A 72,089-nucleotide genomic window follows, 5' to 3' on the forward strand; every position below is an offset into this window, starting at 1 on the left:
GGACGAACCGCAGCTCGTATAGAAACGTTTGATCGCAACCAAACGGTGGACCGTAGCCCAAGAGTATCAATCTGACCGCAGCCAGCTTCTGAACCGCAGCTCAGGATAACCAATCCGATCGCAACCGAATTGGGGTAGCAGACACATAACACATAGCAAGCACATGCAACCCACATTACACATTAGGAAGGGGGAGAAAACGTATAACAAAACCTATGCGTGATCCATCACTTACTAAGAATAGTCCTAAGGGGTTCATACTTCTTCCACCTAGGTCAACGGGATACTAATTCAACTAGCATGCAATATAATAGACTCATAAACCTACGAACGGTACCCGAAACATCAAACTAGACGTAGGCACGATAAACGGAGTCCGTTGGGACACCACGGGGAACGGGGAACATCAAACGGGGAAGCCGGGGTCCCGGGTGGGACAATTTTCCAGCGGGTAGCCGGTGGGTGGGGGCCACCCGCCGGCTGCCCGCCGGATTCTACTGTTCCGGGCAGCGGGTCGCCGGCGGGCAGCTGCCTGCCCGCCGGCCACCCGCTGTCGGGCGGTGTTTTACGGCCATGGGTAGGTGGCGGGTCCCCTACCCCCCACCTACCCCCCACTGACTCTTTTCATCACTTTAACGTCCCGGGAACCTTTGTGGAACCCGAAACCATGCTTAGACACTTTACAACGCAACTGATAATTAACACGTAGACAATTAACGGATCAAATGACGGCACATAACCTATCATGCTTTTCTAATATAATCAACACCCAAACATGCGATTTCCCCACCCGATAATCCAAGAATAAGATCATACGATACAACCTAGGGTTCTAATCACTTTTATATCAACAAGTATACGGTTTGTCTTCTAATTACAAGATTCGGTAATAATAACACATAAACGTCAAGAGCATCACACAATTATCAAGAACAACACATAATCATCAAGAACTCTATATAATCATCAAGAATTCCATAATCATCAAGAATCTCCCAATATCAAGATTATCAAGATCCCTCATGGGATCATCACATCAAACATCAATAATTATCTCGCCAATCACAATAATATGGGGGAAACCCTAAGGGGGAATCATAGCTATGAAAATAGGTTTTGTTGAGACATGGGTTACCTCTTAGCCTTAATTAATTCCTTGGCTATGAAGGGTCTTTCTTTAAGCTTTCTTGCTTTCTTGATTTCTTCTAAGGGAATTCTTGGAGCTCTTTTGGGATGGTGAGTCGTTTATTGTGGTGGGGCGTTAGACTTGTGGGAGGAGTTCTATGTGCTTCCTAAGTTCCCTATTTATAGATCTAGGGATCTTATTTAGGGTCTAATCCTATTGGGATTAGGGGTTGGGTTTATATAGGAGGGCCCATGGGCTACGGTGGGCCTTTTTCCCTAATTAATCATTATAATTTATTCTTTCTCTTGGGCTATTAATTAATTAATTAATTGGTTTTAGGACTCGTAACACGGGGTGTTACACTCTCCCCCCCTTAACAGGAAGCTTCGTCCCCGAAGCTTGGCCCTTGGAAAAAAAAAGTTTTCTCTTAGTTACCTGGAGTGAACAGTTCGGGATACCGCTCCTTCATCGTGTCCTTAAGTTCCCATGTTGCTTCCTCGGTCCCGTGGTTGGTCCAGAGGACTTTCACCATTTCTGTGACTCGATTCCGGGTATTTCTTGTCTTGGTGTCCAGGATTCTTACGGGTTTCTCTTCGTATACTAGTGACTCGTCGAGGTCTATGGTCTCATTTTGGAGTACGTGACTTGGATCGTGTATGTATTTCTTTAGCTGAGATACGTGGAACACGTTGTGTACTCGTTCTAGTTCGATGGGTAAGGCGAGGCGGTAGGCCAAGTCCCCGATTTTCTCCACGATTTCGTAAGGACCGATGAACCGGGGGCTGAGTTTTCCTTTTCTTCCGAACCTCATTACTCCTCGTGTGGGCGAGATCCTTAGCCAGACCTTGTCCCCAAGGTTGAATTCGGCTTGTTTCCTCTTTAGGTCGGCGTAAGACTTCTGGCGGTCTTGGGCGGCCTTCATCCTTTCATGGATGTGTTTGACCCTAGCTATGGTGTCTTGTAGGTATTGGGGGCCCAGTGTTACCGGGTTGACCATATCTTCCCAACATAATGGGGTTCTACATTTCTGACCATACAGTGCTTCGTAGGGCGCCATGCGAATGCTCGCGTGGTAGCTGTTGTTGTATGAGAACTCGATGAGGTCTAGGTGTTCTTCCCACGTCCCTCGGAAGTCTAGTGTGCAGGCTCTTTGCATGTCCTCGAGGGTTTGGATGGTTCTCTCGGTTTGGCCGTCTGTGGTGGGGTGAAAGGCTGTGCTTAGTTTTAGGTGCGTTCCCAATGCTGATTGTAGTGATTTCCAGAATTGTGAGAGGAATCTGGAATCTCTATCGGACACAATGTTTCGGGGGACTCCGTGGTATTTCACCACTCGGTTTATGTAGGCTTGGGCTAGTTGCGTCATTGTCCAAGTTTCCTTCATGGCAATGAATCGTGCCGTTTTGGTCAGCCGATCCACTATGACCCAGATTTTGTCCTTGCCGGTTCTTGTTGGGGGTAACCCTCCGACGAAGTCCATGGATATGGAATCCCATTTTCCTTTTGGTATTTCAAGGGGTTGTACGAGCCCCTTGGGCTTGCATCGTTCAGCCTTTACTCTTTGGCAATTCAGGCACCTGGCCACGAAATCTGCGATTTCCTTCTTCATGTTTGGCCACCAAAACGTTCTCCTTACGTCTTGGTATAACTTGTCACCTCCCGGGTGGACCGAGTACGGGGAGTTGTGTCCTTCTTCCAAGATCCGTTGTTTCAAGTGAGGGTGCGTTGAGGGTACACACCACCTTCCTTTCTAACGGAGGCTACCGTCCGGGCATGCTTCGAAGGGGCCTTCCTTCCCTTGGGTTAGGTCGTGGCGGATCTTATCTAGTTCCGGGTCCTGGTGTTGCCCTGCTTTGATCTCCTCGAAGAGGGCGGGTATAGCATGCGTGTTGAGTAGGTAGGCATTGGGGCGGGTTTGTCCTTGCTCTATTATTTCCAAGTGTAGTTTTTGGAAGTCCCTGTACAGTTGGTCCGGTAAGACCCACGTGGTGTTGAGGGAATGGTTCGTCTTTCGGCTTAGGGCGTCTGCAACGACATTGGCTTTTCCCTCGTGGTATTGGATGTCTAGGTCGTAGTCTTTTATGAGTTCTAGTCACCTTCGTTGTCTCATGTTTAGGTCCTTTTGGGTGAAGATGTACTTTAAGCTCTTATGGTCGGTGTAGATTTTGCATTGTACCCCATACAGGTAGTGCCTCCAGATTTTTAGTGCGAAAACGATAGCGGCTAGTTCGAGGTCATGGGTGGGGTAATTTTCTTCGTGGGTTTTGAGTTGTCTGGATGCGTATGCTATTACCTTCCCTCTTTGCATCAGCACGCATCCCAACCCTTTCTTGGATGCATCGCTGTAGACCTCGAATTCTTCCGTTCCGGAGGGGATGGCTAGCACGGGCGCCGTGGTCAACTTGTCCTTTAATTCTTGGAAGGCTGAGATGCAGTCGTTGTCCCATCGGAAGGGGGTTTCCTTTTTCATGAGCTTAATGAGGGGTTGGGCTATCTTGGTGAAGTCGGGTACAAACCTCCTATAGTAACCGGCCAGGCCTAAGAAGCTTCGGACCTCCGAGAGTGAGCTTGGCGTGGTCCATTCTTTAACGGCGCGAATCTTAGCGGGGTCCACCCTGATCCCTTCTTTGGTTATTACGTGGCCCAAGAAGGCTACGCTGTCCTGCCAGAATTCGCACTTGGAGAATTTAGCGTAAAGTTGGTTTTCTCTGAGGGTTTGTAGTGATGTACGAAGGTGCTTCTCATGCTCTTCTTTATTTCGGGAGTAGACTAGGATGTCGTCGATGAATACAATGACGAAGTCATCCAGGTGCGGTCGGAATACTCGATTCATGAGGTCCATGAATATGGCGGGTGCGTTAGTGAGGCCGAAGGGCATTACGGTAAACTCATAGTGGTTGTAACGTGTTCGGAAGGCCGTTTTCTGGATGTCCGGTTTGGCCACTTGGATTTGATGATATCCGGATCTTAGGTCGATCTTCGAGAATACCCCTGCCCCCTTAAGTTGGTCGAATAAGTCATCTATCCGGGGAAGGGGCTACCTATTCTTTATTGTAACTTGGTTGAGTTCCCTGTAGTCGATGCATAGGCGCATGCTCCCATCCTTTTTCTTAACGAATAGTACCGGTGCTCCCCATGGGGAGGTGCTGGGTCGGATATAACCCTTATCTAGTAGTTCCTGGAGTTGCGTTTTCAGTTCTTTCATTTCCTTTGGTGCTAGTCTGTAGGGTGGTTTAGAAATCGGGGCGGCGCCCGGTGTGAGGTCTATGGTGAACTCGACTTCTCTGGCCGGGGGTGCCCCGGGAATTCGTCCGGAAAGACGTCGGTGAACTCGTTTACCACTGGGATGTCTCGTGGTTCGAGTATTTTGGCGTTGAGTTCTTCGACTGAGCATAAGAAGGCCTCGTTTCCTTGGCCCAGATACTTCTTAATTTTCATCATGTTTACAAGCTTGATCCCCGGATCCTGGCGGATACTGCGGTATGACACCCTCTTTCCGTTTGGTCCTCGTAGGACCACTTTCTGCTCTCCGCACAAGATTTGCGCTTGGAATTTCCCTAGCCAGTCCATGCCCAAGATTACTTGCATCCCATCCAGTTGGAACTGGATTAGGTTGCTGGGAAATTCCACCCCTTGAATGGTGATTATCACATGTTCGTACATGCGATCACATTTTATGATCTCGCCTGAGGCCACCTTGACTTGGAGCCGGACCTTGGTGCTGGCGTTAAGGTCGAGCTGGGCGGCGAATTCGGTTGCTATAAATGAGTTGGTAGCCCCCGAGTCAAATAGTATGGTGGCTGGGGTGGCGTGCACTAGGAAAGTTCCGGAGACTATGTTGCTATCTCCGACCCTGGCCTTGCTTAGGGTGAGGATCCTCCCCCAGGCAGTCGGCGTGATGGCCCGGCCCAGTGGGGTGGTTTTGGGGTTTTTAGGCTCTTTGGTGGGAATTGGGCGACTTTTTTCGGGCTTCCTTTTATACCCCAGTTGTGTCCCTTGGGGCGGGTTCGTTACCTGTTGTAGTTGACACGCCTTGGTGTAGGCTTCTCCGAGGGTCTTTGGTTCTTGGGCGGCCAAGGCCCTCTGGTGTTCGAGGTTAAGGCCTGCTAAGAATCTCTTGACTTTGATCCCCTCGGTGGATACTAGCTCGGGGGCGAGGCGAGCCAGTTGGCAGAATCGTTGGTAGTATTCTGAGACTGGGGCTGCCCCTTGTCTTAGATGGAGGAATTCCTCGCGTGTGGCGGCTTTCAGGTGGTTGGGGTAGAACCATTCTCGTAACCGTGTTTTTAGGCCTTCCCAGTCGAATCCGGGGTCGTGTTCGTACGTAGGTCCCTCACGGGCCCACCAGATGTCGGCCTCGTGTCTGAAGTAGAAGGAGGCTATCCCGACTTGGCGGTGTTCGGGGCATTGGGTTTCCCTGAATACCCTGTCGAAGGTCTCAATCCATTCCTCGAGGATCGTGGGGTCTCCGTCTCCCGAGAAGGTGGGCGGTTGGTGTGCCGAGACTTGGTGGTGGATTTCCAAGTTCTCGTTCGTTGGTAGGGGCTGGGGAATGACACTGCTTAGTGCCTGGGCGATTTGGGCCAGGCGTTGTAGATTCTGAGTCAGGAGTTCCTGAGTAGGGCGTCTCGGTGTTCCTGTCTGTTTCTTCTTGGGTGCCATCCTGGTGGATAAAGGTTGATATTATTTTGTGTTTTCACCTTGATGTAATAGGCGGAGAAGAGTTTCTTAATATTAGAGAGGGGTGAAGTGAGGGGAGGTGATGTGTAGGTTTCTCAATCTCACCGCGCGTCCTAAGATTCCTGAGGCCTATGTTCTTAAGCATCTAGAGTTCAAGCCTAATGTCCTAAAGTCCGATCCGACGAGTCTTTTCCTAGGGTCAAACTTAGGCTCTGATACCAACTGTAACACCCCAGATTTTCAAGACTTTTTAAAACTTATAATAAAGGTAGAATCTCATTAAATCCCAAGAAATAAATACAAGCGTACGGGGTGCTATGCCACACCTGGGCTAGAGAACCCAAGTGCACAGGCTAACTAACTAATATCCTCAAAGCGTAATTACGTAAACGTGGCACGCAGGCCAAAAAGGAAAGCTATCTACTTCTATACTCCAAGTTCTAGCGCGCTCCAGTGACTTAATCTTCTGTGCCTGAAAGCCAAATATATCTGTTCAGCGAGAGATGCTGGTAACCCACTCCAACGCGTTGAAATACAATATATATAGAGATATATATAGATATACGAAAACCATTTTGAGCATGAAGATATATCCTACGAACTCTAGCTTTAAAACCGGGAATGACTCGACAGATAAGGCCAGACACGAGCAACAGTTATAACAAACATATGCAGTTCACAACAGATAAGGCAGATAAGGCAAAGCATAAACAATAGTCACAACCCAACATAAACAATCCCCAACATAAATCCCATAGTCACATCCCCCAAGACACTCATGATCACCACTCAACCATATCTCAACACATAGCACACTTTGTTGGCGCCACAGGACCAATCGCATGCCCATACATGAGGGTCAGCGCATATAGCTCTGACACGGCCCCGCAGCACCCTGCCCCGTATCGCAACACGGAGGGGCCGATCGCAACCGACCAATGAACCGCAGCTCATCATAGTGTTTGATCGCAACCAAACAGTGGACCGCAGCCCAAGAGAATGTCATCTGACCGCAGCCAGGAAAAAGGACGAACCGCAGCTCGTATAGAAACGTTTGATCGCAACCAAACGGTGGACCGTAGCCCAAGAGTATCAATCTGACCGCAGCCAGCTTCTGAACCGCAGCTCAGGATAACCAATCCGATCGCAACCGAATTGGGGTAGCAGACACATAACACATAGCAAGCACATGCAACCCACATTACACATTAGGAAGGGGGAGAAAACGTATAACAAAACCTATGCGTGATCCATCACTTACTAAGAATAGTCCTAAGGGGTTCATACTTCTTCCACCTAGGTCAACGGGATACCAATTCAACTAGCATGCAATATAATAGACTCATAAACCTACGAACGGTACCCGAAACATCAAACTAGATGTAGGCACGATAAACGGAGTCCGTTGGGACACCACGGGGAACGGGGAACATCAAACGGGGAAGCCGGGGTCCCGGGTGGGACAATTTTCCAGCGGGTAGCCGGTGGGTGGGGGCCACCCGCCGGCTGCCCGCCGGATTCTACTGTTCCGGGCAGCGGGTCGCCGGCGGGCAGCTGCCCGCCCGCCGGCCACCCGCTGCCGGGCGGTGTTTTACGGCCATGGGTAGGTGGCGGGTCCCCTACCCCCCACCTACCCCCCACTGACTCTTTTCATCACTTTAACGTCCCGGGAACCTTTGTGGAACCCGAAACCATGCTTAGACACTTTACAACGCAACTGATAATTAACACGTAGACAATTAACGGATCAAATGACGGCACATAACCTATCATGCTTTTCTAATATAATCAACACCCAAACATGCGATTTCCCCACCCGATAATCCAAGAATAAGATCATACGATACAACCTAGGGTTCTAATCACTTTTATATCAACAAGTATACGGTTCGTCTTCTAATTACAAGATTCGGTAATAATAACACATAAACGTCAAGAGCATCACACAATCATCAAGAACAACACATAATCATCAAGAACTCTATATAATCATCAAGAATTCCATAATCATCAAGAATCTCCCAATATCAAGATTATCAAGATCCCTCATGGGATCATCACATCAAACATCAATAATTATCTCGCCAATCACAATAATATGGGGGAAACCCTAAGGGGGAATCATAGCTATGAAAATAGGTTTTGTTGAGACATGGGTTACCTCTTAGCCTTAATTAATTCCTTGGCTATGAAGGGTCTTTCTTTAAGCTTTCTTGCTTTCTTGATTTCTTCTAAGGGAATTCTTGGAGCTCTTTTGGGATGGTGAGTCGTTTATTGTGGTGGGGCATTAGACTTGTGGGAGGAGTTCTATGTGCTTCCTAAGTTCCCTATTTATAGATCTAGGGATCTTATTTAGGGTCTAATCCTATTGGGATTAGGGGTTGGGTTTATATAGGAGGGCCCATGGGCTACGGTGGGCCTTTTTCCCTAATTAATCATTATAATTTATTCTTTCTCTTGGGCTATTAATTAATTAATTAATTGGTTTTAGGACTCGTAACACGTGGTGTTACATTAACAAACGAACACGAACACTCCAAATTCCTTAACAAACGAACACGAACAACCTCCGTTCGTTTATGTTCGGTTCGTTAACAGCCCTAAGGATAACAACGATATTCATTTCTTTCCTTTTCCCTTGGCATCCTTGCTTGCCATGCCCTTCATTGACATCATTTTTCCCAATTCTTTGCGAAACCATTTTGCAGGTTTGACAGTCTTGGATCCAGAGGGAAGGTTTGTTGTGTTGACTTCATCATCAGATTCAGATTCACTAGGATTAGTGCTCAGGTACATGAGATAATCATGATCAGCAAGCGGATTTTTCCAATCTTCATCAGTGGGAAAGTCTCGTCCTTTTTCAATGGGTAGAGGAGCTTCATGAAAATCTGTGATTGGATTTTCTTCGTCTTCAGAAACAAGAGCGGTAGCCACCTTTTTAGGCTGATCATCATCAGAGGAGAGATTGAGAGGGGTATGCTCACTGTTTCCTGGGTAGAGATCTCCTTGTTCCTTTCTCAGCTTTCGAGCTGCTTCATTCTCCAATTTGGTCATGGATCGAGTGAAAGGCCTATGAGATGCCATGATCTTACTGGTTGAGATAGAGAGATTGTGTGAATTTGGAGTACATAAGTCCATCCCTTTTATAGCACAAAATGAATGATTCTCCTTATTGAATATAGTGAGCATTGAATGACCATTCAATAGCTTTTGCGTTATTTGTCAACCCATTCATTTCGGCTTTGAGAAAAGATATTAAGAAAATATTCCATGGAGAACTGTGCACCTTTGGTTAGCCATAGCAATCACAACAAAATACTTATTTTATTTGTGATGACCGCTTTGAGGACAAAGAGCCATTAAGCATACATGATAGAAAATCGAAAGGCGATTCTAGAACATAGAGAAATTTTAGCAAGAAATTATTATTTCTTCTCTTTTCCCTTCTTCTTCTTGCCGGTTTCACCCTTGAGCTCCTTAGAGACCTTCTTTATTACAGATAGATTTGGATAGGATGATCCAACAGATGATTTCATTTCTTCATCAGATTCACCTTCGATGTACCCTACAAGCTCGGTTTTGCAATCATAAGTTCGATAGAAGGCTCGGAGATCCTTGTCCATGGCAGGATTATTCCAGATTTCCAAAGGCATGAATCCCTTTTTAACTATGAGAGGGGGTTCCTCATTAGGATCAAATGATTTGGCATCTTCTTCGGATCTTCGCTTGATGAGTTCATCATAATCCTCAGGATCTGAGTCAGAGGAGACATCCATGGGAGCACGTGGGCTATTGCCAGGATAAAGGTCGCCTTGTTCTTCCCTCACAAGACGAGCTTTTTTCTCTAATTTTCTTTGTTGCACCCCTGGTGATTGGCGCCTGAGGAGCCATTGTTGAAGGGCTTGAGATACGTTAAAGTGGAACCAATGACCCCCTTTTATAGCCATATATGTGATATAGATAATCAATGTATGTATATCGATTTTAACCAGGTGCGAATAACCAGGAGAGATAACATCGATTTCTGTGATTTTTGAAACTGATGTGAGTCTGTGCATTGATGAGCATCAAATTCCGCACAACTTTCAAATTCAAGTTTGAAACTTTTACGAGATGGCACATTGGCAATGAGTTCATGTTTGACCGGAATAGCAACGTTCTGATATTTTAATATCATGGTCAAGATAATAATTATTACTGACATCGAGAACAGTAGATTTTATTAAGCGAAACCAGAGAGCAAGTGACCATGCCATACAATCAGAACAAACATTAGTGATTCAAAGAAATCGATAAGGCATGTGAAGCTCCAGACGGGTTGACTCTGTTGGAATTTTTAGCTAAAAATGGCATTCTGAGTGATTATTTTGTGGTACAAATATATGTGGGTCCACTTCCGATTTGGGTCGGGTTAAAGTGGATTCGGGTTCTTCGTAGTGAGACGAAGAATTTGATCTAATGTACGCTCAAAATGGATAATAGGTGAATGAGAAATTGATTCTCAAAGTGAACCTATTTGAGAGAAGTCAAAAACTTAAGTTTAAATGCTAATTGGAAATTAGCATTTTAATAACTTTCGTTTGCACGAAAGTTGGTTGGAAGCTTAAGTGTAATTAAGCTTGAAAAGCTTAATTGAATTGGGATGCACTCGTGCTGTGATGATGCATGGACGAATGTATTAAGCCTTGGTAGGCTTAATTAGTGAAATGGAGTTTAGCTCCTCTCGCGTGAGCTCTCGTGCAGCACCAATTTGGTGCTTCTAGCACGAGTCAATGCTATATGCATTGATTCGTGTTACACCATTTCGGTGCTTGCGGACCACTCGGGTGTGGTTTCGGTCCCAATTCGTTAAACCTTTGGGTTTGTACGGACTTCTCGGTCACTCAGATATTTTGAAAGGGTCGTTGTGGTCGGTACGAATTAATCGCGTATTAAGTTCGTGACCGTTGGAATTATTACGATAATAATTACGACCGTTTCAAACGTTATTATCCAATTATTAAATCTTCGATTTATGTTGGTTAATGGCCATGATAATGCTACTTAATTCCCCTCTCCCTACATATATCTTGTTATGTTGGCAGAATGTTTCACCCCATTCTTGAAACTCAAAAAACAAATCTATTGCTTTTCTCTCTACTCTCCTTGATCTCAAAAGAGAAAATTGTTTGCCAATATAATTCCGTAAAACATTGGAGTGCTCAACTTGTGTTCTAGTTCGCTAGGCTTTGGGTTTGAGTGCTCGAACGCCAAAGTCGTAATCCGTTTTATCCTGGGAGACTGACGCCACAACGATCCTAGCACCCTCGGGAGGTGGCGAATCGGTTTTAAGGAGAGTGTGTGTACACACGACTCGGGCTTCCTCTGCTTCTTCTTGTTTCTTCGCGTTGGGTTGAAACCTCAGGTTAGAAACCCGTTCTTGCTTTTATTTTGTTCTTGGTTTCAGACCAAGTGGTGGGATTAATCTCGGCTAGATTAAATCCTTGTACTAGTTTCGTACTAGTTGTGATGGGATTAATTTCGTGGAAATTAAGTCTCGTGTACTAGTTTCGTACTAGTTGTGGTGGGATTATTTTGATAAAATAAATCCCTATTTGGTTCATATATATACGTTGTATATATATGTAATTTTGGTTTCGTACCAAAATTGGTTGGAATTAATTTTCTATAAATTAAATTCCATTTTTTGGGACATATATATATATATATATATATATATATATATATATATATATATATATATATATATATATATATATATATATATATATATATATATATATATATTGTTGGATATTGGTGAATAAATCGATACACAAAATATATATATATATTTTGTGTATCGATTTATTCACCAATATCCAACAATCTTAAAACCGAGTAATTTTTGGTGATTAAATCGATGGATTTCACGAGTGGTGGAATCGTGAATGTTGCCCGTGGGGCACATTCAAATGGCCAGATCGGCAACGTAGTTGCACTTTCCGAAACCCCGGTGAACTTTGGTTCGGAGACCGGTGGTGGCATCAAAGGGTATATCCCTACGATGAAGGTACATGGGATGGTACCTTGTGGATTGGTCGAAAGACCATGGAAATTCAAGATGTTGAATTTCGAAGGGTTGCAACTTAAAATGTTGTACAACCTTGTAATTCTCGGCATGTCATTGTTTTTGACCGAGATGGTTCCTAGTGAAAAGGAACACGAGTCTAACGCTCAAACTGTTAGCATAGTACGGATTTGGAAATATTTGGTTTTCCTATGCCTAAACTATGTTTTGAATGGTCTGTGTGACTCGTTGTGGGAATCTTTGGACCTGAAGTATAAGAGTGATGACGCTAAGGCAAAAATGTTTGTCGTTAGCCGATTACTTGAATACAAGATGGTGGATTCCGGGATCGTCCTAAGTCAAGTTAATGAAGGAACGATCGTGAGTGAAGCCTTTCAAGTGGAACCTAGTATCCATTTGTTGCCTTTGGGCAGAAAGGACTTCAAGAAGCAAGTCTACGGAAAATGCTTCAATTGTGGCACTACGGGCCACAAGTGGGCTGATTGTAAAGCACTTAAGAGGAAGAATTGTAATTCTGAATCTAACATGGTGCGGGTCAATCAGAATGAGTCCGAAATCATCCTCTCGGCAATGGTGACCGAGGTAAACTTGGTTGGTTCGAACCAAACGGAGTGGTTCATTGATACGGGTGCGACCCGACATATGTGTTCCAACCGTAAGTTGTTTACTACCTTCGAGACGACTAATTGTGGGAAGGTATGGATGGGAAACTCTGCTCAGTCTACTGTGGTAGGTATGGGCAAAGTAGTTCTCAGAATGACCTCTGGGAAAGAGCTGACTCTGAACAACGTCTTGTACGTACCGGAGCTACGGAAGAACTTAGTTTCTGGTTCATTGTTGAACAAGAATGGCTTCCGGTTAGTGTTTGAGTCAGATAAAGTTGTTTTGTCGAAATCAGGAACGTACGTAGGCAAGGGTTATGTGCTAGATGGGCTTTTTAAGCTCGATGCAATAACTGCGATTAATAAGAGTATTATTAATTCAACCTACTTACTTGTCTTCGTGTTTGTGGCACGGTAGACTGGGTCATGTTAATTTTAATTCTATATGTAGATTAATTAACTTGGACCATATTCCTGCATTTCAAGTTGATAAGCACAAATGTGAGATTTGTGTTGAGGCAAAACAAACGAAAATTCCTTTTAAATCGATTGAAAGGAAAATGGAACCACTTGAGTTTGTTCATAGCGATGTATGTGATTTTAGATCAATACAATCGCGCGGTGGTAATAAATATTTTATCACGTTTATCGACGATAGCACACGATACTGCTATGTGTTTTTGCTTAAGAGCAAAGACGAGGCCGTCGATAAATTCATTCTTTATAAGAATGAAGTGGAAAACCAACTTAATCGGAGGATTAAGAAGGTTAGAAGCGATCGAGGTGGTGAGTACGAAGCACCTATTGGTGACTTTTGTGCAAGTGTAGGTATCATACACGAGCGTACGGCACCTTACGCACCTCAATCGAACGGTGTTGCCGAACGGAAAAATCGCACATTGAAAGAGATGATGAATGCGATGTTGATAAGTTCGGGCCTACCTCAAAGTATGTGGGGTGAGGCGATTTTGACAAGTAACTACCTTTTAAATAAGGTTCCCCGCAAGAAGCTCGATAAGACTCCTTATGAGCTGTGGAACGGTAGGAAACCTTCCTACCAGTACCTGAAAGTGTGGGGGTGTCTTGCCAAAGTTTTGGTTCCAACACCTAAGAAAATAAAGATAGGTCCTAAAATGGTGGACTGTATCTTTATTGGCTATGCACATAACAGTAGTGCATATCGGTTCTTAGTACACGAGTCCCATAATCCGGACGTACATAAGAACACGATAATTGAATCAAGGAATGCATCATTCTTTGAAGATGTATTTCCGTGTAGGTCCAGTGAGGGACCTAGTACGTCGAAACGAGCATTCGACGAGGCTGTGGATAACGGCAGTGGAGGGTTTGAAATAGAACCCGAGCTCGAAGCTAGACGTAGCAAGCGAGTTAGGATTGAAAAATCCTTTGGTCCAGATTTTCTGACGTACATGTTAGAATGTGATACGCATATTCTAACTTGTTTACTAGAAAATGAACCGGATTTTCTGACATGTTTGTTAGAAAATGAGCCTCAAACGTATGTAGAAGCTGTGACTTCTACGGAAGGACCAATGTGGAAAGAGGCTATAAAGAGTGAAGTGGATTCTATCCTACAGAATCACACTTGGGAACTGGTTGATCTTCCTCCGGGTAGTAAGCCCTTGGGATCCAAGTGGGTCTTTAGACGGAAGTTGAAACCTGATGGTTCCATTGAGAAGTATAAGGCTAGGCTTGTAATTAAGGGTTACAGGCAACGCGAGGGCCTTGATTACTTTGACACGTATTCTCCCGTAACGAGAATAAATTCCATAAGGATGATACTTGCCATAGCCGCACTGCGGAATTTGGAAGTTCATCAAATGGATGTGAAAACAGCTTTCTTGAATGGCGAGTTAGATGAAGAAATCTATATGGAACAACCTGAGGGTTTTGCGGTTCCGGGCCAAGAAAAGAAAGTCTGTAAATTGGTTAAATCGTTATATGGTTTAAAACAAGCGCCTAAGCAGTGGCACGAGAAGTTTGACCATGCGATGTTAACCAAAGGGTTCAATATAAACGAAAGTGACAAGTGTGTCTACGTTAAGGAAACGATAGACGGTTATGTCATTCTTTGTTTATATGTGGATGATATACTCATCGTGGGTAGTAACGATCGAATGATCAAATCTACAAAGGACATGTTAAATTCGAGATTTGACATGAAGGATATGGGTTTGGCTGATTTAATCCTTGGGATTAGAATCGTGAGAAGACCTGATGGTCTTGTGTTAAGCCAATCTCATTATGTTGATAAAATCCTTGCAAAGTTTAACAAGGACGATTATCAAGTGGCTAGGACTCCATTAGATACTAGCGCTCATCTGTCCAAGAATCGCGGAAAGTGTATCTCTCAAGTAGAATACGCTAGGATTATTGGAAGTTTGATGTATCTAATGAGCTGTACCAGGCCTGATATTGCCTTTGCGGTTAGCAAACTCAGTAGATATACGAGTAACCCCAGTGATGCGCACTGGAAGGCAATAGTGAGAGTTATGAGATACTTGAGGTATACTCGTGACTGGGGACTGCACTATACACGATATCCTGCTGTACTTGAAGGGTATAGCGACGCTAACTGGATATCGGATATGAGGACTCTAAGTCCACGAGTGGCTACGTGTTTACGTTAGCCGGTGCAGCCGTTTCTTGGAAATCCTCGAAACAAACCTTGATAGCTAGATCCACGATGGAATCTGAGCTGATAGCCTTAGACAAATGTTGTGAAGAGGCTGAATGGCTACGCCATTTTGTGGAGGATATTCCTTGTTGGGATAGACCTGTACCTCCAATTAGTGTGCATTGTGATAATCAAGCAACAATTGGGAGAGTACAAAGTCATATGTATAATGGTAAGTCAAGACATATACGTCGAAGACATAATACCATTAAACAACTACTCACAACGGGTGTTGTCTCTGTTGACTATGTGAAGTCAAAGGACAATATAGCGGATCCGCTAACCAAAGGGTTGAGCAAAGATGTTGTTGAGAAGTTGGCACGAGGAATGGATTTGAAGCCCATGGAATAAAAGTTCTATAGTGAATAAAATGACCCCCTTTTATAGCCATGTATGTGATATAGATAATCAATGTATGTACATCGATTTTAACCAGGTGCGAATAACCAAGAGAGATAACATCGATTTCTGTGATTTTTGAAACTGATGTGAGTCTGTGCATTGATGAGCATCAAATTCCGCACAACTTTCAAATTCAAGTTTGAAACTTTTGCGAGATGGCACATTGGCAATGAGTTCATGTTTGACCGAAATAGCAACGTTCTGATATTTTAATATCATGGTCAAGATAATAATTATTGCTGACATCGAGAACAGTAGATTTTATTAAGCGAAACCAGAGAGCAAGTGACCATGCCTTACAATCAGAACAAACATTAGTGATTCAAAGAAATCGATAAGGCATGTGAAGCTCCAGACGGGTTGACTCTGTTGGAATTTTTAGCTAAAAATGGCGTTTTGAGTTATTATTTTGTGGTACAAATATATGTGGGTCCACTTCCGATTTGGGTCGGGTTAAAGTGGATTCGGGTTCTTCGTAGTGAGACGAAGAATTTTATATAATGTACGCTCAAAATGGATAATAGGTGAATGAGAAATTGATTCTCAAAGTGAACCTATTTGAGAGAAGTCAAAAACTTAAGTTTAAATGCTAATTGGAAATTAGCATTTTAATAACTTTCGTTTGCACGAAAGTTGGTTGGAAGCTTAAGTGTAATTAAGCTTGAAAAGCTTAATTGAATTGGGATGCATTCGTGCTGTGATGATGCATGGACGAATGTATTAAGCCTTGGTAGGCTTAATTAGTGAAATGGAGTTTAGCTCCTCTCATGTGAGCTCTCGTGCAGCACCAATTTGGTGCTTCTAGCACGAGTCAATGCTATATGCATTGATTCGTGCTACACCATTTCGGTGCTTGCGGACCACTCGGGTGTGGTTTCGGTCCCAATTCGTTAAACCTTTGGGTTTGTACGGACTTCTCGGTCACTCAGATATTTTGAAACGGGTCGTTGTGGTCGGTACGAATTAATCGCATATTAAGTTCGTGACCGTTGGAATTATTACGATAATAATTACGACCGTTTCAAACGTTATTATCCAATTATTAAATCTTGGATTTATGTTGGTTAATGGCCATGATAATGCTACTTAATTCCCCTCTCCCTACATATATCTTGTTATGTTGGCAGAATGTTTCACCCCATTCTTGAAACTCAAAAAACAAATTTATTGCTTTTCTCTCTACTCTCCTTGATCTCAAAAGAGAAAATTGTTTGCCAATATAATTCCGTAAAACATCGGAGTGCTCAACTTGTGTTCTAGTTCGCTGGGCTTTGGGTTGGAGTGCTCGAACGCCAAAGTCGTAATCCGTTTTATCCTGGGAGACTGACGCCACAACGATCCTAGCACCCTCGGGAAGTGGCGAATCGGTTTTAAGGAGAGTGTGTGTACACAGGACTCGGGCTTCCTCTGCTTCTTCTTGTTTCTTCGCGTTGGGTTGAAACCTCAGGTTAGAAACCCGTTCTTGCTTTTATTTTGTTCTTGGTTTCAGACCAAGTGGTGGGATTAATCTCGGCTAGATTAAATCCTTGTACTAGTTTCGTACTAGTTGTGATGGGATTAATTTCGTGGAAATTAAGTCTCGTGTACTAGTTTCGTACTAGTTGTGGTGGGATTATTTTGATAAAATAAATCCCTATTTGGTTCATATATATACGTTGTATATATATGTAATTTTGGTTTCGTACCAAAATTGGTTGGAATTAATTTTCTATAAATTAAATTCCATTTTTTGGGACATATATATATTTTATATATATTTTTTGTGTATCGATTTATTCACCAATATCCAACAGACTCATCAGTCACACCAGGCAAGCTAGCCATCTTTGCGTATTCGTCCAGTTCCTCTAAGGAGAGGGTGGGCTCAGCCTTCATTTGAGGAGCTTCAGGAACGGGATACCAACGAAAGAGTGGTGTATTGGATGAGTTCTTGTGTGCATGTTTCATCATCCTTTCGTGTGCCAACTTTTTGGCTTGTTCCTGATGGAAGGCTCTCTTGGTCTGAGATTCTTTGACAATGTTGTCTAGAATTTCTTTGTCTTTTTTGTTAGTTGAGCTTGGCATAGAGTATGTGACATTCACCCTTTCACCATCCTCTTCCAGTTTTATAATAGTGGCATTGGTGACTTTGCTTGGTTCCAAGAGATGGTGGTTTAGCCGAATTGCTTGCTTTTCTGCTTCGTCCATCTTTTCTTTGCCTTTGTCCCGATTCATACCTGTAAATAATACTTACTAAAATACCGAAGATGTGAGTAAATTTCGTTGAGGATTGAAGTAATTTATAGATGCAAAGGTTGCGTGTTGATATGTTCAAAAGATTTTGGATGGAAGTGCCAAATCCCTTTTTCGGGAATCATTCAGAAACTCTGTGGCACATCTTTTTATACGAGACAAATATTAAATTTTATCATAGACGAAGGAACAGAAATCTTTATTCATGAGATTTGTAACATAACCACAGCTTAACATCGAGACTTAAGATGGTTCTTTTAGGACTTCTTCTTTTTGCTGCTAGCTATAGATTTGAGTGGGGAGGGCATTTTTGGAGGGGTGCTCGATGGTGAGTAGTCGAAACTATCACTCCTGTCTAGCACGCTATCTACATCAGCATATCCTATGGTATTGCCAACAGAGTGAAATGATTCATGTGATTCGTGTTGGATCACGAAGGAGGTTTTGCAAGTATTGCGAATTTGCTATCACTTTGTTCAGAGCACCCTCATTTTCTTCCTTTTTGAGAGGATCACAGAATATTTCGGTTTCATCTCGTTCCTTGTTTTCTATGATTGTTGTCTTCTCTTCGTGTTTTGTACTCATACCTGTAAACATGGATAACTCAAACAATTTTTTTTAGAATAAGTACTTAGTATGAGCTCATAGAACCACACATTTGTCCTTTTATAGCCCGAAGGGATGTGCTTTTGCGTGTTATAGTAGATAACATGCTTCCTTTTAACTTCCCGATATCTGCTTTATGGAATCATTTCAGGAATCTCTGGATCACGATCTTATTAGCACGCCAACAAGTTATGTAAACTCAATCATTCCAATTTCGTGTCGGAGTGTGGCAAATCTATTTTCACATAATGGTTTAGTGAGAATATCTGCCAATTGATCCTCAGTATTAACATACTCAAGAGATATGTTCTTTCTTTCAACATGATCACGGATAAAGTGATACTTGATATCAATATGCTTTGTGCGAGAGTGCAATACAGGATTGTGCGTAATTGCAATTGCACTTCTATTGTCACACTTTATTTTCACTTCTCGAGCTATTACACCATAATCTTTTAATTGGTGAATCATCCATAGGATTTGTGCACAACAACTGCCAGGGCAATGTATTCGGCTTCAGCAGTACTAGTTGCAATAGAATTTTGCTTCTTGATAAACCAAGACACGAGTCTTCCCCCTAAGAACTGGCAGGTTCCTGAGGTACTCTTGCCATCAATTCTACACCCAGCAAAATCAGCATTTGAATAGCCAACAAGATCAAAAGAATTTCCTTTTGGGTACCAAAGTCCTACACTCTGGGTTCCCTTAAGGTATCTTAAGATATTCTTAGCAGTACTTAGGTGACTTTCTTTCGGTTTAGATTGAAATCGTGCACATACACCAACGACAAAAGAGATATCGGGCCTACTGGCTGTGAGGTAAAGAAGAGATCCGATGATTCCACGAAAGTTCTTTTGATCAACATCTTTCCCTTCGTTATCAACATCCATTCTTAATGATGTACTCATGGGAATTTTGACTGAGGACTTTCCATCAATTCCAAATTTCCGAATTAAGTCCTTTGTATATTTTTACTTGATTAATGAATACCCCTTCCGGACATTGTTTAACTTGCAAGCCAAGAAAGTAGTTCTATTCTCCCATCATGCTCATTTCGAATTTTCCTTGCATAAGGTTTGAGAATTTCTCACATAAATATGAATTTTTACTTCCAAAAATGATGTCATCAACATAGATTTGAACTAGCAACACATGATCATCATCTTTGATCCGAAAGAGCATTTTATCAACAGTTCCTTTCGTGAAACCACAATTGATAAGCAAATACAAAAGTATATCATACCAAGCTCGTGGAGCTTGTTTTAATTCATATAAGGCCTTTTTGAGATGATAGACTTTTTCTTGTCCGCAATCAATCGCGAAACCAGGGGGTTGTTCAACATATACTTCTTCTTCAAGAAGACCATTTAAGAACGCACTTTTGACATCCATATGGTAAACTTTGAAATCCTTAAATGCTGCATTGACAAGGAACATTCGTATCGCTTCAAGCCTGGCTACAGGGGCTAAAGTTTCATCAAAATCAATACCTTCTTCTTGACAATAGCCTTTAGCAACAAGACGAGCTTTGTTCTTAACAATGAGACCATCTTCACTCATTTTGTTCCCGAACACCCATTTGGTTCCAATGACATTTTGATGTGTAGGTCTCGAAACTAGTTCCCATACATTATTTCGTTCAAATTGGTGAAGTTCCTCTTGCATGGCTATAACCCAATCTGGGTCGCTTAGTGCTTCTTCAATAGATTTTGGTTCTATTTGTGATAGAAAATAGGCCATCATATTTTCGTGCCAGGAAGCTCTCGATCTTACTCCTTCTTGTACATCTCCAATGACTTGATCAGGAGGGTCGCCTCTCAGCCATCTTAGATCTAGTTCAAAAGTTGGTTGTTGCTGCTGATCATTCATTTCAGGAATATATGGTAGGTCAATGTATATCATTGGTTCTGAGGTAGGTTGAACATTCGTGTTAGTGACTCGTGTTTCTTCAACATTTTGAGCACTGGATTCGGAATTCGTAGACTTCGGTTGATATTTTGTGAAGGGAGGAAGATGATCTTCGAAGTCTGAATCTTCGTCATCAATGATTACATTTTCTCGAGAGGATGAGCCTTGACCAATTGTTTTGTCCATCTCAACAGGAATTTTCTCGGATTTATCATCAAATTTAACGTGTATGGATTCTTCTATGACCATTGTTCTTTTATTGAGAACTCTGTATGCTTTACTAACCGAAGAATATCCCATAAATAATCCTTCATCAGCTCTTTCGTCAAAGGCTCTTAGATGAGTCTTCCCGTTGTTATGAATAAAGCACCTGCAACCAAAGATATGAAAGTAGCTAATAACAGGTTTCTTACCTTTCCACAATTCATATGGAATGAGATTGTGAGTTTTGTTGATCAGGGATCGATTTTGTGTGTAGCAAGCTGTGTTGATGGCTTCGGCCCAAAAACGTTTAGGCAGTCCCGAGTGTGCTATCATCGATCGTGATGCTTCTTTCAAGGTTCTGTTTCTTCTTTCGGCAACACCATTTTGTTGTGGTGTTCTTGTTACCGAAAGTTGATGAAATATGTCGTTTTGTCCACAGAAATCCTTGATGACTTTGTTAACAAATTCAATTCCCTGATCTGATCTAATCCTTATGATGTTGATTTCCTTCTCTGTTTGGAGTTGTCTCAGAAAATTAGGTAGAACAATTTCTGTTTCGTTTTTCTTCTTCAGGAATAGTGCCCATGTATACTTCGTGTGATCATCTACCACAACCAGTGTGTATTTTCGTCCACTGAGACTTGCGGGGTCAACTGGTCCGAAAAGGTCCATATGTAGCAAACTTAATAGTCGAGAGTTTACGTCTGACTCTTTGGACTTGAAGGATGATTTTATTTGCTTTCCTTTTTGACACGCTTCACAGATCTTGTCTTTAACGTATGTTGCCATTGGTAGACCTTCTACTAGATTTTTCTTTGCAAGTTTGTTGATGGTCTTTATGTTCAAATGACTCAGCTTGTTGTGCCATTCCCAGCATAGATCTGCATTGCTTTTAGCTACAAGACAAACGTTAGCATTAAAAGAGTTCCAAGTGATAACGTACATGTTTTTAATTCTTTCGTTTTGCTGAGAGAACAACTTCGCCATCTCTCGTGCTGGCGATATTGCATTTGTCTTTGGAGAATTCGACATTATATCCTTTGTCGCAAAACTGACTTGTGCTTAGCAGGTTGAATTTCAATCCTTCTACATAGGAGACATTTTGAATTGTTATGCCATTTCTGATAACATCTCCTATCCCACAAGTTTTTCCACTTGTTTCTCCTCCAAATATCACTTTTGGGCCATCAATTTCCTTAAAGTTGCTCAAAATCGTTTTGTCACCAGTCATATGTCTTGAGCATCCACTGTCCACATACCATATGACTTGTTTATCCTGCAAGAAAGATTATGTATTCTTAGGTACCCCTTGGGTTGCGGGTCCTTCGCGGTTAGAGGTCAACTTTGGGATCCAAGCAAACCTAGAATAACCTCTGTTCATTCTCGGTCCCTTGTACCCGTTAAAGACACGATAATCATAAAAGATTTTTGAAAATGTTTTGTTCTTATATCGCTCTTGAAAATAATCAGCAGGAGGATTATGATACTACTTGGAATAATTTTTTTGTTTATGCAGATGTATCTTGTCAAATTGTGCTTTTGACAGAGGTTCGGGATAATCAAACCAATCTTCCTCGGTTGGTCCACTCCATCACTGCCTGTCCTCGGTCTTCTGAATGACCTCTCGGCATGTCTGATATGTCCATTTCCTTGTGGAGGATTCTTAGGATGGTTTTGCCTCTGATTAACATTTGGTTTTGTCCTTGATTGATCATTCCTTGTAGGCTGACCTTTCTTTTGATATAGATTAACTCTATTTCTGTTTGGTCCATTCCATTTGGCATTTTTGTGCCTAGGATTGCCTTTCAAGGAATTTTCATTTCTCGGTTCCTCGATTCGTTGTACAGTCGTTCCCTTAGGTTAGCTTGTTGATTGTGGTATTTCACCATTGTTTACTTCGATCACTGGCTCAGACATTATTTGAGTGGGACCTTGAACAAAAGCAGATGTAAAACTTTCTCGGGTGTAAACATTAGTGGGTTTGTTTAAGGTGACATGTGAAGAGGAGCCGAGGTCATAACCAATTCCGATTCTTTCCCCAGGCGGTTTTGAACCATTTACCATTCGGTCCATCAACTTGGACGAATTATTAAATGATTCAAGAACCTCACACAAATGTTGCTCCCACTTTTCTCTTTCTGTACATTACTCTTTGAGAGATAGAATTTTCTTTTCGAGCTGATCCTTTACAATGGCTAGCTTTACGTTCTCAATTCGAACTCGCCTTAGCTCATTGTGGCTGATCAATAGTCGAGAACTCTCCTATTTCAATTCTGAGTATGTGCTATTTATGATAGCAAATCTCCTCATCATATCACTGACAGATTCATTGGAGTTTTGATCATTTGATGAGTTTGTTTCTAACGAAAGAAAGGAAGAGGATTGAGAGTCTACCTCTTCATCTTGTGTCATAAGGCACATTTCACTTAATTGTTCTTCTTTGCTGAATAGACACAGCAGTCCCTTTTCTTCTTCAGCACTGTCATCATCCGAGCTTGAGCTTGAGGAACTGCTTTCGGATTCATTGTTTTCGGCTGTTTCATTTACAACCATTGCTTTTCTCCTTCTTTCGTTTCTGGAGTTCGACGATTCTAGTTTGTCACTCCCTTTGATGGATTCGCTGGTTTCTTTTGTCGTGCCAGAGTCCTGATGTTTGCTCACCATTGGATGTGGGCAATTTGCCTTAAAATGTCCAGGCTTTCAACAGTTGTAGCACAGCATTTGGGAATCCACTGTATCTTGTCTTAGTGGAAATGGAGATCTTTCGTGTTGCCTTCGGCTTGATGATCTTTGAAAGTCTCGGAAGTTGTTTTTCCGCATGAATCTTTTCATTTTCCTAACAAACATGGCATATTGCTTGTCAGATAAAAAATTTAAAGAGTTAGAGGTTGACCTGTTTGACGTCGAGGGTTGTTGGTTGGCCACCAGAGCTACGTTTTTTTATTTCGGGTTCTTCCAACTCCTTTGGTTCGTGCTCAAACTCACAAGCTTTCAGATCACTGAAGATTTTGCTTGTGCTCGTGGTTTTCATATCACGATGATCTCTCATTGCAGTGACTTTTATGTCCCAAGATTTCGGGAGACCTCGAAGAATTTTCAAAATTTTCTCCTTTTCAGTGAGCTCATTTCCGAGGTCTGAAAGATCACCTAGAAGCTTGGTGAATCTGAGCTCCATGTCGGTGATAGCTTCGTTGGGCATCATCTTGAAGTCTTCAAACTTTTTCATGGCAACAGTGAGTTTGTTGTCCTTTTCTTGCTCATCTCCTTGTCCCAAGTTCATAAGAACGTTCCAGATTTCCATTGTTGTTTTGCATTTGCAAACTCTCGGAAACAAGGAATTGTCCAAAGATTTGTAGAGTATATCTCGAGCAACATTATCCAAGTTAGCTCGCGCTTTCTCATCAGAGTTGAGTTGAGCCTTTGGTTTCGGAATCATGGGTTCTGCACTCTCTCCTTGTGCAGCAGCATTGATATTCACCATCATCACTGTGATGGGTCCTGTGCATATGACATCCCACATTTCATCATGGATCGCCGAGAGATGTGTCTGCATCCTTACTTTCCAGTCATCAAATTTTGATAGATTAAAGGCAAGAGGCCTAGATCGGTTAGCATGATCCTTTTCCATTTTCTTTTTAGAGAAAAAGTGCAAAGACAAGAAAAATCAGATTTTGACCTTTTTGAGAAAAGGGATCTACCAGGCAGTAAATGAAAAGCTTTTACCGTTCAAGGTAACTGCTCTAATACCACCTGTTGGTCCCGGTAAGGTCGAAAGGAGAGCCTAGAGGGGGGGGGGGGTGAATAGACTCAATTCGTTTTTCACGAATAATAACTCCTTTCGGGGTTATTACGCAGCGGATATGTAGGTGAATTTTAATGTTTCTTTGCACTGTTTGATCTTATGAGAAACTTTCGGTTAGGGCTAATGGAATGCGATGCACGAAAGTAAATGCTGAAATGTAAAGAGACCGAGACAAGAGAATTTTTATAGTGGTTCGGCCAATTGTGCCTACTCCACTCTTCTTCCACAACTTGTTAAAGGTTTGCATTATCACTCCTAGTACAAATTACACCAAGATAGCTACCTTGATCACTAAGCTGGACAGCTACTTGAAGGTTTTTCAACTCCTTGAGTTTACTTCGCCTCTATCAACTTCTTTTTCAGTGTTGAGGGTTGGACTGGATAATCTTTGAGTTTCTCCAACACGTTGAAATCTTGACTGGCTGGTGGCTGGATGGATGATCAGCGTGTACAAAGATGCAAGATTTCTTCAAGGATGTGTGAATGAATTCAGATGAGTCTTCTTCAAATTTCACACCTTGAATCACTGATTTCAAAAGCTTGAGAGAGTGAACTTGTATAAGGAGCTTTTGAGAGAATGAATTCAGTTGTTCTAAAAACCAGCACCTTCTAATGTGGAGAAGATGGGTATTTATAGGTGTGAAGAAATCCATCCGTTGGAGGGAGATGGCATTTCAAACCTATGATCCAGTGGTTAATAACCGGAGAGCCTTGTGCATTTGTTGCTTCATTAAATGCAGTTGTACTATATAGACGTTGGAGATAAGCACTTTTGCTTATTTTGTCTTCTAGCTCTGAAAAGTAGTACTGTGTCATTTAATGCACCTCGATAAGTGTGCTCTCAATCCTTAGGAGAGTTTATTCCTAGGATGATCTTTAGATGAGACGTTTGACAACATTCTTTTTGAGTTGAGAGAAAATAGGTTGTCTTGACTGTCATAAAGTTCTCTTGAACAAAATGATTCTTTCGACTTCTGCTTTTTGTATTATAAAATCATCTCATCTTTCGTTGTCCAGTAGAGGTGAGGCTGTGCTTCATCGAACTGTTCTTCTTTCGTTGAGAGATACCTAACTAAAAATAAGCTTAACCCGGTTTCGTGTGTTTGTCTAGCTTAACACGAATTACAAGAATGAGTTAAGGTACCTTTCGTCTAGAACGAAGGTAACAAGCCAAACAACAAAAAGTTAGGGGTCTACTTCTAAGTTACATTAGTATCATCAAAATCCTAATACATATGTTCCTAACAAAAACCATGTCTCATCTAAAATACAAGTCCACTTAAACCTATAAATTTTGTAAACAAACTGGATAATAAACAAACACAATAATGACATGAACAATATAAGACTAAACACAAATATATTAAGGTATGTTAATGAGTTATGAACATCAGTCTCATCATCTTTGACTGTCTACACAACAAACATTATATGAGCTTGATGCCACAAGTGCAGAAAGGCTGATGTTTAGATATATAGCAAAATATGCATACCCAAGCCCCCTTTAAAGCAACCCTAAGAAATTTCAAGGCCAATGCTTGCATTTGAGCATCTGGGAAATCATCTTGCACCTCAAACTCCACCAAAATCAAGCCATGGCTCTCACAAGAGCTTGATGCCACAAGTGCAGAAAGGCTGAAATCGGTCCACCAAATTAAATTACATGTTTACAGTTATTGTGTAGATACCAATAAGTTCCCTAAGGCCTCCCTGCAGAATGAACCTCAATTCCACTACCACGTAATTTCACCATTATTAGCTATCATATCATCTTTCACCTACTTCTTTTTACATTAAAAAAATAACAATAAAATATGTGCTTCAAAATTACAATGTAGTTTGAAGTATAGAAAATATAATGTAGTTCTTTTGTGTAATCTGCCATAGATAAACAAAGTCATAATTTTTTATTGATAGATTGCTCATGCAAGGAGATATTGGATTGATGTTAAACATATCTTCAGGTAGATAATGCTATGGATCTTAACAAGCAAAGACAAATGAATAGAATTCTGGGGAAAATTGATCTAGTGAAGCAGCAGGTGGTGGACTTCCCACAGTTGCTTGCAAGAGTTCATAAAAGCTTGGCCATTCTTGGTGATTTTCGGACTGTATGTAAGGGAAACGTCCAATGGCACACTCAAGGATCACCATTCCCAAACTCCCTACACTACTACAAAAATAGCATATAACGTCGCATATATGATGTTGATTTTTATAAAACCGATGTTATATTTTAAAAAAAAAAATTTAAAAATAATACAACGTCGGTTTTTGTAAAAAACCGACGTTGTAAATATTTAATTTTTTAGATACTGTTTTTTAAAGAATATACGACGTCGGTTATTTAAAAAATCGACGTTGGTTATTTAAAAAAACCGACGTCGTTTCTTTAAAAAAAATAAATTCTTTTAATTAATTATATGACGTCGATTTTTTTAAAAAATGACGTCGTTTCTTTTTTAAAATTAATTATACAACGTCGGTTTCTCAAAAAATCCGACGTTGTATATATATTTTTTTAAAAATATTTGAAAATACAACTTCGGTTCCGGGCGGAACCGACGTTGTATCATCAAACCTTTAATATATATATATATATATATATATATATATATATATATATATATATATATATATATATAGTGAAAGGTTCTCGTGCGGTTGTGCGGTTATTAATGTGCGTGAGATTTGTACTCAATGTGCGCGAGTGTTGTGTCTAATGTGCCTGAGATTTGTACTTAATGTGCGTGAATGTGTAAACTGCAACAGAAAATATGGATATCAGCTTCTTCCCCATCCCCAGTACCTGCACTCTGTGAGTTGCTTCAGAATAACTTCGATTATTGGGTTGCTCATAATGTGGTATGGAATACGCTGGCCTGTTCTTATTCGACATCTGGTGAGCTGTCGTAGGCTCCCAAATTAAAACCTTACAAACGTAGTAGCGGGAGTAAGGATCGATCCCACGAGGAGTAACTAGTTTAACTTTTGTGCTCAAATTAAAGGTAGGGGGGTTTGGAATATATCGAGAATAAAGATAAAATAAAAGAGAATTTAAATAAACAAGAAATTTAATTAACGAATAAAGCAATGAAAATATTATATCGAAAATACTTATAATAAGGAACCTTGACCAGGACTATGTGGTCCAATGGTACCCGGGTTGGACTTCCATTTGGAAGGTTGTGAATTCGAGCCTCAGTGGAGGTGTTTTAGCTCTTTGTGTTTCAGTAGGTTGAGAAAGTATATGAACAGATACTACAATGTAATAGAGCTAGTAGCATTCAAAAAAAAAAAAAAAAAAAGGAACCTTGGTTAGTAAAGGAACCTTGGTTAGTAAAGATCCACCACCGGAATTCAACACTGATCACTGATCATTGATTAATAAAGTAATTAATATGCAATTGAATATTTGTCGTGAAATTATTTCATTTCTGTTTTCCCTTAGTTGTAGGTAAATAAAGCACAAGCGGTTTAATTACCCCTAACTACTAAATAACCTAAGACAAGCGCTATAGATTTAATTTAATAGCAGCAATAGGAACTAGGAAAACCGACAAACTAAATAACACAAGCACAAGCGGTTGCATTTAATTTAGGAAAATATTCTTCCCGAGTCCAATTATCACTAAGCCGTCAATAATTAACCTCAGTTGCTACTGAATATTAGAATAATTTGTAGCACAACATTATCTAATATAGCAAATAATTATATCAAATAACTTAGAAGAATATTTAATACCCAAATGCATAAAAATTATATAATAAAATAAATAAATAATCTTACAGCATAATCAATTCCGGGGCTTCAATTCACTAAACCAAGCTAAAGAAATTAGCCATGAATGGACATTGACAACAACTTTAAAGAATAATCGAGAGGGAAAGAATGAACATTTTACAATAGGAAACTCCTACTATTTATAGCATTCTAAAAATAGGTCAAATGAATTTCCACCACCCAATTCCTAATTTCTTGCCTCACGTCCGGAAAACATCTTCCACTTCCGCTATAATTTTACTCAACCTGTACAAAACAAATTGAGGGGAGGATATATTAGTACATAATTTTATAGATATATTATATTATATATATAAAGTGGACATTTTATATCTTTATAATATATATATATATATATATATATATATATATATATATATGTACTAGTACGTACTATATATTAATAGTATATTCTATATATTATATATTATATATTATTTTATATATAAAAAGAACTAATTATTAGATAATATTAAATAACCAATGCAAAATTATTATAAAGATGTACCTAAAATATGAGTGTAAAATGTGTCTATCAAACTCCCCCACACTCAAACATTTGCTTCTCCCCAAGCAAAAATATTATTTTGCGAAGCAAATTAAAATAAAGCTCCTGAAACTCATAACACTTCATGAACAACAATCTGAAGCACCCTGCAATTAATAAGCTAGCACCCATGTCTGAAAATTTAGATAACTAAATAAGTAAGCTCTCACAGGAATATCACTCATCACTCAAGTGTTTGATGGGTATAGATTTAACTCATGTTCATTCCTATAAAATTGCTCTACCATAGGCTTGCATATCTTCTCAATCACCACTACAAGAGTCATGCATGACACAAATCATAAGGACTTTTCAAAGGTTGTAATGGGGCTAGGGTTAAGGTAGGGAATATTTTAGGAATGTAGTTTAAATAAAACCTTCAAACTAGAGGAGCAAAATACATACAATTAATCTAACACCCTCAAATTTTTTTCATTCAAAGCATTTCGTATTGACATTTCAACCCAATTGTCATTCTCAGAAATATAGAATTCTTCCTCAATATTACAAGAACTTCCCCCTTACTTCGTTTATTTAGAAGTAACTTCAACTCAAAATCAATTGCTGATTCTTTTTCATTTTCTCATAAATTTTCAGCAATATTCTTCTTTTTCAAACGTATATTCTCCATTTTTCCATTTCATTTTTTCAATTTTTCATGCCTTTTGTTTTTGTTGAATCGTGAACTGCTTCCTCTTTTCTTTTTCATAGAAGACCAACGACATATTGGCAACGAAGATACAACTCACCTCACTCCCAATCATATTAATAAGAGTAAGTGATCTCCCCCACACTTATCCTTCCCAACCTCACGTAGATTACAAAAATAATCCAAAATTTGCTCCACTAGTTATTCAGCTGGGTGAAGGCATTATTTTAGATATAAAAGGCTTGTAATGTGGTCCAAAATAAAGAAAGGAATGGCCATAAAGCTCAAAGTGGTTAACAAAGGGAAATAAATCATAGGACAAACCGGTTATTTGGCTAGTGAGGCTCAAAGTCAAATAATGGCCTTAATCACATTTGAATCATGCATGGTCTAATTAGCTTTAAAAGAGAATCAAGGCAAGTTCTAGAGAAACAAAATTATGGAAGAAATCACACAAAAGAAAGAAAATAAGACCGAAGTGTCAGTCAGTGGCTCAAAACACTCACAGGTTTATTGCTTACTTAATATAGCCACTACATATCAAACAAGAAATGCTGACAAACTAATCACAATTTGCCAAACTATTTATTCAACCACATTATGAATTTCAGGAAAGGAAAATATAATTTTTTTTTTTTTTTTACAAAATAATACTTATTTTGCATAAAATACTAGTAAAATATTTGTGAAAATTTTTGAAAATTTTGTTATAAGCAAACAAATAATAAAACTAAATTCCCTCCCCCACACTTATTATCAACATTGTCCCCAATGTTGAATAAAAAAGCACAGAAAAAGGGTTATTGAATGAGAATATGGAATAAAAGAAAAAAAAATGGAACAAACACACCTTAGGTTGCCTCCCAAGCAGCGCCTTTGTTTATCGCCGTTGGCTCGACTTATGATATTTCTTTAAATTTCCATCGTCTTTTTGAGTACCTTCGATGATTATGAGTATTCAAAGAAACAGTCCCTTCATGCAGATTAGTACTCAAAGATGATTTATTATTTGGTTCTTCTTTATTTTCAATAGAAGCAATTGCATTAAATTTAACAAGTTTTAAAGAATCAACAAAAATTGCGAAATTATCATTACTAGGAGATCTCATGGTATCATATATATTAAAAGTCACAAGTTTACCATTAGACTCCATTGTAAGCATACCATTATGAATATCGATTTTAGTTTTTGCAGTTTTTAAGAATGGTCTTCCTAACAAAATATGAGAAATTTTATTATCATTTTCCATATCCAATACATAAAAATCAGCAGGAAAAACCAAGTTATTAACTTCAACAAGCAAATCCTCAATCACACCCCTAGGATATGTAGTAGATCCATCAGCCAATTGAATTACTATAGTAGATTTACTCAGGGGTCCAAGATTTAACGATTTATAAACAGAATATGGCATCACATTAATAGAAGCTCCTAAATCTAACATAGCATTTTCAAGTTTCACACCACTTATCATGCACGGAATAGTAAACATACCTGGGTCTTTGCACTTTTCAGGAAGATTGCCTTGACTAGTCATAGAGACATTCTCGTGCACTTTCACTTCATCAACTCCTTTATTTTGTTTCTTTTTCAATGTGCATACCCCTTTTAGAAAATTTGCATAGCGAGGTACCTTTTTCATAGAATCTAAAAATGGCTTATTAGCCTCACATTCACGAAATGTCTCATATAAATCATTATTTGAGTTTCCTCTTATTGGTTCCAAAAGAGCTTGAGGAAAAGGGGGTACTGGTTCATAATCAGAAAAAGAAGAAAGGTTACCTTGGGACTTCTCTTTATTGGCAATGTTACCTGCACTTATTTCCTTGTCTAAATCAACATTCTTTTCCAGCGACATACTTCCCACAGTAATTGCACTTACATTCTCTTTAGGATTAACGATCGTTTGAGATGGTAATTTGCCAGAGCTCTGTGCTTCCAACCGACTTACCGTAGTTGCTAGTTGGCCCACTTGCCTTTCTAAGTTTTGAATACTAACCTTTGTTTCTTGAATACTAGCTCTTGTCTCTTGTTGGAATAGTTGTGTTTCTTGTTGAAACTGCAAAGTGTTAGTAGCAAAAGATTTAACAATATCTTCTAGATTCATACCTGAGCTAGAGTTTTGGGCTGGTTGTTGGCTGGAAGGAAATTGTTGCCTATACTGTTGAAAGTTGGAACGATTCTGAACAAACTGGTTCCCTTGTGAGTTCCCATAGCTAAGGTTCGGGTGATCCCTCCATCCAGGATTATATTTATTAGAAAATGGATCATACTTACCTTGAGGTTGTCCAGGAAAACCTCCAGCCATGTTGACTTGTTCAGTAGGTTCTTCTTGAAGAGTTGGGCAGGCATCAGTTTGGTGCCCAACTACCGAGCAAATTCCACATGCTTTCACAGTTTGCATATTGCCGACAGCTAATTGACGAACAAGAGTAGTTAAACCAGAAATTTGTTGTTCGAGAGAAGAAATATTTACCTCATTCACTTGCTTCGACGGTTGGCCAAGTCTATTGCCAAACTGTTGAGAATTTGCAGCCATGTTTGCAATTAGAGTTCTTGCAGCGTCTGGTGTCTTGTCAACTAAAGCACCACCGCTTGCGGCATCAATCATGCTTCTATCCATTGGAAAGAGTCCTTCATAAAAGTACTGAATGAGTAATTGATCACTGATTTGATGGTGTGGGCAGCTTGCACATAGTTTCTTGAAACGTTCCCAATATTCATACAATGACTCTCCATTGTTTTGCCTTATACCACAAATTTCCTTTCTAATGTTGGCCGCCCTTGAAACTGGGAAATATTTTTCAAGGAATAGTGTCTTTAAGTTATTCCATGTGGTGATGCTCCCAGAAGGTAGATAGTATAGCCAATCCTTCGCTGAATCTTTCAACGAAAAGGGAAAGGCTCTCAACTTGATTTGTTCCTCAGTAACCCCAGTGGGTTTCATACTCGAACACACCACATGGAATTCCTTTAAATGCTTGTGAGGATCTTCACCTGCAAGTCCACGAAAAGAAGGCAAAAGATGAATTAATCCAGACTTTAGTTCGAATTGCACATTGGCATCCAGAGCAGGGAAGGTGATGCATAATGGTTGTTGATCTAGATTTGAAGCTCCAAGCTCTTTTAAAGTCCGATTTTGAGCAATGAGTTCCCCTTCTAAATCAGAATTGGTAGAATCGGTAGCCAGATAATCACTAAACTCCAATTTGCTCAAAGCTTGTTTCCTCCACCTACGTATAGTTCTTTCAATTTCCGGATAGTACGGCAAGATTTTTTTATTAGCAGATCGAGTTATAGGCATAAAAAAAGAAAAGAAAATATATTGCAGCATTTATGCAAAAGTAACGAAAGAGAAGATTTTTTTTAAAATTCTTTTTTTTTTTTTGGGACAAATGAAAAATAAATAAATAATTAAATAAACACAAAATAAGCTAGAAAATCTCCCCGGCAACGGCGCCAAAATTTGGTGAGCTGTCGTAGGCTCCCAAATTAAAACCTTACAAACGTAGTAGCGGGAGTAAGGATCGATCCCACGAGGAGTAACTAGTTTAACTTTTGTGCTCAAATTAAAGGTAGGGGGGTTTGGAATATATCGAGAATAAAGATAAAATAAAAGAGAATTTAAATAAACAAGAAATTTAATTAACGAATAAAGCAATGAAAATATTATATCGAAAATACTTATAATAAGGAACCTTGGTTAGTAAAGATCCACCACCGGAATTCAACACTGATTATTGATTAATAAAGTAATTAATATGCAATTGAATATTTGTCGTGAAATTATTTCATTTCTGTTTTCCCTTAGTTGTAGGTAAATAAAGCACAAGCGGTTTAATTACCCCTAACTACTAAATAACCTAAGACAAGCGCTATAGATTTAATTTAATAGCAGCAATAGGAACTAGGAAAACCGACAAACTAAATAACATAAGCACAAGCGGTTGCATTTAATTTAGGAAAATATTCTTCCCGAGTCCAATTATCACTAAGCCGTCAATAATTAACCTCAGTTGCTACTGAATATTAGAATAATTTGTAGCACAACATTATCTAATATAGCAAATAATTATATCAAATAACTTAGAAGAATATTTAATACCCAAATGCATAAAAATTATATAATAAAATAAATAAATAATCTTACAGCATAATCAATTCCGGGGCTTCAATTCATTAAACCAAGCTAAAGAAATTAGCCATGAATGGACATTGACAACAACTTTAAAGAATAATCGAGAGGGAAAGAATGAACATTTTACAATAGGAAACTCCTGCTATTTATAGCATTCTAAAAATAGGTCAAATGAATTTCCACCACCCAATTCCTAATTTCTTGCCTCACGTCCGGAAGACATCTTCCACTTCCGCTATAATTTTGCTCAACCTGTACAAAACAAATTGAGGGGAGGATATATTAGTACATAATGTTATATATATATTATATTATATATATAAAGTGGACCTTTTATATCTTTATAATATATATATATATATATATATATATATATATATATATATATATATGTACTAGTACGTACTATATATTAATAGTATATTCTATATATTATATATTATATTATATATATATATGTTTAGTTTGTGCGTAATATATATATATACTATATATTATATATATTATATATTATATATTATATTATATATAAAAAAAAACTAATTATTAGATAATATTAAATAATCAATGCAAAATAATTATAAAGATGTACCTAAAATATGAGTGTAAAATGTGTCTATCAACATCTGAGATGGTTGCTGATGCTCTTTTTGTTTTATCCAAGATGAAAGATTTGAATCTTCAAGTTTCAATAACGACATAAAATAGTGTGTTGCTCTGCTTTACTGATGTTTACAATGAAATACAAGCTTCCCAAAGTGAATACACAAATTCTATCCTTATCAATGGTCTATGCAGACCGATCTTAGTGCGAGAATCTGGAACTTCTGTTGTTTGCTTCAATTCCAGATTGTTGAAAATTCTCTTATTACTCGCGCACATTAAGCACAAATCTCACGCATATTAAGCACAATACTCTGGCACATTAAGTACAAAACTCACGCATATTAACATGACGCACATTAAGTACAAATCTCAAGCATATTGAGCATAACACTCACGCACATTAAGTATAAACCTCACGCACATTAATCCACCGCACAACCGCACGGGAAGCAACAAATGCACCTGATCCCTTCCCTATATATATATATATATATATATATATATATATATATATATATATAAGTAATTAAAGTCAAACCATGGGAGCATGGTAGCATGGTAACTATGCATTGATAGCAGCAACCCAAATTCAACAAAGTTGTCAACAAATCAGTAGACAAAATTGTTGAAAGAAGTTGGATGGGCAGCCACAATTGTTGACATAGACATTTGCAATATAGTCCCTAGATTCTAAGCTATCTACAAAACAACCCCTAATCCTTGTACTATAAATAGGGAGTTGATTTGCCATTTTGTATCATCCCATCTCATCCCATCTTGTATCTCTTTAGATAGTTTAGCATAGCAAAGTGCTTGTAGAGAGAAATAGAGAGTATATTGTAACTCCTATTATTTTTATCCTTTTGCCAATACAAAAATCCTTCTTCAATATTGCCTTATTGTGTGTATGATTTATTCTAAATCTTACACTAGAAATATTCTCAATATTTCCGCCCAAGTTGCCATTGTAATTAGGTGTTGTGAACCGTATCGATTCTAACAAGTGGTATTAGAGCCCCAGGTTGGTTCATAGATATATCTTTATTATATCGTTTACGTTAGAACTCATTCTGGTAAAGTGATTGTACATGTCTAGGAAAAGCTCTGGTTAAGACTTGGTATTTAAGCAGTCTATTTGTGACTCACCTCTCTTCTCCAAAAGTATTTTCCTGGTGTACAGTTCACAAGACCGGGAGTGTTCTATTATAAGATACAATTTAGATATATTGTTCAGGATTTGAATCAAGAACACCACTCACAATGGCAGCAAAGTATGAGATTGAAAAGTTCAATGGGAACAATTTCTCATTGTGGAAAATGAGAATGAAAGCAGTTCTCAGGAAAAATAACTGCTTAGAAGCAATTGAAGAAAGACCAGCCGACTTCACTTACGATGCTAAGTGGAAAGAAATTGATAGTGATACTGTTGCCGATCTTCACTTAGCGCTTGCTGATGGAGTCCTATAAAGTGTAGGAGAGAGGAGTACGGCGAAAGAGATATGGGATACTCTCATAAAGTTGTATGAGGCCAAATCACTGCACAACAAAATCTTCTTGAAGAGGAAGTTGTACACTCTCAGGATGATGGAGACATCCACGGTAACTGAGCACATCAACATTCTCAACACTCTATTTTCACAACTCTCGGCGTTGAGTTATAAAATAGACGTGAGTGAACGTGCTGAAATTTTACTCCAAAGTCTACCGCATTCATATGATCAACTCATTATCAATCTAGTCAACAACAAGGAGGTACTTGTCTTCGATGACATTGCAGTTGCGGTTCTTCAAGAAGAAAGTCGGCCCAAAAACAAAGAAGATAATGTTGGAACCTCACATCAAACTCAGGCGTTGACAGTAACAAGAGGAAGATCAATGGAGCATGGCTCCAGTGGGAGTCACAATCGAGGTAGATCAAAATCGAGGAGTAAAAAGAATGTCAAGTGTTTCCACTGTGGCAAAAGGGGGCACTACAAGACTGAGTGTTGGCAGCTTAAGAAGGATGCAGTCAAAGGCAAAAATCCTGAGACATCAAATGCTCGGGGTTATGTTGTGAGTACATCGGATGGAGGCGAAGTTTTATTTAGTGAAGCAACAACAATTGTTGAAGGCAGAAAAAGTCTAGCTGATATTTGGCTCATGGACTCCGGAGCAACATGGCATATGACTTCACGAAGAGAATGGTTTCATGAATATGAACCTGTCTCTGGAGGATCCGGGGTCTTCATGGGAGATGATCATTCCTTAGAGATTGCTAGCATTGGTACTATCAAACTAAAAATGTTTGATGGTACGGTTCGCACTATCCAGGAGGTACGACACGTGAAAGGCCTGAAGAAAAATCTATTGTCTTTAGGACAATTAGATAGCCGTGAATGTAAGATTCACATTCAAGATGGGATCATCAAAGTAACCAAGGGCGCGCTCGTTGTGATGAAAGCTGAAAAGATAGTAGCCAATCTATACATGCTTAAAGGAGAAACACAACTACAAGGAGAAGCAGCTGTTGCATCAGACAATCTTATAGAGGAATCAACGATGGTGTGGCATCAAAAACTTGGCCACATGTCGGAACGAGGTCTAAAGATTCTTGTTGATAAACAACTTCTTCCAGGCTTAAAAAAGGTTTCATTACCTTTTTGTGAGCATTGTGTTACAAGTAAGCAGCATAGATTGAAGTTCGAGAGCTCTAAAGCAAGAAGCAAAGCTATCTTGGAGCTGATACACTCCGATGTTTGGCAAGCACCAGTTATATCCCTAGGAGGTGCAAAATATTTTGTATCCTTCATAGACGACTACTCCAGGAGATGTTGGGTGTATCCAATCAAGTGGAAGGCGGATGTATTTGAAGTTTTCAAAATCTTCAAAGCGCGTGTGGAACTTGAATTCGAGAAAAGGATCAAGTGTTTGAGGTCGGATAGTGGAGGAGAATATACTAGTGATGAGTTTGATAGATACTGTCTACAAGAAGGTATCAAACAACAGTTCACGGTGGCATATACTCCACAACAAAATGGAGTGGCAGAGCGGATGAACAGAACCTTATTGGAAAGAACAAGGGCAATGTTGAGGACTGCAAATTTGGCAAATTCATTTTGGGCTGAAACAGTCAAAACCGCCTGTTATGTGATCAATCGGTCTCCATCAACCGCAATTGATATGAAAACGCCAATGGAAATGTGGACTGGTAAGCCATCCAATTATTCTCACTTACATACATTTGGGAGTCCGGCTTATGTGATATACAACACTCAAGAAACATCAAAACTTGATTCTAAATCAAGAAAATGTGTTTTCTTGGGGTATGCTGATGGAGTGAAGGGGTATGTGTAACACCCCGTGTTACGGCCGTCAATCCCGGATTAATTATTTAATTAATCCCGTTAATAATAATTAAATATGATCTAATTATGTTAGGTTCACCTTTAATTAATTAGTAAGGTCCACCATGAACCGTGGACCCTTGCCCGAATAAGAGTCTTAAGCCTGTTAGGAATAATGGAAGTAGGCCTTTTACTATTCAGATTATGATTAGGATCCTCTTTAATTAATATGGTCCACTATGGACCGTGGACCATTATCCCTAAAACAAACCCTAGCCCTATAAGGAATAGAATTAGTAAACGCATACCATTCAGGCCCTAACTAGGAGTCTTAAATATATAAATAGGGAACTTAGGATGCACCTAGAATCCCCACCACAATAATCTCTCACCACCCAAAGAGTTCCAAGAATCCCCTTAGGAGAAATCAAGAAATCAAGAAAGCTTAAAGAAAGATCCTTCATAGCCAAGGAATTAATTAAGGCTAAGAGGTAACCCATGTCTCAACAAAACCTATTTTCATAGCTATGATTCCCCCTTAGGGTTTCCCCCATATTATTGTGTATTGGCGAGATATGATGATTATTATCGATGTTTGATGTGATGATCCCATGAGGGATCTTGATAATCTTGATATTGGGGGATTCTTGATGATTATGGAGTTCTTGATGATTATGTGTCGTTCTTGATAATTGTGTGATGCTCTTGATGCTTATGTGTTATTCTTACCGAATCTTGCAATTAGAAGACGAATCGTATTCTTGTTGATATAAAAGTGATTAGAACCCTAGGTTGTATCGTATGATATTATTCTTGATTTATCGGGAGGGGAAATCGCATGTTCGGGTGTTGTTTATGTTTATAAAAGCATGATAGGTTATGTGTCGTACGTTTCTCGTATTTGATCCGTTAATTGTCTACATGTTAATTATTAGTTGCGTTGTAAAGTGTCTAAGCATGGGTTCGGGTTCCACAAAGGTTCCCGGGACGTTATTGTGTGAAAAGAGTCAGTGGGGGGTAGGTGGGGGGTAGGGGACCCGACACCTACCCACGGCCGAGAAACACCGCTCGGCAGCGGGTAGCCGGCGGGCGGGCAGCCGCCCGCCGGCGACCCGCTGCCCGGAACAGTACACTCCGGCGGGCAACCGGCTGGTGGCCCCCCACCCACCGGCTACCTGCTGGAAATTCGTCCTACCTGGGATCCCAGCTTCACCGTTTGATGTTCCCCCGACCCCCGTGGTGTCCCAACGGACTCCGTTTATCGTGCCGATGTCTAGTTTGATATTTTGGGTACCGTTCGTAGGTTTATGAGTCTATTATATTGCATGCTAGTTGAATTGGTATCCCGTTGACCTAGGTGGAAGAAGCATGAACCCCTTAGGACTATTCCTAGTGTGTGATGGATCACGCATAGGTTTTGTTATACGTTTTATCACCCTTCCCAATGTGTAATGTGGGTTGCATGTGCTTGCTATGTGTTATGTGTGTGTGTTACCCCAATTCGGTTGCGATCGGATAGGTTATCCTGAGCTGCGGTCAGATTGATACTCTTGGGCTGCGGTCCACCGTTTGGTTGCGATCAAACGTTTCTATATGAGCTGCGGTTCATCCTTTTCCTGGCTACGGTCAGATGACATTCTCTTGGGCTGCGGTCCACTGTTTGGTTGCGATCAAACACTATGATGAGCTGCGGTTCATCGGTCGGTTGCGATCGACCCCTCCGTGTTGCGATACGGGGCAGGGTGCTGCGGGGCCGTGTCAGAGCTATATGCGCTGACCCTCATGTATGGGCGTGCGATTGGTCCTGTGGCGCCAACAAAGTGTGCGATGTGTTGTGATATGGATGAGTTGTGATTACAAGTGTCTTGGGGGGGATGTGACTATGGGATTTATGTTGGGGATTGTTTATGTTGGGTTGTGATTATTGTTTATGCTTTGCCTTATCTGCCTTATCTGTTGTGAACTGCATATGCTTGTTATAATTGTTGCTTGTGTCTGGCCTTATCTGTCGAGTCATTCCCGGTTTTAAAACTAGAGTTCGTAGGATATATCCTCATGCTCAAAATGGTTTTCGTATATCTATATATATCTCTATATGTATTGTATTTCAATGCGTTGGAGTGGGTTACCAGCATCTCTCGCTGAACAGATATATTTGGCTTTCAGGCAGAAGATTAAGTCACTGGAGCGCGCTAGAACTTGGAGTGTAGAAGTAGATAGTCTCCCTTTCGGCCTGCGTGCCACGTTTATGTAATCACACTTCGAGGATATTAGTTAGTTAGCATGTGCACTTGGGTTCTCTAGCCCAGGTGTGGCATAGCACCCCGAACGCTTGTATTATATCTTGGGATTTAAGAAGATTCTACCTTTATTATAAGTTTTAAAAAGTCTTGAAAATCTGGGGTGTTACAGTTGGTATCAGAGCCTAAGTTTGACCCTAGGATAAGACTCTTAAGACCGGACTTTAGGACACTAGGCTTGAACTCTAGGTACTTAGGAACATAGGATTCAGGAATCTTAGGACGCGCAGTGAGATTGTGAAACCTACACATAACCTCCCGTCACTTCATCCCTCTCTAACTTAAAGGAACCTCCCCCTTCGCTTACCACACCAGGTAAGGGTGCGAATAGATAAGTTTACTTCCACAACTGGGTAACATACACTTACCCGATAAATCGCCTCGTCCTAACCCCCGTCAAAAGACTTGACAAGGACCATGACCAAAGAAAAGGAAGATTTGGAAGAGGCGGTGAAAAGACGTTGCATCAAGACGTCAGGACTGCTAAATGGAACGGACTGCAATACTCACCAACCCAGGGTTAACCACGATAACCCCCGATTCAGACAAATGGCATGCACCTTCCGACAAGTTGCTTTATCTCGGCAAACCCGGGTTGTGGCTACAACAAACAGGAAGGAGAACTAGGACACCGATTAAAGTAGCGAATGAACGACACCATTAGTCGAATCCTTGGGCGCAAGGTAAGTATATCGCGACACCTTGCGACCCCACCACCCCAGTTTAAAATATCATCTGCCCTGAAACCCTAGCATCTTGATACCCCTATTTGTTGAAAACTCCCACCCCGAATCCTTAATTACCTTAAGAGCAAATTCACAACAGTCATGACCTTGCTCACCCTTTGTTGCGCCTAACCCAAACCCTCGGAAACCCTAAATTGTTATGAGCATTGGAATCATCGCCCTTACTCTAAGTTCATATCCCCACTCCGTTTGGAAACCCTGTTAAAAACCGTAGAGCAGCATAAAGCCCTTACCCTGCCCAGGGGCGTGAAGAACCAACATTCATCGATTCAATATTAAAATAAGTTGTTAGATAGGAATCGGCGAAGTAGGTGGAAGTTACGAATACGTATCATCCCACCCTTGCACGAAAACCGTGAAGGCTTTACGAGAAACCATAGCCGGTACGTACGCCACCGAAGAACGCCATGCGTTGACAAGAGCGGGCAAACAAATACGTTCAATGTTTCAGGGGCCCTCGCTACAGAAAACATCATCAAATAGGTGCAACAGGCCGAACCTCAAGGAGGACATAAAGCCTTGCTAAGAATTTCATCCACCAAGGAAGGGATGAAACCCAATAGAACAAGAAAGACTAACCCGAAACCCCCCTTGACCCTTAAGAACCCTCGGTAAGGATTAGGAGTCAAGACCTAGGGATTTGACCCACTAACCGACTGGGTCCAGACTTCTGGACATCCGAGGGGAACGTACACGGAAACCATCACGAGAATTCCCCTGGAAGCCATAGAGATGAAGGGGACTTCGACACGGGAAGAGAAGATCAAACGAAAATCTTAGAATCAAACGAAGCCAAGGAAAAGGGATCACCAGTTCGACTGTACGCCACAACCAAGCCCCAAACAGGCATAATCACTCGAAGCCAAGAGTCCTTAGCCCCTTTCCCTCCCCTTGCCAATCAAGTACCATTTCGTTAAAGAATCCGTCCTACCACTCCAAACCTCGCTCTTGATCCCTCATTACAAACAAACTCATACAAGGTAGCAACCTTCCTTCCTGTATTACGACCTTGGAGACATCGACCCTATCCGCCCCTCGACTTTGAAACCTAGCCCTTGCACTTCTTACACCCCTTAACCCAGACCAAGAAAACATAGATATATATATATATATATGTATATCTACCTATAGAACTCGTGCTTAAGAATCAATAAACATTGTACGATGGGTCATCCTATGTATCCAAGTCCCTTTTATTGTGCACAAGGGCATGGGACTTGTCAGGACATGAATCTGTGCATTTTTGGGGTCTTTCCCGAAGGAATTGACTCTTCCTAGTCACTTTCCCGCGGGTCCCCAACGGGACCTTGGCGGGTCCTTGGCAGGAGCTTGGCAGGCGGACGACCGCCCACCTCGCGCCCACTGGTACAATGTGCTGATTTCTTAACCCCTCATTTTATTGATTTTTGGCGCACTTGTGTGCCTCGATTTATGAATGTGAGTCTTGGGTAAGGAACCATGGACCACCCAAACATAGTGTCCTACGTAAAAGACCTTGACGCACGAGACACCATCGGGAAATCACAATCAATTACAATGCACGAGTAATTGAAGTTGGGTCCTACGACACAACCGACTAGGGATGTTTGGCGTAAAGGATTGCGCAAACCAAGGAGGAGAGTTGGGAACTCGTGCTAAGAACCCACGAAAACCTTAAAAGTCAAAATGCTAAGGGTGGACCGGGACTCCTCCAAACCATGAACATCGTTCGAGCAAATCAGAGGACTCCTTACAAGTTGTATAGAATCAAGAACTACGTAGTCCATGGTGCTAAGCAAAAGGGTGAAGAGCACATTCGCGCCAAGACTTCGAGGGTCATTAAGGACCCACAAGGAAATGAGGCGACTCGTAAAGTCGCCGAGTCATCCCACAACGAGATTTGGTAACCGACTGCGCTTTAAAAAGAAAAAGGGCACGCAAGGACACCTTCAGCATTAAAAATAACACAAAAAGGGCACAACAATGCCGAACCTCGGGTAAGACATGAAGTCTTACTAAGAATTTCATCCACTAAAGAGAAGATGAAATTCAATAAGAAAAGAAATTCAGCCCAAAGTCCATCGACTCCCAAGAGACTTTTGGAAGAATTTGGGAAGTGCGCCCTAAGAGATTGGCTTGGTTGACTCAACTTGGTCAAGACCTTGGGCGCATTAAAGAAGTAAGTGTTGAATCACCACGGGAAATTTCCTCAAGAAAGAAGAGAAGGATGAAACCTTAGCCTGGGAACCAAGGTTTAACAAGGATCTTAAAGTCAAGCAAGTACCAACACCAAGGAAGGAGGATCATCAGCTCGTCGACGCATCGTGATCAAAGCATCTAACCAGATTATTCACTTGGGATCGAGAAACCTTAACCCATCCTAGCCGAATTCCTTTCCCTCCCTCGGAAAATCGGCCCCCTCCTTATTTCAAAACCCTTTCTACCCTTTAGACCCCATTCTTAATCCCATGTTTTAACGATTCCATACAAGTGACAACCTCACAACCTAAGTTGCAACCTTGAAAACTTGATCCTAATTCCTGAATTCACCGTGCCCTCAAGTTTGAAACCCACTCTCTTGGCCCTGTAAACCTAATCGTCCCCAAAAACCCAACACGCATAGGCGTACAAGTATACAATTTCCCTATGGAATACCTTCTCTATAGGACCACGGTTCTACTCTTGACTCGTTAACCCTGCAATGATTTCGAAGCTTCGGGGACGAAGCTTCTCGTAAGGGGGGGAGAGTGTAACACCCCGTGTTACGGCCTTCAATCCCGGATTAATTATTTAATTAATCCCGTTAATAATAATTAAATATGATTTAATTATGTTAGGTTCACCTTTAATTAATTAGTAAGGTCCACCATGAACCGTAGACCCTTGCCCGAATAAGAGTCTTAAGCCTGTTAGGAATAATGGAACTAGGCCTTTTACTATTCAGATTATGATTAGGATCCTCTTTAATTAATATGGTCCACTATGGACCGTGGACCATTATCCCTAAAACAAACCCTAGCCCTATAAGGAATAGAATTAGTAAACGCATACCATTCAGGCCCTAACTAGGAGTCTTAAATATATAAATAGGGAACTTAGGAGGCACCTAGAATCCCCACCACAATAATCTCTCACCACCCAAAGAGTTCCAAGAATCCCCTGAGGAGAAATCGAGAAATCAAGAAATCAAGAAAGCTTAAAGAAAGATCCTTCATAGCCAAGGAATTAATTAAGGCTAAGAGGTAACCCATGTCTCAACAAAACCTATTTTCATAGCTATGATTCCCCCTTAGGGTTTCCCCCATATTATTGTGTATTGGCGAGATATGATGATTATTATCGATGTTTGATGTGATGATCCCATGAGGGATCTTGATAATCTTGATATTGGGAGATTCTTGATGATTGTGGAGTTCTTGATGATTATATGGAGTTCTTGATGATTATGTGTTGTTCTTGATAATTGTGTGATGCTCTTGATGCTTATGTGTTATTCTTACCGAATCTTGCAATTAGAAGACGAATCGTATTCTTGTTGATATAAAAGTGATTAGAACCCTAGGTTGTATCGTATGATATAATTCTTGGTTTATCGGGTGGGGAAATCGCATGTTTGGGTGTTGTTTATGTTTAGAAAAGCATGATAGGTTATGTGCCGTACGTTTCTCGTATTTGATCCGTTAATTGTCAACGTGTTAATTATTAGTTGCGTTGTAAAGTGTCTAAGCATGGTTTCGGGTTCCAAAAGGTTCCCGGGACGTTATTGTGTGAAAAGAGTTAGTGGGGGTAGGTGGGGGGTAGGGGACCCGCCACCTACCCACGGCCGAGAAACACCGCCCGGCAGCGGGTAGCCGGCGGGCGGGCAGCTGCCCGCCGACGACCCGCTGCCCGGAACAGTACACTCCGGCGGGTGGCCCCCCACCCACCGGCTACCCACTGGAAATTCGTCCCACCCGGGATCCCGGCTTCCCCGTTTGATGTTCCCCCGACCCCCGTGATGTCCCAACGGACTCCGTTTATCGTGCCGATGTCTAGTTTGATATTTCGGGTACCGTTCGTAGGTTTATGAGTCTATTATATTGCATGCTAGTTGAATTGGTATCCCGTTGACCTAGGTGGAAGAAGCATGAACCCCTTAGGACTATTCCTAGTATGTGATGGATCACGCATAGGTTTTGTTATACGTTTTATCCCCCTTCCCAATGTGTAATGTGGGTTGCATGTGCTTGCTATGTGTTATGTGTGTGTGTTACCCCAATTCGGTTGCGATCGGATGTGTTATCCTGAGCTGCGGTTCAGAAGCTGGCTGCGGTCAGATTGATACTCTTGGGCTGCGGTCCACCGTTTGGTTGCGATCAAACGTTTCTATATGAGCTGCGGTTCATCCTTTTCCTGGCTGCGGTCAGATGACATTCTCTTTGGCTGCGGTCCACTGTTTGGTTGCGATCAAACACTATGATGAGCTGCGGTTCATCGGTCGGTTGCGATCGACCCCTCCGTGTTGCGATACGGGGCAGGGTGCTGCGGGGCCGTGTCAGAGCTATATGCGCTGACCCTCATGTATGGGCGTGCGATTGGTCCTGTGGCGCCAACAAAGTGTGCGATGTGTTGTGATATGGATGAGTTGTGATTACAAGTGTCTTGGGGGGGATGTAACTATGGGATTTATGTTGGGGATTGTTTATGTTGGGTTGTGATTATTGTTTATGCTTTGCCTTATCTGCCTTATCTGTTGTGAACTGCATATGCTTGTTATAACTGTTGCTTGTGTCTGGCCTTATCTGTCGAGTCATTCCCGGTTTTAAAACTAGAGTTCGTAGGATATATCTTCATGCTCAAAATGGTTTTCGTATATCTATATATATCTCTATATGTATTGTATTTCAATGCGTTGGAGTGGGTTACCAGCATCTCTCGCTGAACAGATATATTTGGCTTTCAGGCAGAAGATTAAGTCACTGGAGCGCGCTAGAACTTGGAGTGTAGAAGTAGATAGTCTCCCTTTCGGCCTGCGTGCCACGTTTATGTAATCACACTTCGAGGATATTAGTTAGTTAGCCTGTGCACTTGGGTTCTCTAGCCCAGGTGTGGCATAGCACCCCGAACGCTTGTATTATATCTTGGGATTTAATAAGATTCTACCTTTATTATAAGTTTTAAAAAGTGTTGAAAATCTGGGGTGTTACAGTATCGCTTGTGGGATCCCACTGCCCACAAGGTTATCATCAGCAGGGATGTTGTATTTGTAGAAAACAAGGTACAAGGAAGTGAAAACACTGGGAAAGAAAAACCAGAGACAACTACAGTACAAATTGAAGGAAGGAAGGAAGAAGAAATTCCAGTTTCCTCTAAAGCAACAATAGAGCATGATGAACAAGAGCAAGCTGAGTCTTCAACTTCAGAAGTTCGACGATCAACTCGGGAGAGGAAGCAACCTGCTTGGCACTCAGATTATTCTATGGAGGGAAATGTTGCATACTGTCTACTTACAGAAGATGGTGAGCCATTAACTTACCATGAGGCTATAAAAAGTCCAGATGCGTCTCTGTGGATGACAGCAATGCAAGAAGAAATTGAAGCTCTCCATAGGAATAAAACATGGGAACTTGTCTCGTTACCACAAAGAAGGAAGGCTATTAGAAATAAATTGGTCTATAAGATCAAACAAGATAGCAATAATCAAGTGGAATGGTATCGTGCTCGATTAGTTGTGAAAGGATTTGCTCAGAAAGAAGGGGTTGATTTCAACGAGATATTTTCTCCAGTTGTATGACTTATAACAATTAGAGCAGTCTTGGCGATGTGTGCTGTGTTTGACTTGTATCTTGAGCAGTTGGATGTGAAAACTGCATTTCTACATGGAGAACTTGAGGAAGAGATTTACATGCTCCAACCAGAAGGATTTGAAGAAGAAAGAAAAGAGAACTTGGTTTGCAGGTTGAACAAATCTTTATACGGTCTCAAACAGGCGCCAAGATGCTGGTATACGAGATTTGATTCATTCATTTTGAGCCTTGGATACAACAGATTTAATTCAGATCCTTATGCATATCACAAGAGATTTGATGATAATCAGTTTATCATTTTGCTGTTGTATGTTGACGACATGTTGGTAGTAGGTTCCAACAATGATCGTATCACAGAGATGAAGGCTCAATTGGCTAGGGAATTTGAAATGAAGGACTTGGGACCAGCAAACAAGATTCTAGGGATGCAAATTCACCGAGACAGAAATAATAGGAAGATTTGGCTTTCGCAGCAGAATTACTTGAAGAAAATCTTGCGGCGTTTCAACATGCAAGATAATAAGCCAATTTCTACCCCTCTTTCTATTAATTTCAAGTTATCCTCAAGTATGAGTCCTAGCAACAAAGCAGAGAGGATGGAGATATCTCGAGTACCGTATGCATCAGCAGTGGGCAGTTTAATGTTTGTTATGACCTGCACTAGATCAGACATTGCACAAGCAGTGGGAGCGATCAGTCGATACATGTCAAATCCTGGTAGAGAGCATTGGAATGCTGTTAAGAGGATCCTTAGATATATCAATGGTACCTCAGATATTGCATTGTGTTATGGAGGATCAGACTTCATTATTAAAGGCTATGTTGATTCAAATTAAGCAGGTAATCTTGATTGTAGTAAATCCACCACGGGTTATGTGTTTACTCTTGCTAGCGGAGCAGTAAGCTGGGTCTCGAAGTTGCAGTCTGTTGTGGCAACGTCAACGACAGAAGCAGAATATATAGCAGCTACTTAAGCTAGTAAAGAGGCTATATGGTTGCAAATGCTATTGGAGGAGCTCGGGCACAAAACAGAGAAAATGACTCTATCTTGTGACAGTCAGAGCACTTTGTACTTGACAAAGAATCCAGCATTTCATTCCAAGACGAAACACATACGAGTTCAGTATCACTTTGTTCATGAAAAAGTGGAAGAAGTGTGGATATACAGAAAATCCATACTAAAGATAACCTGGCAGATATGTTCACAAAGCCGATTGCCAACGATAAGTTCGTATGGTGTAGATCCTCAATTGGCCTAACAAGTATGCAAGCAGCAGGTGATTGGCGAAAAGGATGAAGATCCATGATTTGACTTTAGTGGGAGATTTGTAAGTAATTAAAGTCAAACCATGGGAACACATGGGAGTATGGCAGAATGGTAACTATGCAGTGATAGCAGCAACTGTAACACCCCGTGTTACGGCCTTTAAACCCGAATTAATTATTTAATTAATTCCATTAATAATAATTAAAAAGGATTTAATTTGATTAGAAATCCCTTTAATTAATTAATGTGCTCCACCACGGATCGTGGACCCTTGCCTAAACTAGAGTCATAAGCTTATTAGAAATAAAGAAAGTTAACATTTTACTAATCAGATCCAAATTAGGAATCCTAGGCCTACACATCTATTAGGAATAAAGAAAGTATACCTTTACTATTCAAATTATGGTTAGGATTCTCATTAATTAATTAATATGGTCCACCATGGACCATGGACCATGGACCCTTATCCCTAAAACAAGTCCTTGGTCCTATAAGGAATAGAATTAGTAAACCCATACCATTCAGACCCTAATTAGGACTCCAAAATATATATATATATATATATATATATATATATATATATATATATATATATATATAACGACATAGGAGGCACCTAGAAGTCACACCACAATAGATATCACCACACAAGAATACCCAAGGGACTCCCCACTACAAAGCCTAGGGAGATCAAAACGGATGAAAATCTTAGGGAAGAACCTTAATAGCCAAGGGATGATTAATTAAGGCTAAGAGGTAACCCATGTCTCAACAAAACCTATTTTCTTCGCTATAATTTCCCTTCCTTGGCCTCCCTCTATATTCTTGTGTCTTGATTGAATTCTTCTATGATGATTGATAAGATGACTTATATGTTTTCTTGGGAATCTTGATGACCTTGATGTTAAAAAGAAGTTCTTGATTATGATATGATGATTTTTAACGAACCTTGATATTTTCTTGATGTTGCGAATAAAATATGTTCTTGATGATTTGGGTGCGATTAGAGCCCTAGGTTGGATTGGGAATTTGTGTTGAGGACGTTCTTGATTTATATTTTGGTGGGAATTCGCATGTTCGGGTGTTGTTTATATTTAGAAACCGTAAAAGGTTAAGTCCTACATGATTCTTGCTTTTGATCCGTTAATTGCTTGTGTGATGTCGTTATTTGCGTTTAAAAGTGTCTAAGCATGATTTCGGGTTCCACAAAGGACCCCGGGATGAATTTATGAAGATTGAGTCAGTGGGGGGTAGGTGGGAGTGGGGGAACCCACCACCTACCCGCTGCCCAGAAGGGGGCTGCCCGGCAGCGAGCAGCCACCGGGTAGCCGGCTACCCGCTGCCCGGAACAGCGCCCACCTGCGGGCAGCCGACGGGTGACCCCCACCCACCGGCTACCCGTTGTTCCACACCCCACCCCAGGTCCCCAGCTTCCCCGTTTGATGTTCCCCGTTCCCCATTGTCTCGTTTGGAATTTCGGGTACCATTCGTAGGTTACCCGAGTCTTGGGAATTGCATGCTAGTTGAATTGGTAACCCGTGGAACTAGGTGGAAGTTATATGAGCCCTTAGGAACTATTCTTAGTATGTGAATGAGCACATGTAAGCTTACTTATATGTTCCCCCCCCCCCCCCCCCCCTTCCCTATGTGGATTATGTGTTATTGTGTGCTATTATGTGTTACGTGGTGCATGACCCCAACTTGGTTAAGATCAATTGGGCTATACGGACAGTTGAATGGGCTGAGAACCATCCCAACTGTTAACCAGGCCGGTTAAAATCGGTCAAGGATATTAATATAGGACTGAGGTCCACTATACGGGCAGTTGAATAGGTTGAGAACCATCCCAACTGTTAACCAGGCTGGTTAAGATCGGTCAGGGATATTAATATAGGACTGAGGTCCACTATACGGGCAGTTGAATAGGTTGAGAACCATCCCAACTGTTAACCAGGCTGGTAGAGACCGATCAGGTATATAAAGATTATGTATAGGACTGAAGGTCCACATGGGCCTCGGTGATATGACCCACCGACAAGGACACGCCAGGCAGTATGGGGCCAACGAGCCGAGGAAGGTTGTAGTCCACCGACCTGAGTAATCAGGCGGTGTGTAGGGCTACGGCTGGCTGCGACCCACCGAGTGGTGGGACATCGGTATGTAGGACCGTAGTCTCCGAGGGTCTTTGCCCACCGACTGAGTTTAGCTCAGCGGTGCGTCGGGCTTGATCCGCTACGGCCCACCGATTGTGCACATCAACGGTGTGTAGGGTCGTAAGTCTCCCATTGTAAAGGGGATCGCGGTCCACCGACTGGGCGCGTCAGCGGTGTGTCGGATCGTGATCCGACGTTGAGTTCGTAAGCGGTTCTAAAAGGGTTGGTTGCGATCAACTCCCCTCGCACCGCGGTACTGAGGTAGGGTGCTGCAGGGCCGTGTTAATGCTATAGGCATTAACCCTCATGTTCGAGGCATGCGATTGGTCCCGTGGCGCCATCAATGATTATGTGATATGAATGATACTTGAATGATGATGTGTTTGAATTGAAAAGTAAACTGTGACCTTAGATGCGTATTCCTTATGATGTTATCTCTACTTAACTGTTTATCATTGACTAATGTGCTTGTCCCTATTTGCTGAGTCTATTCTTGGTTTTAAAGCTAGAGTCTCCTAAGTATATATCTTCCTGCTTCAAAATTATTTTCGTATATATATATATATATATATATATATATATATATATATATATATATATATATATATATATATATATATATACCTATATCGTATTTCAACGCGTTGGAGTGGGTTACCAGCATCGCTCGCTGAACAGATATATTTGGCTTTCAGGCACAGATGAGAAGATCCCAGAGCGCGCTAGAGATCCGAGGTGTAGAGTAGCTAGTTTCCCTTTCGGCCTGCGTGTCATGCTTATGTATTGACATTATTTGAGGATTTTAGTTAGTTAGCATGTGCACCTGAGTTCTCTAGCTCAGGTGTGGCATAGCACCCCATACTCTTATGTTTGATTTCGGGATTTAATGAGGATTTACCTTTATTATATAAGTTTTAAAAGTTTCAAAATTTCGGGGTGTTACAGTTGGTATCAGAGCTTAAGTTTGACCCTAGGATATGACTCTTAAGACTAGACTTTAGGACATTAGGCTTGAACTCTAGGTATTTAGGGACATAGGATTCAAGAATCTTAGGACGCGCGGTGAGATTGTGAACCTACCTATCATCACATAACCTCCCCTCACTTTACCCCACATTAATTTAAAGAATTTCCCCCTTCGCTTATCACATCAAGGTAAGGGTACAACACACTAACTCTTCATTCCACATACTGGCCCTAGAAATTTGAGATGTCCTTGCATGCTTTTACCTGCTTTGTTGCTTATCACTCTTTGATTATCATACTTGTTTATTTGCTTAAACATATGTTCCTAATTGACTTTAGACCGTGTTAGGAACTACATATTATTACTTAACTATTTGATCAAACATGCATTATTTGGATATCTGTTACTTGATAAAGTATTTTGGAACTTGTAATTGGTAATTTTATTCAGCTTATAAGGGCTCACTTATCCTAATCATAATTGACCAATATAGTTAACTCACTAAATAGCCCAATAAGTACTTACATGAGTTGCATGAAGAGAAATTTTGGGGAACATAGCTTTAATTAAGAAGGGAAAGAATGGGGTGTGGGATCATTATGATATTTAGTTGAAGTCTCCCATATTCCTTATTAATAACGTGATCCCTTGAGTTTTTCCATGTATTCAAACCCCTTTCGTTCTTCACATAAGTATGAAATTCCTTGAACTTAAAATTGTGCATTCTCGGGGCTTTTCCCGAAGTGATTCCTCCTTCACAGTCACGTTCCAGTGGGGCCTTGGCAGGAGGTCGACCACCCACCACGTGCCCACTGCCACATTCCAGTGGGGACTTGACAGGCGGTCGACCGCCCACCTCGTGCCCACTGGTACGGTATGTTTTCTTGACTTCTCATTTTTATTGATCCATTGTGCCTTTGTGTGTCTCCCTTGATACTTCTTATGTGCTTAAACATATAAATAACAATCTAATGCTTGAACATGAAAATCGAATTATCTTCCTAATTGATTTGTTTATATGTTACATAGAAATTATAGGGACTAATCCTATTTCTAGAAATCTAAACCCTCGGATACATTGCGTATTAAGTTTCGACCCGAAATTCAATCTGAGTGAGACCGGTAGAAACCTAAAACATGTGGTCATCTAGAAATTATCCGTGGAAAAATATATTGCGCCCCCAAACTATCTTAAAACTATCCCTCTAGACCTCGGTCCATGTCGCATAATAGACCACAAGCTTCCCATACCTTGTTTAGGACCCTTTACCACTAAGATAAGGACCCCCCTAAACAAACATTTATACATAAATAGTTACATCACTACTATCCTAGATATATTCCCCTAAAACTCCTATCATATATATATATATATATATATATATATATATATATATATATATATATATATATATATATATAAGATATGTAGTAAACCCCAATTACGTTCATATGCTACACTTACACCAAATTGTTATTATTATTATTATTATTATTATTATTATTATTATTATTATGATCATCATCATCATCATCATATGCTACACTTACCCCAAATTGTTATTATTATTATTATTATTATTATTATGACATCATTATTATTATTACACCCTAATCCTAAATCACTTGCCTACATCCTCCCCTATTCATACGTATCCATATAAATTGTTACATTATATACAATAAATCCCTAGCCCCCAAACCATACACATGCACCCTAGCTACAATAATCTTACGCACACCTATAAGCTTGCCCTTAGCATCTCCTAACCCTGAAATATCATTCCGTACAAACTATATCTCTATTATATATATACATATATATACACATACCCTGGGATAGCCCTAATTCTACTTTTCCTCCTCGCATGACCTCCCTGTTACCACTCCTACCTTCCCTAAATAATTAAAAACTTTAGCCCCATCATCAGGTCATCAATTGAGTTAGGAATTAGCAACCAAGGGTCTTCAACTCTAAAGTTGTTTAGGTATCCCGGGCTTCTAGAGGTAAGATTTATGCCTACCTAAAATCTAATTACCACCAAGATAAAACTAATTTTCCTAAGTGCTTGTGTGATTAAATTCTCAAGATAAAACTTCTAGTTCTTGTGAACCTAGGCTATCTTACTCGTAATTACTAAAATATTTATATGCAAATTGCATGGTCCAAACTATAAGACGAAATTTATATTTTTCATGTGCATTACATGTCAAATCACAAAGCTCACATGTTTATGTAAAATATACACTTACACGCATTCATGTATATATACATATACACGCATGCTAGACAAAAAAAAATAATAAAAAAAAATAAAAAAAATAAAAAAAAAAACCGTATGTTATAAGGCATCCCACTATGCATATACACAATATTATTAATTACAAGCAATCTGCATATAAGTGCCAATACTTGTTATGTGATCACCCGCCGTTATCCATGGAATACAAAATAAAGATCCTAATTGTAACACCCCGTGTTACGGCCTTCAATCCCGGATTAATTATTTAATTAATCCCGTTAATAATAATTAAATATGATTTAATTCGGTTAGGTTTCCCTTTAATTAATTAATAAGGCCCACCATGAACCGTGGGCCCTTGCCTAAAGTAGAGCCTTAAGCCCATTAGGAATAAAGAAAAAAAACTTTTTACTATTCAGATTCAGATTAGGAATCCTAGACCTAGTTATCTATTAGGAATAAAGGAAGTAGGCCTTTTACTATTCAGATTATGATTAGGATTCTCTTTAATTAATTAATATGGTCCACTATGGACCATGGAACCCAATCCTTAGTCCCAAAAGGAATAGAATTAACAGGCCTATAATATTAGTTCCTAATTAGGACTCCTAAATATATAAATAGGGGACTTAAGAGGCACCTAGAACCCCCCACACGCCTAGACGCCCCACCACCCCAGGAGAGCTCCAAGAATTCCCTTAGAAGAAATCAAGAAAGCAAGAAAGCTTAAAGAAAGATCCTTCATAGCCAAGGAATTAATTAAGGCTAAGAGGTAACCCATGTCTCAACAAAACCTATTTTCATAGCTATGATTTCCCCTTAGGGTTTTCCCCCATATTATTGTGAATGGCGAAATTATGATGATTATTATTGATGTTGATTTGATGATTCCATGGGGAATCTTGATAATCTTGATAATTGGGAGTTTCTTGATAATGATGATATTCTTGATGATTAATTCGGGATCCTTGATGATTATGTGTTGTTCTTGATGATTATGATGTTCTTGATGATTAATTGGCATCCTTGATGTTGTGTGTTATTCTTACCGAATCTTGCAATTAGAAGATGAATCGTATTCTTGTTGATATAAAAGTAATTAGAACCCTAGGTTGTATCGTATGATCTTATTCTTGGATTATCGGGTGGGGAAATCGCATGTTTGGGTGTTGATTATATTTAGAAAAGCATGATAGGTTATGTGTCGTTCGTTTCTCGTAATTGATCCGTTAATTGTCTACGTGTTGTCGTTAATTGCGTTGTAAAGTGTCTAAGCATGGTTTCGGGTTCCACAACGGTTCCCGGGGCGAAAAGTTGATGAAAGAGTCAGTGGGGGGTAGGTGGGGGGTAGGGGACCCGCCACCTACCCACGGCCGAGAACACTGTTCCGGCAGCGGGCAGCCGGTGGGCGGGCAGCTGCCCGCCGGCGACCCGCTGCCCGGAACAGTATTGCCCGGCGGGTGGACCCCCACCCACCGGCTACCCGCTGGAATTTGTCCACCCCTCGGGACCCCGGCTTCCCCGTTGGATGTTTCCCCGATCCCCGTGGTGTCCCAACGGACCCCGTTTGTCGTGCCTTTGTCTAGTTTGATATTTCGGGTACCGTTCGTAGGGTTATGAGTCTCATGTATTGCATGCTAGTTGAATTGGTATCCCGTTGACCTAGGAGGAAGAAGTATGATCCCCTTAGGACTATTCTTAGTACGTGATGGATCACGCCTAAGGTTGTTATACGCTTTATTCCCCTTCCCAATGTGTAATGTGGGTTGCATGTGCTTGCTATGTGTTATGTGTGCGTGTTGCCCCAATTCGGTTGCGATCGGATTGGTTATCCTGAGCTGCGGTTCAGAAGCCGGCTACAGTCAGATGGGAATTCCTGGCTGCAGTCGGATGACGATATCCTGGGCTGCGGTCCAGAAGCTGGTTGTAGTCAGATGGGAATTCCTGACTGCAATCAGATGACATTTTCCTGAGCTGCGGTTCAGAGGCTGGCTGTAGTCAGATGGGAATTCCTGGCTACAGTCAGATGACACACTCTCTTGGGCTGCGGTCCACTGTTTGGTTGCGATCAAACATTATGATGAGCTGCGGTTCATCGGTCGGTTGCGATCGACCTCCCCGTGTTGCGATACGAGGCATGGTGCTGCGGGGCTGTGTCAGAGCTATATGCGCTAACCCTCATGTATGGGCATGCGATCGGTCCTGTGGCGCCAGCAATGTGCGTTATGTGTGTGATATGGGCGAGATTGTGATTATGTGTGCCTTGGGATGTGACTATGGGATTCGTATTGGGGATTGTTTGTGTTGGGTTATGATTATTAATTGTGCTCAGCCTTATCTGTCTTGCCTGTTGTGGATTGTATACGCTTGTTATAACTGTTGCTTGTGTCTAGCCTTATCTGTCGAGTCATTCCCGGATTTAAAAGCTAGAGTTCGTAGGATATATCTTCATGCTCAAAATGGTTTTCGTATATCTATATATATCTATATGTATTGTATTTCAACGCATTGGAGTGGGTTACCAGCATCTCTCGCTGAACAGATATATTTGGCTTTCAGGCACAGAAGAATAAGTCACTGGAGCGCGCTAGAACTTGGAACGTAGAAGTAGATAGTCCCCTTTTTGGCCTGCGTGCCATATTATGCATTTACATTACTGAGGATATTAGTTAGTTAGCCTGTGCACCTGGGTTCTCTAGCTCAGGTGTGGCATAGCACCCCGTACACTTGTATTATGCTTTGGGATTTAATGAGATAATACCTTTATTTTATAAGTTTTAAATGTCTTGAAAATCTGGGGTGTTACACTAATTCTATTGCCTCTCCAGAATTTATTTACCCCATAAGAAGCAAGAGCCTTCCTCCTAATTACTTACATCCTTTTCCTCAGAATCTAATTTTCGCTATTTGACTAATTATTATATGACTTATAACCTTCTTGAATTTATATGATAAAAGTTTGGTTATGCCACGATATTAAGTACGTGAATTTAATTGTTAATCATGCACTAGACTAAGAAATTGCATGTTTAGCATAATTACGATTGAACACATATAGGCATGCCAACTTACAAGTTTCACATATAACATAAATAGTTAATTATCATACATGTTAGGCTTGTTGCTTCGTAACTGTGAATATTTGGTATAATCTGCTAAGCACAAGGATTAGACATAGATCCTACATATATGGCATCTAGGCTCACAACATACTACACTACATAATTAAACATCTACACCCATTCGTAAATGAGGTTCGCCTGTGTTGATATATGTGCATATATACTTTATAATAATTATGTGGCTATCTGAATCTGCACCCGCGTGATATTTGCATCTCATTTAGGTACATAAATAATTATACGATTGGTACAACTTGTGATCCTATATGTTAAATCATTATAAAATAATTAAATAAAGATCATGCCATGTGTAAAACTTCTATGTCATGTATTAGTCACCCGTAAAGCTTACATATTGTGTGTTGCATATTCGTGACCGTGTTATTTGGTGCATTTTGCCAGCACAATAGTCAGGCTCAAACCCAGTGAATCTATATGCGTATGTGTATATACTTCCCATATAATACCTTCCTTATAAACTACTATACTAATTCAGGCTCTTTACCCCAAAATGTTTTCCAAGCTTCGGGGACGAAGCTTCATGTAAGGGGGGGGAGAGTATAACACCACGTGTTACCGCCTTTAAACCCGAATTAATTATTTAATTAATTCCATTAATAATAATTAAAAAGGATTTAATTTGATTAGAAATCCCTTTAATTAATTAATGTGGTCCACCACGGATCGTGGACCCTTGCCTAAACTAGAGTCATAAGCCTATTAGAAATAAAGAAAGTCAACATTTTACTAATCAGATCCTAATTAGGAATCCTAGGCCTACACATCTATTAGGAATAGAGAAAGTATACCTTTACTATTCAGATTGTGGTTAGGATTCTCTTTAATTAATTAATATGGTCCACCATGGACCATGGACCCTTATCCCTAAAACAAGTCTTTAGTCCTATAAGGAATAGAATTAGTAAACCCATACCATTCAGACCCTAATTAGGACTCCTAAATATATATATATATATATATATATATATATATATATATATATATATATATATATATATATATATATATATATAAGGACATAGGAGGCATCTAGAAGTCACACCACAATAGATATCACCACACAAGAATTCCCAAGGGACTCCCCACTACCAAGCCTAGGGAGATCAAAACGGATGAAAATCTTAGGGAAGAACCTTAATAGCCAAGGGATGATTAATTAAGGCTAAGAGGTAACCCATGTCTCAACAAAACCTATTTTCTTCGCTATAATTTCCCTTCCTTGGCCTCCCTCTATACTCTTGTGTCTTGATTGAATTCTTCTATGATGATTGATAAGATGACTTATATGCTTTCTTGAGAATCTTGATGACCTTGATGTTAAAAAGAAGTTCTTGATTATGATATGATGATTCTTAACGAATCTTGATATTTTCTTGATGTTGCGAATAAAATATGTTCTTGATGATTTGGGTGGGATTAGAGTGTAACACCCTGTGTTACGGCCCCTAAAACCATTTAATTAATTAATCAATAGCCCAAGAGAAAGAATAAATCATAATGATTAATTAGGGAAAAATGCCCACCATAGTCCATGGGCCCTCATATATAAACCCAACCCCTAAACCCAATCCTTAGTTCCAAAAGGAATAGAATTAGCGAGCCTATAATATTAGTCCCTAATTAGGACTCCTAAATATATAAATAGGGGACTTAGGTGGCACCTAGAACTTCCCACAAAAATAACGCTCCACCACCCCAAAAGAGCTCCAAGAATCCCCTTAGGAGAAATCAAGAAAGCAAGGAAGCTTAAAGAAAGATCCTTCATAGCCAAGAAATTAATTAAGGCTAAGAGGTAACCCATGTCTCAACAAAACCTATTTTCATAGCTATGATTCCCCCTTAGAGTTTCCCCCATATTATTGTGATTGGCGAGATAATTATTGATGTTTGATGTGATGATCCCATGAGGGATCTTGATAATCTTGATATTGGGAGATTCTTGATGATTATGGAATTCTTGATGATTATATAGAGTTCTTGATGATTATGTGTTGTTCTTGATAATTGTGTGATGTTCTTGACGTTTATGTGTTATTATTACCGAATCTTGTAATTAGAAGACGAACCGTATACTTGTTGATATAAAAGTGATTAGAACCCTAGGTTGAATCGTATGATCTTATTCTTGGATTATCGGGTGGGGAAATCGCCTGTTTGGGTGTTGATTATATTAGAAAAGCATGATAGGTTATGTGTCGTCATTTGATCCGTTAATTGTCTACGTGTTAATTATCAGTTGCGTTGTAAAGTGTCTAAGCATGGTTTCGGGTTCCACAAAGGTTCCCGGGACGTTAAAGTGATGAAAAGAGTCAGTGGGGGGTAGGTGGGGGGTAGGGGACCCGCCACCTACCCATGGCCGTAAAACACCGCCCGGCAGCGGGTGGCCGGCGGGCGGGCAGCTGCCCGCCGGCGACCCGCTGCCCGGAACAGTAGAATCCGGCGGGCAGCCGGCGGGTGGCCCCCACCCACCGGCTACCCGCTGGAAAATTGTCCCACCCGGGACCCCGGCTTCCCCGTTTGATGTTCCCCGTTCCCCGTGGTGTCCCAACGGACTCCGTTTATCGTGCCTACGTCTAGTTTGATGTTTCGGGTACCGTTCGTAGGTTTATGAGTCTATTATATTGCATGCTAGTTGAATTGGTATCCCGTTGACCTAGGTGGAAGAAGTATGTACCCCTTAGGACTATTCTTAGTAAGTGATGGATCACGCATAGGTTTTGTTATACGTCTTCTCCCCCTTCCTAATGTGTAATGTGGGTTGCATGTGCTTGCTATGTGTTATGTGTGTGTACCCCAATTCGGTTGCGATCGGATTGGTTATCCTGAGCTGCGGTTCAGAAGCTGGCTGCGGTCAGATTGATACTCTTGGGCTGCGGTCCACCGTTTGGTTGCGATCAAACGTTTCTATACGAGCTGCGGTTCGTCCTTTTTCCTGGCTGCGGTCAGATGACATTCTCTTGGGCTGCGGTCCACTGTTTGGTTGCGATCAAACACTATGATGAGCTGCAGTTCATCGGTCGGTTGCGATCGACCCCTCCGTGTTGCGATACGGGGCAGGGTGCTGCGGGGCCGTGTCAGAGCTATATGCGCTGACCCTCACGTATGGGCATGCGATTGGTCCTGTGGCGCCAACAAAGTGTGTTATGTGTTGTGACCTGGACGAGTTGTGATTACGAGTGTCTTGGGGGATGTGACTATGGGATTTATATTGGGGATTGTTCATGTTGGGTTATGATCATTGTTTATGCTTTGCCTTATCTGCCTTATCTGTTGTGAACTGCATATGCTCGTTATAACTGTGCTTGTGTCTAGCCTTATCTGTCGAGTCATTCCCGGTTTTAAAGCTAGTGTTCGTAGGATATATCTTCATGCTCAAAATGGTTTTCGTATATCTATATATATTTCTATATGTATTGTATTTCAACGCGTTGGAGTGGGTTACCAGCATCTCTCGCTGAACAGATATATTTGGCTTTCAGGCACAGAGGACTAGAGCACTGGAGCGCGCTAGAACTGGAACGTAGAAGTAGAGTAGTTTCCCTTTCGGCCTGCGTGCCATATTATGCATTGTGTTTCAATGGATATTAGTTAGACAGCCTGTGCACCTGGGTTCTCTAGCCCAGGTGTGGCATAGCACCCCGTACACTTATGATATACTTTGGGATGTAATGAGATATTACCTTTATTATATAAGCTTAAAATGACTTGAAAATCTGGGGTGTTACATAGAGCCCTAGGTTGGATTTGGAATTTGTGTTGAGGACGTTCTTGATTTATATTTTGGTGGGAATTCGCATGTTCGGGTGTTGTTTATATTTAGAAACCGTAATTGGTAAAGTCCTACATGATTCTTGCTTTTGATCCGTTAATTGCTTGTGTGATGTCGTTATTTGCGTTTAAAAGTGTCTAAGCATGGTTTCGGGTTCCACAAAGGACCCCGGGACAAATTTTTGATTAACGAGTCAGTGGGGGGTAGGTGGGGGTGCGGGAACCCAACACCTACCCGCTGCCCAAAAGGGGGCTGCCCGGCAGCGGTTAACACCCCGTATTAAGTCACTGGAGTGCGCTAGAGCTTGGATTATAGAAATAGTTAGTTTCCCTTTTGGCCTGCGTGCCATGTTTATGCATTCATATCTTTAAGACATTAGTTAGTTAGCCTGTGCACCTGAGTTCTCTAGCTCAGGTGTGGCATAGCACCCCGTACACTCGTACTCTGTTTGGGATTTAATGAGATTTCACCCTTAATTTATAAGTTTTAAATATCCTGAAAATCTGGGGTGTTACAGTTGGTATCAGAGCCTAAAATTGACCCTAGGATAAGACTCTTAAGATCAGACCTTAGGACATTAAGCTTAAACACTAGGTACTTAGGAACATAGGATTTAGGAATCTTAGGACGCGCAGTGAGATTGTGAAACCTACACATAACCTCTCCTCACTTTATCCCTCTCTAACTTAAAGAAACCCCCCTCCCCCCCCCCCCCCCCCCCTTCGCTTATTGCATCAAGGTAAGGACGCAAAATAACATCGACCTATGAAACTCCAGGATGGCACCGAGAAGAAGACAGGTAGGAACACCGAAACTCCCCACCGAGGAATTCCTGACTCAGAATCTACAACGCCTGGCCCAAATTGCCCAGGCACTAAGTACTACCGCTCCCCAGCCTTTACCAAACGAGAACTTGGAGATCCACCAACAAATCTCGACGCACCAACCACCCACCCTCTCAAGAAACGAAGATCCCACGACCCTCGAGGAATGGATCGGGACTTTCGACAAGATATTCAGGGCAACTAAATGCCCCGAAGACCACCAAGTAAAAATGGCATCCTTCTACTTCAGACACGAGGCCGACACCTGGTGGGCTCACGAAGGACCCACCTGCGAACAAGACCCCGGATTCAACTGGGAAACCCTAAAAGCGCGGCTAAGAGAACAATTCTATCCCAACCACCTAAGAGCCACCATATACGAAGAATTCCTCCACCTAAGACAAGGTGCAACCTCGATCACGGAATACTACCAACAATTCCGCCAACTGGCTTGCCTCATCCCCGAGCTAGTACCCACCGAGAGGATCAGGATCGAAAGGTTTATAACAGGCCTTGACCCCGAATATCAAAAAGACCTGGCCACACAAGAGCCAGGAACCCTCAGGGAAGCCTATGCCAAAGCATCCCAACTACAACAAGTGCCAAACCAACCCCGGGAAACACGCCTGGGAAACAAAAGGAAATCACATGAACCCCAACCGTGGCCTTAAAAGCCCCAGGGCCGCCTCGCCCCGCCAAGTCACAACACCAACCGCTCAAGGAAGAATCCTTACTCTAAGCAAAGCCAAAATTGGGGATAGCAACATAGTCTCCGGAACCTTCCTAGTACACGCCACCCCCGCCACAGTGTTATTTGACTCAGGGGCTACCAACTCGTTTATAGCAACCGAGTTTGTCACTCGGCTCGGCCTCAACACCAGCACCAAGGTCCGACTCCAGGTCAAAGTGGCCTCCGGCGAAATCCTAGAATGCGACCGCATGTACGAAAATATAATGATCACCATACAAGGGGCGGAATTTCCCAGCAACTTAATCCGATTCAAACTGGATGGGGTACAAGTGATTTTGGGCATGGATTGGCTAGGGAAATACCAAGCACAAATCCTATGCGGAGAACAAAAAGTAGTCCTACGGGGACCAAACGGTAAGAGGGTATCTTACCATGGAACCCACCGGGAAGCCGGGATCAAAGTGGTGAACATGATGAAAATGAAGAAATACCTAAACAAGGGAAGCGAGGCCTTCCTATGTTCGGTCGAGGACCTCAGCACCAAAACCCCCGAACCACAAACCATCCCAGTGGTAAACGAATTCACCGACGTCTTCCCGAACGAAATTCCCGGGGCACCCCCAGTCAGAGAAGTTGAGTTCACCATAGATCTCGTACCGGGCGCTGCCCCAATTTCTAAACCCCCCTACCGATTAGCACCTAAACAAATGAAGGAACTAAAGACGCAACTGCAAGAATTGCTAGACAAAGACTACATCCATCCTAGCACCTCCCCATGGGGAGCTCCAGTGTTGTTTGTTAAAAAGAAGGATGGGAGCATGCGCCTATGCATCGACTACAGAGAGCTTAACCAAGTCACGATAAAGAATAAGTACCCCCTTCCCCGAATCGACAACTTGTTCGACCAACTTAAAGGGGCAGGGGTGTTCTCAAAGATTGATCTAAGATCCGGGTATCACCAAATACAGGTGGCCAAACCGGACATTCAGAAAACAGCCTTCCGGACACGTTACGGTCACTATGAATTCACCGTAATGCCCTTCGGACTCACCAACGCGCCTGCCATATTCATGGACCTCATGAACCGAGTATTCAGACCCCACTTGGATGACTTCGTCATCGTATCATTGATGACATCCTAGTCTACTCCCGAAACAAGGAAGAACATGAAAGACACCTCCGCATAACCCTGCAAACTCTAAGGGAGCACCAACTATACGCCAAGTTCTCTAAATGCGAATTTTGGAAAGACAGCGTGGCCTTCCTGGGTCACGTGATAACCAAGGAAGGGATTAAGGTGGACCCCGCCAAGATCCGTGCCGTTAAAGAATGGACCACACCAAGCTCACTCACCGAAGTCCGAAGCTTCCTAGGCTTGGCGGGCTACTACAGGAGATTTGTACCCGACTTCACCAGGATAGCCCAACCCCTCAACAAGCTCATGAAAAAGGAAACCCCCTTCCAATGGGACAACGACTGCGTCTCGGCCTTACAAGAATTGAAGGATAAGTTAACCACGGCACCCGTACTCGCCATCCCCTCCGGGGAAGAAGGATTCGAGGTCTTCGGTGACGCATCCAAGAAGGGGTTGGGGTGCGTGCTAATGCAAAAAGGCCGAGTAATAGCCTACACATCCAGGCAGCTCAAAACCCACGAGGAAAACTACCCCACCCACGACCTCGAGCTAGCCGCCATCGTGTTCGCACTGAAAATTTGGAGGCATTACTTATACGGGGTGCAGTGCAAGATTTACACGGACCATAAGAGCCTAAAGTACATCTTCACCCAAAAAGACCTAAACATGAGACAACGGAGGTGGTTAGAACTCATAAAGGATTACGACCTGGACATCCAATACCATGAGGGAAAGGCTAACGTGGTGGCAGATGCACTAAGCAGGAAGACTAACCACTCCCTCAACACCACTTGGATCCTACCGGACCAACTGTACAGGGACTTCCAAAGACTGAATTTGGAAATAATAAAACAAGGTCAAAACCACCCCAACATCCACTTATTCAACGCACAAGTCGTGCCTACGCTCTTCGAGGAAATCAAAATAGGGCAACAGCAGGATCCGGAACTAGACAAAATCCGCCTCGACCTAACCCAGGGGAAGGAAGGACCCTTCAAAATACACGAAGACGGCAGTCTCCGTTACCAAGATAGGTGCTGCGTACCCTCAACGCACCCCCACTTGAAGCAACAAATCTTGGAGGAAAGACACAACTCCCCATACTCGGTTCACCCAGGGGGTGACAAACTATACCAAGATGTAAAAGGGTCGTTTTGGTGGCCCAACATGAAAAAAGAAATCGCGGATTTCGTGGCCAGGTGCCTAAATTGCCAAAGGGTGAAGGCCGAACGATGCAAGCCCAAGGGACTCGTACAACCCCTTGAGATACCACAAGGAAAGTGGGATTCCATATCCATGGATTTCGTCGGAGGACTACCCCCAACGAAGACCGGCAAGGATAAGATTTGGGTCATAGTGGACCGTCTAACCAAAATAGCGTGATTCATCGCCATGAAGGAAACATGGACAATGACACAACTGGCCCAAGCCTACTTGAGCCGGGTAGTGAAGTATCACGGAGTCCCCCGAAACATCGTATCCGATAGAGACTCCAGGTTCCTCTCACAATTCTGGAAATCACTGCAATTAGCCTTGGGGACACAACTAAAACTAAGCACTGATTTCCACCCCACTACGGACGGCCAAACCGAGAGGACCATTCAGACCCTCGAAGACATGCTAAGAGCTTGCATGTTGGACTTTCAAGGGACATGGGAGGAGCACCTAGACCTTATTGAATTCTCATACAACAACAGTTACCACGCGAGCATTCGTATGGCACCCTACGAAGCTCTATACGGACAAAAGTGCAGAACCTCCTTATGTTGGGAAGACATGGTCGACCCAATAACACTAGGGCCCCAACACCTACAGGACACAATCACCAAGGTCAAGCACATCCGGGAGAGGATGAAGGCTGCCCAAGACCGCCAAAAGTCCTACGCCGACCTAAAGAGGAAACAAGCCGAATTCAACACCGGGGACAAGGTCTGGTTGAGAATCTCGCCCACACGAGGGGTGATGAGATTCGGAAGAAAAGGAAAGCTCAGCCCTTGATTTATCGGCCCCTATGAAATCATGGAAAAAGTTGGGAACCTAGCCTATCGCCTCGCCCTACCCGTCGAACTAGAACGAGTACACAACGTATTCCACGTATCCCAACTAAAGAAATACGTACACGACCCAAGCCACGTGCTTCAACCCGAGGTCGTGAACCTCGACGAGTCACTAGTATACGAAGAAAGACCCGTGAGGATCCTGGACACCAAGACAAGAAACACCCGTCGCCGAGCCATAGAAATGGTGAAAGTCCTTTGGACCAACCATGGGACCGAGGAAGCAACGTGGGAGCTCAAAGACACAATGAGGGGACGCTACCCCGAACTTTTCACACCAGGTAACTAAGAGAAAGTTACTCGGCAATGACCAAGCTTCGGGGACGAAGCTTCCCAATAAGGGGGGGAGAGTGTAACACCCCGTGTTATGACCCCTAAGATCAATTAAATCATTTAATCAATTACCCCAAAAGAAAGAATTAAATCACAATAATTAATTAGGAAGGCCCACCATAGTCCACGGGCCCTTATCCCTAAACCCAATCCTTAGTCCCAAAAGAAATAGAACTAGCAAGCCCATAATATTAGTTCCTAACTAGGACTCCTAAATATATAAATAGGGAACTTAAGAGGCACCTAGAAACCCCCCCACCACATTAACGCCCCACCACCCAAAGAGCTCCAAGAATCCCCTTAGAAGAAATCAAGAAAGCAAGAAAGCTTAAAGAAAGACCCTTCATAGCCAAGGAATTAATTAAGGCTAAGAGGTAACCCATGTCTCAACAAAACCTATTTTCGTAGCTATGATTTCCCCCGTAGGATTTCCCCATATTATTGTGTATTAATGACTTGTGATGATTATGATTGATGATTGATGTGATGATCCCATGGGGGATCTTGAAAATCTTGATATTGGGAGATTCTTGATAATTATGATGTTCTTGATGATTATATGGAGTTCTTGATGATTATGTGTTGTTCTTGATAATTGTATGATGCCCTTGGTGCTTATGTGTTATTCTTACCGAATCTTGCAATTAGAAGGCGAATCGTATTCTTGTTGATATAAAAGTGATTAGAACCCTAGGTTGTATCGTATGATGTTATTCTTGGGTTATCAGGTGGGGTAATCGCATGTTTGGGTGTTGATTATGTTTAGAAAAGCATGATAGGTTATGTGCCGTTCGTTTCTCGTATTTGATCCGTTAATTGTCTACGTGTTGTCGTTGATTGCGTTGCAAAGTGTCTAAGCATGGTTTCGGGTTCCACAATGGTTCCCGGGGCGAATTTGTGTGATAAGAGTCAGTGGGGGATAGGTGGGGGGTAGGGGACCCGCCACCTACCCACGGCCGGAATAGTGATCCCGACAGCGGGCAGCCGGCGGGCGGGCAGCTACCCGCCGGCGACCCGCTGCCCGGAATAGTAAATCCGGCGGGCAGCCGGCGGGTGGCCCCCACCCACCGGCTACCCGCTGGAATTTTCCCCATCTTGGGTTCCCGGCTTCCCCGTTTGATGTTTCCCCGCCCCCCCCCCCCCGCCCCCCCCCCCCCCCCCCCCGTGGTGTCCCAACGGACTCCGTTTATCGTGCCTATGTCTAGTTTGATATTTTGGGTACCGTTCGTAGGTTTATGAGTCTATTATATTGCATGCTAGTTGAATTGGTATCCCGTTGACCTAGGTGGAAGAAGTATGAACCCCTTAGGACTATTCTTAGTATGTGATGGATCACGCATAGGTTTTGTTATACGTTTTCTCCCCCTTCCCAATGTGTTCATGTGGGTTGCATGTACTTGCTATGTGTTATGTGTGCATGTAACCCCGAGTTGGTTAAGATCAATCGGGCTATACGAGCAGTCGGGTGGGCTGAGAACCATACCGGCTGTTAACCAGGCTGGTAGAGACCGGTCAGGTATATAAATATTATATAGCACTAAGTTCCACTATACGGGCAGTCGGATGGGCTGAGAACCATACCGGCTGTTAACCAGGCTGGTAGAGACCGGTCAGATATATAAATATTATATAGGACAAAGGTCCACTATACGGGCAGTTGAATGGGCTGAGAACCATCCCAACTGTTAACCAGGCTGGTAAAGACCGGTCAGGTATATAAATACTATGTAGGACAAACGTCCATCAGTCGGTTGCGATCGGCTCCTCCGTAATGTGAGACGGGGCAGGGTGTAACACCCCAGATTTTCAAGATTTTTAAAACTTATAAAATAAAGGTGAAATCCCATTAAATCCCAAAACATAACACAAGAGTATGGGGTGCTATGCCACACCTGAGCTAGAGAACTCAGGTGCACAGGCTAACTAACTAATATCCTCAAATAGTATCAATACTTAATCATGGCACGCAGGCCGAAAGGGAAAACTATCTAAGCTATGCCCAAGCTTCTAGCGCGCTCCAGTGATCTACTCGTCTGTGCCTGAAAGCCAAATATATCTGTTCAGCGAGAGATGCTGGTAACCCACTCCAACGCGTGGAAATACATTACATATAGAGATATATATAGATATACGAAAATCATTTTGACCATGAAGATATATCCTACGAACTCTAGCTTTTAAAACCGGGAATTACTCGACAGATAAGGCTAGACACAAGCAACAGTTATAATCAAGCGTATATAATCAACAACAGGCAAGACAGGTAAAGTTGTTCACGAATAATAATCATAACCCAACATAAACAATCCCCAGCATAAATCTCATAGTCACATTCCCCCAATATACTCATAAACACAACTCGTCCATATCTCATCAAATAGCACACTTTGTTGGCGCCACAGGACCAATCGCATGCCCATACATGAGGGTCAGCGCATATAGCTCTGACACGGCCCCGCAGCACCCTGCCCCGTCTCACATTACGGAGGAGCCGATCGCAACCGACTGATGGACCTTTGTCCTACATAATATTTATATACCTGACCGGTCTTTACCAGCCTGGTTAACAGTTGAGATGGTTCTCAGCCCATTCAACTGCCCGTACAGTGGACCTTTGTCCTATATAATATTTATATACCTGACCGGTCTCTACCAGCCTGGTTAACAGCCGGTATGGTTCTCAGCCCACCCGACTGCCCGTATAGCCCGATTGATCTTAATCAACTCGGGGTTACATGCACACATAACACATAGCAAGTACATGCAGCCCACATTGACACATTGGGAAGGGGGAGAAAACGTATAACAAAACCTATGCGTGATTCATCACATACTAAGAATGGTCCTATGGGGTTCATACTTCTTCCACCTAGGTCAACGGGATACCAATTCAACTAGCATGCAATACAGTAGACTTATAAACCTACGAACAGTACCCGAAATATCAAACTAGACACAGGCACGATACACGGAGTCCGTTGGGACACCTCGGGGGTCGGGGAAACATCAAACGGGGAAGCCGAAATCCCCAATTGGGGTGCAAACCAGCGGGTAGCCGGTGGGTGAGGGATCACCCGCCGGCTGCCCGCCGGCGGTAACAAGACCGGGCAGTGGGTGCCCGGCGGGCAGCTGCCGGCGTTGCCCAAGGAGGCCGCGGGTAGGTGGCGGGTCCCCTACCCCCACCTACCCCCCACTGACTCTTTTCATCAAGAAACGCCCCGGGAACCTTTGTGGAACCCGAAACCATGCTTGGACACTTTCAAACGCAATTGATAACACACGTAGACAATTAACGGATCAGAATCAGGAAACGATCGGCACATAACCTATCATGCTTTTCTAAACGTAATCAACACCCAAACATGCGATTTCCCCACCTGATAAACCAAGAATAAGATCATACGATACAACCTAGGGTTCTAATCACTTTTATATCAACAAGAATACGGTTCGTCTTCTAATTACAAGATTCGGTACAAATAACACATAAGCATTAAGAATGCCATACAATAATCAAGAACGACATATAATCATCAAGAGCTCCACATAATCATCAAGAACACCATAATTATCAAGAATCTCCCAATATCAAGATCACCCATGGAATTATCCCATCAATCATCAATAATATTATCACAAGTCACCAATACACAATAATACGGGGAAATCCTACGGGGGAAATCATAGCTATGAAAATAGGTTTTGTTGAGACATGGGTTACCTCTTAGCCTTAATTAATTCCTTGGCTATGAAGGGTCTTTCTTTAAGCTTTCTTGCTTTCTTGATTTCTTCTAGGGGGATTCTTGGAGCTCTTCGGGGAGGTGGGGCGTTAATCTTGTGGGGGTTTCTAGGGGCCTCTTAAGTCCCCTATTTATATATTTAGGTGTCCTAGTTAGGAACTAATATTATGGGCTTGCTAGTTCTATTTCTTTTGGGACTAAGGATTGGGCTTAGGGGTAAGGGCCCGTGGACTATGGTGGGCCTTCCTAATTAATTACTGTGATTTAATTCTTTCTTTTGGGTAATTGATTAAATGATTTAATCGATCTTAGGGGTCGTAACACGGGGTGTTACACAGGGTGCTGCGGGGCCGTGTCAGAGCTATATGCGCTGACCCTCATGTATGGGCATGCAATTGGTCCTGTGGCGCCAACAAAGTGTGCTACGTGATGAGATACGGAGAAGTTGTGTTTATGAGTATATTGGGGGATGTGACTAAGGGATTTATGCTGGGGATTGTTTATGTTGGGTTGTGATTATTAATTGTCCTTATCTTTATCTGTCTTGCCTGTTGTGGATCATATGCGCTGGTTATAACTGTTGCTTGTGTCTAGCCTTATCTGTCGAGTCATTCCCGGTTTTAAAAGTTAGGGTCTCGTAGGATATATCTTCATGCTTCGAAATGACTTTTCGTATATCTATATATATATCTCTATATGTAATGTATTTCAACGCGTTGGAGTGGGTTACCAGCATCTCTCGCTGAACAGATATATTTGGCTTTCAGGCACAGAAGATTAAGTCACTGGAGTGCGCTAGAGCTTGGATTATAGAAATAGTTAGTTTCCCTTTTGGCATGCGTGCCATGTTTATGCATTCATATCTTTAAGACATTAGTTAGTTAGCCTGTGCACCTGAGTTCTCTAGCTCAGGTGTGGCATAGCACCCCGTACACTCGTACTCTGTTTGGGATTTAATGAGATTTCACCCTTAATTTATAAGTTTTAAATATCCTGAAAATCTGGGGTGTTACAGGGCAGCCCGCTACCCACTACCCGGAACAGCGCCCACCGGCGGGTGACCCCCACCCACCGGCTACCCGCTGTTCCACACCCCACCCCGGGTCCCCAGCTTCCCCGTTTGATGTTCCCCGTTCCCCATGGTGTCCCATCGGACCCCGTTTGTCGTGCCTGAGTCTAGTTTGGAATTTCGGGTACCATTCGTAGGTTAAACGAGTCTTGGGAATTGCATGCTAGTTGAATTGGTAACCCGTGGACCTAGGTGGAAGTTATATGAGCCCTTAGGAACTATTCTTAGTATGTGAATGAGCTAATGTAAGCTTAATTATATGTCCCCCCCCCCCCCCTTCCCTATGTGGATTATGTGTTATTATGTGCTATTATGTGTTACGTGGTGCATGACCCCAACTTGGTTAAGATCAATTGGGCTATACGGGCAGTTGAATGGGCTGAGAACCATCCCAACTGTTAACCAGGCCGGTTAAGATCGGTCAGGGATATTAATATAGGACTGAGGTCCACTATACGGGCAGTTGAATGGGTTGAGAACCATCCCAACTGTTAACTAGGCTGGTAGAGACCGGTCAGGTATATAAAGATTTTGTATAGGACTGAAGGTCCACATGGGCCTCGGTGATATGACCCACCGACCGGGACGCGCCAGGCGGTATGGGGCCAACAAGCCGAGGAAGGTTGTAGTCCACCGACCTGAGTAATCAGGCGGTGTGTAGGGCTACGGCTGGCTGTGACCCACCGAGTGGTGGGACATCGGTATGTAGGACCGTAGTCTCCGAGGATCTTTGCCCACCGACTGAGTTTAGCTCAGCGGTGCGTCGGGCTTGATCCGCTACGGCCCACCGATTTTGCGCATCAACGGTGTGTAGGGTCGTAAGTCCCCCCTTGTAAAGGGGATCGCGGTCCACCAACTGGGCGCGTCAGCAGTGTGTCGGATCGTGGTCCGACGTCGAGTTCGTCAGCGGTTCTCAAAGGGTTGGTTGCGATCAATTCCCCTCGTACCGCGGTACTGAGGTAGGGTGCTGCGGTGCCGTGTTAATGCTATAGGCATTAACCCTCATGTTCGGGGCATGCGATTGGTCCCGTGGCGCCATCAATGATTATGTGATATGAATGATACTTGAATGATGATGTTTATGAATTGAAAAGTAAACTGTCACCTTAGATGCGTATTCCTTATGATGTTATCTCTACTTAACTGTTTATCATTGACTAATGTGTTTGTCCCTATTTGCTGAGTCTATTCTTGGTTTTAAAGCTAGTCTCCTAAGTATATATCTTCCTGCTTCAAAATTATTTTCGTATATATATATATATATATATATATATATATATATATATATATATATATATACCTATATCGTATTTCAACGCGTTGGAGTGGGTTACCAGCATTACTCGCTGAACAGATATATTTGGCTTTCAGGCACAGATGAGAAGATCCCAGAGCGCGCTAGAGATCCGAGGCGTAGAGTATCTAGTTTCCATTTCGTCCTGCGTGCCATGCTTATGTATTGACATTATTTGAGGATTTTAGTTAGTTAGCCTGTGCACCTGAGTTCTCTAGCTCAGGTGTGGCATAGCACCCCATACTCTTATGTTTGATTTCGGGATTTAATGAGGATTTAACTTTATTATATAAGTTTTAAAAGTTTCAAAATTTTGGGGTGTTACAGCAACCCAAATTCAACAATGTTGTCAGCAAATCAGTAGACAAAATTGTTGAAAGAAGTTGGATGGGCAGCCACAATTGTTGACATAGACATTTGCAATTTAGTCCCTAAATTCTAGGCTATCTACAAAACAACCCCTATTCCTTCTACTATAAATAGGGAGTTGATTTGTCATTTTGTATCATCCCATCTCATCCCATCCTGTATCTCTTTAGATAGTTTAGCATAGCAAAGTGCTTGTAGAGAGAAATAGAGAGTATATTGTAACTCGTATTATTTTTATCCTTTTGCCAATACAAAAATCCTTCTTCAATATTGCCTTATTGTGTGTATGATTTATTCTAAATCTTACACTAGAAATATTCTCAATATTTTCGCCCAAGTTGCCATTGTAATTAGGTGTTGTGAACCGTATCGATCCTAACAATATATATATATATATATATATATATATATATATATATATATATATATATATATATATATATATATATATATATAATGCAATGCAGCGTACTGCATTTTATATTTATAGAGTTAATTTCGGTAATGGTCCTCCGACTATTGCGATTTTCCAAAATTAGTCCCCGATTTTTAATTTGGACGAAAAAGACACTTGACTTTCTAATTTGTTCCACCAAAGGTCCTTCCGTCAAAATTCCGTTTCTTAGCCGTTACTATAGGGTGCAAATCTGTCTTTTCATTATATTGTTTTCTTCTTCCTAATTTTCCTCTTAGCCTACCTTATTTGACGTTTCCTGGCTTATTTGACACACAGAAGGAAGAACTCCAGCACACTCACACTACCTCCCTCCCCACTACTTCCATCTCCCTGTTTATATATGTAATCTCTCGCCATTTCCCCTCAAACCCCTTGTTGACTCTCTCTCTCTC

General features: G+C 41.6%; 1 long non-coding RNA gene across 1 annotated transcript; it reads left to right on the forward strand.

Moving 5' to 3' along the window:
• Nucleotides 1-14,122: 14,122 nt before the first annotated feature.
• Nucleotides 14,123-35,225, forward strand: LOC109156444. The gene is made up of 3 exons (XR_002050028.1): nucleotides 14,123-14,133; nucleotides 14,173-14,174; nucleotides 35,132-35,225. It is a non-coding gene; the product is annotated as an uncharacterized LOC109156444 (long non-coding RNA).
• The last annotated feature ends 36,864 nt before the right edge of the window (nucleotides 35,226-72,089 follow it).

The sequence above is a fragment of the Ipomoea nil genome, unplaced genomic scaffold (genome assembly GCF_001879475.1).
Source record: "Ipomoea nil cultivar Tokyo-kokei standard unplaced genomic scaffold, Asagao_1.1 scaffold2705, whole genome shotgun sequence".
NCBI lineage: Eukaryota > Viridiplantae > Streptophyta > Magnoliopsida > Solanales > Convolvulaceae > Ipomoea > Ipomoea nil.